The sequence below is a fragment of the Jatropha curcas genome, chromosome 1, assembly GCF_041381405.1.
Source record: "Jatropha curcas cultivar XTBG-Jc1 chromosome 1, XTBG_Jcur_1.0, whole genome shotgun sequence".
Taxonomy (NCBI): Eukaryota; Viridiplantae; Streptophyta; class Magnoliopsida; order Malpighiales; family Euphorbiaceae; genus Jatropha; species Jatropha curcas.
This window is the reverse complement of record NC_143151.1, coordinates 22,916,293-22,988,381: the sequence shown is the minus strand read 5'-3', so window position 1 is coordinate 22,988,381 and position 72,089 is coordinate 22,916,293. Positions and strand designations below refer to the sequence as shown.

Below are 72,089 nucleotides of genomic sequence, written 5' to 3'. Positions count from 1 at the left end.
TTATTGCGGATCCATTGACTAATTTTATGTTCAGTGGTGGAATTCTTGAATGATCCCCACCATTTTATTTTATGTCTTTTTACTATCATGGGAATTTGACTTCCTGGAACATACTGATAATCAAAATACCATTGATATACCCATGGAGTGAAGAAGGTCATACAATAATACATTAGGGAAGGAATATGGACTTCTTCGGGTTTGGGTTTATAATGGGTTTTAAAGAACTGATACAAATAAAGGATATCATGAGGAATGATTTCCTCTGAAATTCCCTTAAATTGCCACCATCGTTTAAACCAATTTGGGATTTTTAAATCAGTGCGTATATTTTGATCAAAATATATTAACCATGAATGAGTAGTGGTGGGATTTTGAAGACAAAATATCGTATCCCATGCTTTTTTATAATCAAAATAATTATAACTCATATTATATTTATGTAATCCTTTAAATTTTACTGGTGTTACTAAAGAAGGTACGGGCCAATCCTTAGGATGGATGACGCGTTTTATTTTTATAGAAGAATAAGAAATTATTCCATTTTTATCAAAAGTATGTTTGATGTTTACTGATTCAGTATCTAATAATATATTATTATAATAGGCCTGAGGTTTTGACAAATCTGTTGGCATAAAAAACCAATTCTCAGGATAATAATTTTTTATAATTTGCCAAGGATTGGTATGATTATATCCATCCTCAACTTCTATTTCAAAATCAAATAAATTTTTATCAAACCATTTATGTATACTACCAGTAGATTTATATTGGATTTTTGGCAAATCCACAGCCATCAACGGATTTGATAACTCTTTACTGTCTACCGTTTGAGACAGAGTAGCCGTATCATGAGCGGATACGATCGCTTTAGATTTAGAAAACATACCTGGGTCCTCTGTGGAAGAGGATGCCATACCCTGCAGGGCTTTAATTACCTCGGGAGATTGAGAAAGTTCTTCAATCCATTTTTTAAGATCTTTAGGAGGAGTGTTTTTAGTGTTTAAGGTTTTAAGGTCTTCAGAGTGCTCAGAAAGAGCTTTAGTTGGGGAGCTGGAATCTTGTTTAATTTCTTTCCCTTTATCCTTCTTTCGTCCCATGGTTCTGTAAGAATTCTCTTGTTAGAAAGTCTGGAATATTATTATCATTGCCTTTAATATATTCTATGTCAAATTCAAAAATACTTAAAAGTGCTTGCCATCTAGCAAAAATTTGTTTAGAGGCAAGGTTTTGGACATCTTTCTGCAGAACATCTTTTGCAGATTTACAATCAATACGAAGTAAAAATTTTTGATTTAAAAGATCAGATTGAAATTTATTTATACAAATAACAATACTTAAAATTTCTTTTTTAATAGTAGAATAATTTAATTGGGTTGGAGTCCAATGACCTGAAGTATATTGGATTATCCTTTCTTTACCATTTACTTTTTGTTTTAAAATGCCTCCATAACCAATATTAGAAGCATCAGTTTCAACAATTTTAAAAGCATTAGGATCAGGAATATATAAGTAAGGAATTTCTTTTACCAAGAATTTTATCTTTTTTATTAATTGAGTATGCTGAGTTGTCCAAGGACCAGCATTTTTACAAAGTCTATTATGTAATGGTTTTATCATGCAATTTAAATTTGGATAAAAATCAATTACATAATTTAAACAACCAAGAAAACGTTGTAATTGGGGTTTATTAGTAATTTCATCAGGAAATTTTTCACCAAAAACAAGTGCTCTTTCTATAGGTTGAATCTTACCTTGTTCAATATAATGGCCTAAAAATCTAATTTTAGTTTTGAATAGATCCATCTTTGTTTTACTAAGTGCTAAACCATTTTGCCTAATTACCATACAAAAAGTTTTTAAGTGTTTAAAATGATCATCAATAGTTTGACTAAATATTAACACATCATCAATGTATACTATACAAAATTTACTATAGGGATTAAATATGTCATTCATGATCCTCTGAAATTCAGAAGGAGCATTTTTTAATCCAAAAGGCATTACATTCCATTCATATTGACCAAATGGAACTGTGAATGCTGTTTTATATCTGTCTTTAGGATCAATTTGAATCTGCCAATAACCAGATTTCATATCAAATTTACTAAAAATATTTGCATTGTATAATTTCTTTAGTAGGTCTTTTTTATTAGGAATTGGATATCTGATCCATTTTAAAGCTGTATTTAATGGTTTATAATTTATTACTAGTCTTGGAACACCTCGTTCAATTTCAGCATTTTTATTGACATAAAAAGCTGCACATGACCAAGGACTTCTAGATTTACAAATTAATTTTTTATTTATTAAATCTTGAATTTCTATTTTACAATGCTCAATTAATTCAGGATTCATCTGAATTGGTCGAGCTTTAGTTTTAATAGTTTTTTCATCAAAATCTTTTTCATATGGTAAATCTACCATGTGTTGTTTACGATCCCAAAATGCACTTGGATGCTCAGCACATAGTTCTTTTTCCATTAATGTTTGGAGATTTTGAATTTTATGTTTAACAAGATCTCTGTCTAATTGAGTTTGAATTCTATTTAAATGGATATTGTTATTTAAATCTTTTATATTTTCTTCTTTAGATTTTATTAAAGAATTGATTTCTAATATTTTAACTGAATGAGCTTTTAACAAATTTAATTGTTTTGTTTTAGGTTTTTCTGTAAATTCTAATCTAGCTCTACTATTTCTTATTTTGAATTTAATACAATCTTCTTTTACTGAGTATGGTGTTATTAGGTTTATAAAAGGAGTACCTAAAATGACCATATAATTTATTTGAGGAGATAATAAAAATACTGTGTTTATTTCTAATTCTTGATTTATGATTACTGCATCTGTCTTTCCTATAATTTCAAGTTTAGATTTATTAGCTGTACTTAATTTTTCACTAGTTTTTAACCAATATCTTTTAGGAACTAGGTCAGATTTTATACAGTTTAAATCTGCACCTGTGTCAAAGAGTGCAATTGCATCTATCACAAAATCATTTATTTGAATGTTTATTTTTACTAAATATTTTCGTGAAGTAATTTCTTGTAATAAATTGAGAAAATTACAATCTACATCTTCATCTAATTCATTTATTTTTAAATTATTATCTGGTTCATCTTCTTCTGAGGAAGAACTAGAAATAAGTTGGGATTCTAGTATTTTTATTTTTTTAGAGTTTTGTTGAAGTTGGGTTTTTAATTCTTTTACTTCATTTTTTAGCATCTTAATGTCTTTATATAATTCTTTAGTAGATTCATCCGCATTGACCTTTTTAGGTTTATTTTTATTTAATATGGTAGTTAAATCATAAGTATTAGACTGAATTTTAGGAGTAATATTTTTTATATCATCTTCATCTTCAAAACTTATTATTAGTTTTTTAAGAAGTTTAGCTCTAGTTTCTTGATCTTCAATTTCATTAACTACTGTTAATAAATTAGTTTGATCTTTAGATAACATGTTTAAAGAAAATTTTGATGAACTGGAAGAACTTGAAGTGGTTCCTAATTCATCAATTTGATTTTCACTTTCGTTAATCTCAGATTCCGAAGAACCCGAATCAATATATAGTTCATATATTTTATTTAAAACATTATCTTCCAAATTTAATTCATGTAATCTTTTATTAAATTTACAAAATTTAGATGTATGCCCTTTTTTACCACAATTGTAACAAGTCAAATTTTTATAAGAAGTTTTAGTTGTAGATTTAGAAGGTTGTTTATTTTTGTGTCTATAAGAAGACTTTGTTCTCTTTTTACTATAAAATTTATCTTGACTAGGTGTATATCTATATTGTTTTTTAGAGTATTTATTTCTATAATATTTTTTAGGTTTATTGATTTTAGAACATTGGCCCTCACATTTCTGTGGAGAAGTTATACTATAGTCAAATTGTTTACAAAAAGATCCTAATTCTTTTTTAGTTTTCTGCATTTCATATTTTATCTTTCTTTGAAGTTTTAGATCATGACATATTTGTAAACCTTCCTTTTGAATTATACAAATTAATTGTCCATAGGTTAATTTACTATAAGGTATAGGTTGACCATGTTGTTGTTTAATATGATTTCTAACTTTTTCTCCCAAGAAATAAGGTAACCCAGCTAAAAACTTTTCTTTCCAAAAGCTTTGATTAGAGTCTTCCCTTAACATTAATCTAGTGAGAAAAGTCGTTTTATAATTTTGAAAATCACCTAAATGTTTACATTTTAAATTACTAAGTAACTCGGCATTTTTATCCTTTAAGTGAGATGGATCTCCTATAAAATGAAGTGAAATAGTGAGAATTAAAGATGACACCGCATCTTGGATTACTTCACCATTTTCATCATATATAGGTTCACCTTCATCATTTATTTGAATTGAATTTAGAATTTCTAAATGTTGTTGGTCAGTGAGATGATAATCCCACCATCCTTTAAGTTGGCCGGTAAATCCAGCAATTAAGATTTCTGCTATAGCTTTATCAGAAATGATTGACTGTGTTTTATAAGCATTTGCAGCCATTGTCATTTGTTGCAAAATACTTAAGATATTATATTCACTTAGACCATCTATGTTCCATTCATAGATTGTTGAAGCATTATATTTAAATTGAGATATAGTATTAGGTTTATCAACAATTCCTAAGTCTGGTGCTCTATTTACTATTTCTCTATGATGATTTATAGGATTGATTTCAAATTGTTGAATATTTTCTGAGTCAGGTTCACTAACATCAGAGTTGGTGTTTTCTTCAATTATATTTATATTTCTTGATGCTGATGATTGAGGAGTATCCTGAGCTACATGTTGGGTAGTCGCAGATCTAACTTGAATTTTACTTAATTGATCTTTTAGTGTATTTAGAAATTCATTTTTACTAGATTGAGAAATTTGGTAAGGTTTAAACATATGAGTTTTTACCTTTTCTTTACCTTTTACAATCTCATTTACAATTGGTTTATCTTCTAATAAATTTTCTATCCGTTTTAATTGTGTATTTAAACAAATTAAACTGGCATTACTAAAATTATTTTGTTCAATTAATTTATTATTTGTATCATTTTCCCTTATATTTTTAAATGGAGCACAGACAATTTCATGATCTTGATGTTTTAATTTACTAATTGTTTTAGGTGGAAAATCACTTTTAATTGTCTGATCATTTACTATCCATTCTGGTCTTTTATCTCTTACAGTAATTGGATTTAAACTTTTATTAGAAGAATTTTCTTTAATAAGTTTGTACCAATCAAAGAATTTAACTTCAGTTTGAGTATTTAATTTATAATCTAAATATTCATATTTTAATTCTTCAAAAGTATATTGTTTTAATATCTGTTTCATTTTAAGTAAATTTTTAATTTTAGATACTTCTTTTATTAAATTTTTTTCTATATCGTCTTTATTAAGTACATTTAATTCCCTATTGAGTTCACTAACATTTTCAGTTATGGCTGAAGCTGTTGGTGATACTGGAGGTGTATTTACTAAATTTGATTGTTGATTAACATAATTATCTACAGGATTATAAACTGCCTGTGGTATAGAATTACTATAATCAACACCTTTCATTTTTAAATTTGGAATATCAAAAGTAGAAAATCTTGGTTTTACTAATGTTTGAATTATTGGTTTAGGCTCAGTCTCTTTATATTTAGCATAAATAACAGAAGGTATAGAGGAAGTAGGTTTATCATTTTCATCTGTAGTTACGGAGGAAGATGACCCTGCATACCTCATACTTTGACTTCTATTAAATTTTAAAGTTACTTTACCATCTTCAAATTGTTCAATTTTTTGCAAATTGATGTTTGGTTTTACTTTATCAATAACTGGAGGAGGTACAACCCCTTCTAAAATCCATTCATCTGGAAGTGTTATATCCTTCCATTGGATGGTTTTAGGAATTACTGTGTTTGTTTTAGTCAAATCTGTTTGAAGAAATCTTGTTTCACCAATTTTAGGTTGTAGTTTATATTTAGTACCAAAGGCTGAATTCATTGCCTTATAATGAATTTTATAAATTAAAGCTATAGGAATTGATCCTTGCTTCATTTTATAATTATGGGTTTTAATTTCCAAAACTATACTTTCTAAAATATTTAAATCATTTAATGAGACAGTCATATCTGGATAGACCTCAAAAGAGATTGGTCCTTCACTTAAGCTAGTCTCAACTGATCCTAATAAAGAATCTTGAAAATTTAAAAATCTAGCATCTCTTACTACTGCAAGGATACTAGTATTTAATCCTTCTCTGGTTAAAGGTTTTATTCCAACTTGAATTAATCCTATATGAATATATTTATATTTTTTACTTTTATGATGTTGCAAAGTTTTAGAAGACAAAAGAGTTATACGTTCAAAAGGTTTACTTAATTGGAAATCTCTTTCTTCGGTTTTAATAACATAATCAGTTTTAAATAAATTAAATTTAGAAATTTTATAAATTTGTTCTTTATCAACTTTAGGAATTTCCCATTCATCAATAGCTTTACTAAAATCTTGTAAAATTAATTCATTTCTATTTATTACCCTTTTAATTTCTGAGTTATCTGAGTCTTCAGATTTATTACTACTAACCGATCTACATAATAAAGGATCCATTTTATTAGATAGCATAGATTTTAATGACAGTGGTCCGGTTATACTAAACACCAAAGGAATCCGGTTATGATATCTCAAGAATTCGGCCAGGTTATACCCTTCAACTGCCCTACCAATCGGGACTTACACACGGGTTCAAAAATAGGCCACTTACTGTATCTGATATCTCAAATGGATAACCTAGGTGTATAGTTCAGTTGAACCATACCAAGATAACCTATGATATATTAATAAATTGGAGACTTTATATGTATATCTTTTAGCAGTTCTAAATCCTTAGGCTCTGATACCAACAAAAGAGATAAGGACCGTTTAATTAATTACTCAGACTCAGATATTAAGTTGATTTTAATATTTATAAATTAATAAACATATCATACATATCAAAACCTATATAAGCATGAACTAAGCAGCGATCATTATCAATATACATATTAATCAAGATATCATTAATATATATGTCAAATAATATACTATTATCAATAGGATTTATAATCATATAAATCATTACTATTTTCTTGGTACGTAGCGTTGTAGCACAAGGTTTCCCTTGTTTATCAAGTGCAATGATAAACACCAGGAGGTTATGTGTTTCCAGCTGATATACCAAAGATTTTTATGAACATACAAGAATGATATTTCTGATGTGGAAGATCACACTAAGGTGCAACCACAGAGCATACTTATACAACAAGCAAAACTCAAATCAATTTAATATTTATCAATTAACTCAACCAATTTTAATTGATTTTATTTTAATTAAGGTTTAGGGTTCCTGCAACCTTAGCCTGGGTTCCCCAGAACTAAGTCAGAGTGTGGAGGGAGAAGAGAATGAAGCCTTTAACAGGGCTTTAAAAGTAGCAATTTATATTGACTAAAATAAATAATTAAAATAACAAAATAGTATTACAATATTTAAATACAAAAATTAAACTTTAAATGATAAACTTAAACTAGTTTTAACTTACAAGAATTTTAAGACTTTCAACACTTGAACCCTTTACAATCGAACTGGGAAAGGAGGGAGATAGTTTAGGGAGAGAATTACTATGCCTATATTGGAGTATATGCTGTATTATCAGTTTACAATCTATGCCTTCACAAGGGGAAAAGGCTCCCTTAAATAAAATTTCTGGAATCTTTACTATTTACTTTTACTATTGGTGAACAGTAGTTTCTGTCGAAGAATCTCTACTGTTTACTTTTACTGTTGGTGAAAAGTAGTCTTTGTCGAAGAATCTCTACTGTTTGCTTTTACTGTTGGTGAACAGTAGTCTCTGTCGAAGAATCTCTACTGTTTGCTTTTACTGTTGGTGAACAGTAGTCTCTGTCGGAGAATCCCTACTGCTTGCTTTTACTGTGCCAAGTTGACCTTTACTGTTGGCGAGTGGATCTTTACTGTTGCTGAGTGGAATTTTACTGTTGCTGAGTTGATTTTTTACTAAAAACTTGTGTGCCGCTTTGATTGGGTATTTTACAAAGAGTGAAGGAATAAGGTTCCTTCTGCCTATTTACAGTGATTCAGAATAAGATGAGGACGATGATGTGTCCTTCTTTTTCTTTTTTTATCTTTTCTTTTCTTTTTATTTTTTCTTTTTGTTTTAACTTCTTTTTTCTTTCTTTTTCTTTTTTACCTGCTTTACTTTGGATTTTTATGATATCGCTGTCATCACTTTCGTCACTAGATGAACTAGATGATGAGGATGATGGTAAAACGATTTTACCCTTGTCTTTATGGTGTGTGGTGTTTGAAGATTTACTGGAGGATGCACTGTGGGCTTTACTGGTGGATGGTTTTATGGGCTGATTTGAACTGGTTGAGAGTTGTTCAGACATCTCTTGACAGATCAATCTATATTCTTCTGCTGTTTTGGCTGCAGCTAACCGGGCCTGACATTGGGCTTTTTGGATACCAAACTGGGGGTTATCCTGAATAGCTAATGTATGGGCATAGGTTAAAGCTGGTTTAGATGGGCTGGATAATTTATTGCGGATCCATTGACTAATTTTATGTTCAGTGGTGGAATTCTTGAATGATCCCCACCATTTTATTTTATGTCTTTTTACTATCATGGGAATTTGACTTCCTGGAACATACTGATAATCAAAATACCATTGATATACCCATGGAGTGAAGAAGGTCATACAATAATACATTAGGGAAGGAATATGGACTTCTTCGGGTTTGGGTTTATAATGGGTTTTAAAGAACTGATACAAATAAAGGATATCATGAGGAATGATTTCCTCTGAAATTCCCTTAAATTGCCACCATCGTTTAAACCAATTTGGGATTTTTAAATCAGTGCGTATATTTTGATCAAAATATATTAACCATGAATGAGTAGTGGTGGGATTTTGAAGACAAAATATCGTATCCCATGCTTTTTTATAATCAAAATAATTATAACTCATATTATATTTATGTAATCCTTTAAATTTTACTGGTGTTACTAAAGAAGGTACGGGCCAATCCTTAGGATGGATGACGCGTTTTATTTTTATAGAAGAATAAGAAATTATTCCATTTTTATCAAAAGTATGTTTGATGTTTACTGATTCAGTATCTAATAATATATTATTATAATAGGCCTGAGGTTTTGACAAATCTGTTGGCATAAAAAACCAATTCTCAGGATAATAATTTTTTATAATTTGCCAAGGATTGGTATGATTATATCCATCCTCAACTTCTATTTCAAAATCAAATAAATTTTTATCAAACCATTTATGTATACTACCAGTAGATTTATATTGGATTTTTGGCAAATCCACAGCCATCAACGGATTTGATAACTCTTTACTGTCTACCGTTTGAGACAGAGTAGCCGTATCATGAGCGGATACGATCGCTTTAGATTTAGAAAACATACCTGGGTCCTCTGTGGAAGAGGATGCCATACCCTGCAGGGCTTTAATTACCTCGGGAGATTGAGAAAGTTCTTCAATCCATTTTTTAAGATCTTTAGGAGGAGTGTTTTTAGTGTTTAAGGTTTTAAGGTCTTCAGAGTGCTCAGAAAGAGCTTTAGTTGGGGAGCTGGAATCTTGTTTAATTTCTTTCCCTTTATCCTTCTTTCGTCCCATGGTTCTGTAAGAATTCTCTTGTTAGAAAGTCTGGAATATTATTATCATTGCCTTTAATATATTCTATGTCAAATTCAAAAATACTTAAAAGTGCTTGCCATCTAGCAAAAATTTGTTTAGAGGCAAGGTTTTGGACATCTTTCTGCAGAACATCTTTTGCAGATTTACAATCAATACGAAGTAAAAATTTTTGATTTAAAAGATCAGATTGAAATTTATTTATACAAATAACAATACTTAAAATTTCTTTTTTAATAGTAGAATAATTTAATTGGGTTGGAGTCCAATGACCTGAAGTATATTGGATTATCCTTTCTTTACCATTTACTTTTTGTTTTAAAATGCCTCCATAACCAATATTAGAAGCATCAGTTTCAACAATTTTAAAAGCATTAGGATCAGGAATATATAAGTAAGGAATTTCTTTTACCAAGAATTTTATCTTTTTTATTAATTGAGTATGCTGAGTTGTCCAAGGACCAGCATTTTTACAAAGTCTATTATGTAATGGTTTTATCATGCAATTTAAATTTGGATAAAAATCAATTACATAATTTAAACAACCAAGAAAACGTTGTAATTGGGGTTTATTAGTAATTTCATCAGGAAATTTTTCACCAAAAACAAGTGCTCTTTCTATAGGTTGAATCTTACCTTGTTCAATATAATGGCCTAAAAATCTAATTTTAGTTTTGAATAGATCCATCTTTGTTTTACTAAGTGCTAAACCATTTTGCCTAATTACCATACAAAAAGTTTTTAAGTGTTTAAAATGATCATCAATAGTTTGACTAAATATTAACACATCATCAATGTATACTATACAAAATTTACTATAGGGATTAAATATGTCATTCATGATCCTCTGAAATTCAGAAGGAGCATTTTTTAATCCAAAAGGCATTACATTCCATTCATATTGACCAAATGGAACTGTGAATGCTGTTTTATATCTGTCTTTAGGATCAATTTGAATCTGCCAATAACCAGATTTCATATCAAATTTACTAAAAATATTTGCATTGTATAATTTCTTTAGTAGGTCTTTTTTATTAGGAATTGGATATCTGATCCATTTTAAAGCTGTATTTAATGGTTTATAATTTATTACTAGTCTTGGAACACCTCGTTCAATTTCAGCATTTTTATTGACATAAAAAGCTGCACATGACCAAGGACTTCTAGATTTACAAATTAATTTTTTATTTATTAAATCTTGAATTTCTATTTTACAATGCTCAATTAATTCAGGATTCATCTGAATTGGTCGAGCTTTAGTTTTAATAGTTTTTTCATCAAAATCTTTTTCATATGGTAAATCTACCATGTGTTGTTTACGATCCCAAAATGCACTTGGATGCTCAGCACATAGTTCTTTTTCCATTAATGTTTGGAGATTTTGAATTTTATGTTTAACAAGATCTCTGTCTAATTGAGTTTGAATTCTATTTAAATGGATATTGTTATTTAAATCTTTTATATTTTCTTCTTTAGATTTTATTAAAGAATTGATTTCTAATATTTTAACTGAATGAGCTTTTAACAAATTTAATTGTTTTGTTTTAGGTTTTTCTGTAAATTCTAATCTAGCTCTACTATTTCTTATTTTGAATTTAATACAATCTTCTTTTACTGAGTATGGTGTTATTAGGTTTATAAAAGGAGTACCTAAAATGACCATATAATTTATTTGAGGAGATAATAAAAATACTGTGTTTATTTCTAATTCTTGATTTATGATTACTGCATCTGTCTTTCCTATAATTTCAAGTTTAGATTTATTAGCTGTACTTAATTTTTCACTAGTTTTTAACCAATATCTTTTAGGAACTAGGTCAGATTTTATACAGTTTAAATCTGCACCTGTGTCAAAGAGTGCAATTGCATCTATCACAAAATCATTTATTTGAATGTTTATTTTTACTAAATATTTTCGTGAAGTAATTTCTTGTAATAAATTGAGAAAATTACAATCTACATCTTCATCTAATTCATTTATTTTTAAATTATTATCTGGTTCATCTTCTTCTGAGGAAGAACTAGAAATAAGTTGGGATTCTAGTATTTTTATTTTTTTAGAGTTTTGTTGAAGTTGGGTTTTTAATTCTTTTACTTCATTTTTTAGCATCTTAATGTCTTTATATAATTCTTTAGTAGATTCATCCGCATTGACCTTTTTAGGTTTATTTTTATTTAATATGGTAGTTAAATCATAAGTATTAGACTGAATTTTAGGAGTAATATTTTTTATATCATCTTCATCTTCAAAACTTATTATTAGTTTTTTAAGAAGTTTAGCTCTAGTTTCTTGATCTTCAATTTCATTAACTACTGTTAATAAATTAGTTTGATCTTTAGATAACATGTTTAAAGAAAATTTTGATGAACTGGAAGAACTTGAAGTGGTTCCTAATTCATCAATTTGATTTTCACTTTCGTTAATCTCAGATTCCGAAGAACCCGAATCAATATATAGTTCATATATTTTATTTAAAACATTATCTTCCAAATTTAATTCATGTAATCTTTTATTAAATTTACAAAATTTAGATGTATGCCCTTTTTTACCACAATTGTAACAAGTCAAATTTTTATAAGAAGTTTTAGTTGTAGATTTAGAAGGTTGTTTATTTTTGTGTCTATAAGAAGACTTTGTTCTCTTTTTACTATAAAATTTATCTTGACTAGGTGTATATCTATATTGTTTTTTAGAGTATTTATTTCTATAATATTTTTTAGGTTTATTGATTTTAGAACATTGGCCCTCACATTTCTGTGGAGAAGTTATACTATAGTCAAATTGTTTACAAAAAGATCCTAATTCTTTTTTAGTTTTCTGCATTTCATATTTTATCTTTCTTTGAAGTTTTAGATCATGACATATTTGTAAACCTTCCTTTTGAATTATACAAATTAATTGTCCATAGGTTAATTTACTATAAGGTATAGGTTGACCATGTTGTTGTTTAATATGATTTCTAACTTTTTCTCCCAAGAAATAAGGTAACCCAGCTAAAAACTTTTCTTTCCAAAAGCTTTGATTAGAGTCTTCCCTTAACATTAATCTAGTGAGAAAAGTCGTTTTATAATTTTGAAAATCACCTAAATGTTTACATTTTAAATTACTAAGTAACTCGGCATTTTTATCCTTTAAGTGAGATGGATCTCCTATAAAATGAAGTGAAATAGTGAGAATTAAAGATGACACCGCATCTTGGATTACTTCACCATTTTCATCATATATAGGTTCACCTTCATCATTTATTTGAATTGAATTTAGAATTTCTAAATGTTGTTGGTCAGTGAGATGATAATCCCACCATCCTTTAAGTTGGCCGGTAAATCCAGCAATTAAGATTTCTGCTATAGCTTTATCAGAAATGATTGACTGTGTTTTATAAGCATTTGCAGCCATTGTCATTTGTTGCAAAATACTTAAGATATTATATTCACTTAGACCATCTATGTTCCATTCATAGATTGTTGAAGCATTATATTTAAATTGAGATATAGTATTAGGTTTATCAACAATTCCTAAGTCTGGTGCTCTATTTACTATTTCTCTATGATGATTTATAGGATTGATTTCAAATTGTTGAATATTTTCTGAGTCAGGTTCACTAACATCAGAGTTGGTGTTTTCTTCAATTATATTTATATTTCTTGATGCTGATGATTGAGGAGTATCCTGAGCTACATGTTGGGTAGTCGCAGATCTAACTTGAATTTTACTTAATTGATCTTTTAGTGTATTTAGAAATTCATTTTTACTAGATTGAGAAATTTGGTAAGGTTTAAACATATGAGTTTTTACCTTTTCTTTACCTTTTACAATCTCATTTACAATTGGTTTATCTTCTAATAAATTTTCTATCCGTTTTAATTGTGTATTTAAACAAATTAAACTGGCATTACTAAAATTATTTTGTTCAATTAATTTATTATTTGTATCATTTTCCCTTATATTTTTAAATGGAGCACAGACAATTTCATGATCTTGATGTTTTAATTTACTAATTGTTTTAGGTGGAAAATCACTTTTAATTGTCTGATCATTTACTATCCATTCTGGTCTTTTATCTCTTACAGTAATTGGATTTAAACTTTTATTAGAAGAATTTTCTTTAATAAGTTTGTACCAATCAAAGAATTTAACTTCAGTTTGAGTATTTAATTTATAATCTAAATATTCATATTTTAATTCTTCAAAAGTATATTGTTTTAATATCTGTTTCATTTTAAGTAAATTTTTAATTTTAGATACTTCTTTTATTAAATTTTTTTCTATATCGTCTTTATTAAGTACATTTAATTCCCTATTGAGTTCACTAACATTTTCAGTTATGGCTGAAGCTGTTGGTGATACTGGAGGTGTATTTACTAAATTTGATTGTTGATTAACATAATTATCTACAGGATTATAAACTGCCTGTGGTATAGAATTACTATAATCAACACCTTTCATTTTTAAATTTGGAATATCAGAAGTAGAAAATCTTGGTTTTACTAATGTTTGAATTATTGGTTTAGGCTCAGTCTCTTTATATTTAGCATAAATAACAGAAGGTATAGAGGAAGTAGGTTTATCATTTTCATCTGTAGTTACGGAGGAAGATGACCCTGCATACCTCATACTTTGACTTCTATTAAATTTTAAAGTTACTTTACCATCTTCAAATTGTTCAATTTTTTGCAAATTGATGTTTGGTTTTACTTTATCAATAACTGGAGGAGGTACAACCCCTTCTAAAATCCATTCATCTGGAAGTGTTATATCCTTCCATTGGATGGTTTTAGGAATTACTGTGTTTGTTTTAGTCAAATCTGTTTGAAGAAATCTTGTTTCACCAATTTTAGGTTGTAGTTTATATTTAGTACCAAAGGCTGAATTCATTGCCTTATAATGAATTTTATAAATTAAAGCTATAGGAATTGATCCTTGCTTCATTCTATAATTATGGGTTTTAATTTCCAAAACTATACTTTCTAAAATATTTAAATCATTTAATGAGACAGTCATATCTGGATAGACCTCAAAAGAGATTGGTCCTTCACTTAAGCTAGTCTCAACTGATCCTAATAAAGAATCTTGAAAATTTAAAAATCTAGCATCTCTTACTACTGCAAGGATACTAGTATTTAATCCTTCTCTAGTTAAAGGTTTTATTCCAACTTGAATTAATCCTATATGAATATATTTATATTTTTTACTTTTATGATGTTGCAAAGTTTTAGAAGACAAAAGAGTTATACGTTCAAAAGGTTTACTTAATTGGAAATCTCTTTCTTCGGTTTTAATAACATAATCAGTTTTAAATAAATTAAATTTAGAAATTTTATAAATTTGTTCTTTATCAACTTTAGGAATTTCCCATTCATCAATAGCTTTACTAAAATCTTGTAAAATTAATTTATTTCTATTTATTACCCTTTTAATTTCTGAGTTATCTGAGTCTTCAGATTTATTACTACTAACCGATCTACATAATAAAGGATCCATTTTATTAGATAGCATAGATTTTAATGACAGTGGTCCGGTTATACTAAACACCAAAGGAATCCGGTTATGATATCTCAAGAATTCGGCCAGGTTATACCCTTCAACTGCCCTACCAATCGGGACTTACGGGTTCAAAAATAGGCCACTTACTGTATCTGATATCTCAAATGGATAACCTAGGTGTATAGTTCAGTTGAACCATACCAAGATAACCTATGATATATTAATAAATTGGAGACTTTATATGTATATCTTTTAGCAGTTCTAAATCCTTTAGGCTCTGATACCAACAAAAGCTTCTAGGACCGTTATGATTTCTGAATCTTTTGAAATGAGAATAAATGAATATAAAAGATGATGATCAGTTTTAAACAATAATGAATTTTACTTCAGAATCAACATACAAATTTACAATTTTCTGATGTGGAAGATCACACTAAGGTGCAACCACAGAGCATACTTATACAACATACAATTTTACGCAAGAACAATTTTAAAGGTTTAGGGTTCCTGCAACCTTAACCTGGGATCCCCAGAATTAAGTCAGAGTGTGGAGGGAGAAGAGAATGAAGCCTTTAACAGGGCTTTAAAAAGTAGCAATTTATATTGAAAATATAAAACTTTATTTAATTACAAAAATTAAATTTGATTTACAAAATTGAAAGACATATACAAAATTTAAAAGATTAGACTTACAAAGTTTAAAGAATCTCTAACCTTGAATCCTTACAGTGGACGTTGGAAAGAGAGGAGAGAGATTTACTAACTACGCTTTTAGGCTTAGGATTGCCTATAATTGGACAATGCCTTCACAAAGAGGAGAGGCTCTCTTATATAGAAATTTTAAAGAATCTATACTATTTGCTTTTTACTGTAGGTGAACAATGTTTGGTCTGCCACCGAATCTTTACTGTTTGCCTTTTTACTGTTGATGAACAGTGACATGTTTGTCACGGAATCTTGCTTTTACTGTGAATGAACAGTGGGTTGTCTGCCACTGTGTCTTTGACTTTTACTGTTGATAATAGTAACCTGGCTTCTACTGTTGGAATAGTAGCTTGGCCTTTACTGTGCTGAATAGTGGTTGACCTTTACTGTGTATGAATAGTCTTTGGTCTGCCATATGATCAGTTTGATGATGCGTTGTCGTTTTTACAAAAATAATGAGTTGAAGGAATTAGGTTCCTTCTGCCTTTTACAAGAAGATGAGGACAATGAACTGTCCTTCTTTTTACTTTTCTTTTTATTTTCACTTTTCTTTTCTTTTCATTTTTCTTTTGTAATAATGGAATATCATCATGAATTGCACTATCGCCATGTGAAGGTGAAGGTGATGATGATAATATAATTTTATCTTTTTATGCAAAATATTATTGAGACCATTTGGGCCTATTTTATTGGGCTTGACTAATATACCTATAATATACCCAGGGCGAAAAGAATGGCCAGCCCTATTCTTCGAGGATGGGTTTTATAATGACCTTTACAATGGGCCAAGGGATGATACTGGTGGATCATCCTTTAACCATAAGGATACAAATGGGTTGAAAACCACTACAGTATTTTACTAGTTAAATTGAATTGGATTTTTGGCAAATCCACAGCCATTAACGGATTTGATAGCTCTTTACTGTCTACCGTTTGAGACAGAGTAGCCGTATCATAAGCGGATACGATCACGTTTAAGTTTAGAAGTCATACCTGCGTATCTTCCGCTGAAGAAGATACTATATCATATAAAATCTTTAGAAGGATTTTAGTGGATTGAGGATAAGTATCAATCCAGTGTTTCATATCGCTAGAGAGGGATATTTTAGTGGTAAGGGATGTAATAATAACCTCAATTTGCTCTGAAAGAGCTTGAATGGGTGAGTGGTTTCTCCCAGTAGCGTTCTTTCTTTCCATTGTCCTTGTAAGGCTGCAAGGAAGATTTAAAATAGGCAGAGCAAAATATAGGAAAGTAGTTATAGATAGAGATATAGTAAAGTCAAAAATATGAATTTAAATTATGAAAATGATTTTAAGTATGATACGTGGCGTTGTTATACCAAGAAAACGACTAATTAAATAGTCCTTTGGACCAGTAGCCCGCACTTCTGGGTTTCCAGCCTATATATATCAATACTGTTTTCAAAAACAGTTACTGTTTAGATCGTACTTTAAAAATAAGTACTGTTTATCAAACAAGTATATACTATGGAATTTTACTAGAAATACAAAGATACTGTATAATACAAAAATATTTTATTCGGATGAACTGGTTGTTGAATCTAATTCATCAATTTGATTTTTACTTTTTCTAAATTCAGATTCTGAATTATCTGAATCAATATACAGTTTATAGATTTTATTCAAAACTTCTTTTTCCAAATTTAATGCATTTAATTTTTGATTGAATTTACAAAAGTTAGACGTATGTCCCTTCTTACCACATGTATAACATGTCAAATCGTTATAAGAAGTTTTATGATATTTTCTTTTATTAGAATCAAATTTGTCATTTTGATAAGATTTATCTTTATAATGTCGTTTAGAATTTTTATTAGGTTTATGTGATCTAGAACACGGGCCATCACATCTTGGAGGAGATGTTATGCCATAATCAAATTGTTTACAATAAGATCCTAATTCTCTTTCAGTTTTACGCATTTCATATTTTAAATTTCTTTGAAGTTTCAAATCATGACAGATTTGTAGACCTTCTTTATAAATTATACTAATTAATTGACCATATGTTAATTTCCTATAAGGTATAGGATTACCATATTGCTGTTTAATAAAATTCCTAACTTTTTCTCCCAAAAAATAAGGTAATCCCGCCAAGAATTTTTCTTTCCAAAAATCTTGACTTGAATCTTCCCTTAACATTAATCGGGTGAGAAAGATGGTTTTATATTCTTGAAAATCACCTAATGTTCTACATTTAAGATTACTTAGTAATTCGGCATTTTTATCCTTTAAGTGAGATGGATCTCCTATAAAATGAAGTGAAATAGTGAGAATTAAAGATGACACCGCATCTTGAATTACTTCACCATTTTCATCATATATAGGTTCACCTTCATCATTTATTTGAATTGAATTTAGAATTTCTAAATGTTGTTGGTCAGTGAGATGATAATCCCACCATCCTTTAAGTTGGCCGGTAAATCCAGCAATTAAGATTTCTGCTATAGCTTTATCAGAAATGATTGACTGTGTTTTATAAGCATTTGCAGCCATTGTCATTTGTTGCAAAATACTTAAGATATTATATTCACTTAGACCATCTATGTTCCATTCATAGATTGTTGAAGCATTATATTTAAATTGAGATATAGTATTAGGTTTATCAACAATTCCTAAGTCTGGTGCTCTATTTACTATTTCTCTATGATGATTTATAGGATTGATTTCAAATTGTTGAATATTTTCTGAGTCAGGTTCACTAACATCAGAGTTGGTGTTTTCTTCAATTATATTTATATTTCTTGATGCTGATGATTGAGGAGTATCCTGAGCTACATGTTGGGTAGTCGCAGATCTAACTTGAATTTTACTTAATTGATCTTTTAGTGTATTTAGAAATTCATTTTTACTAGATTGAGAAATTTGGTAAGGTTTAAACATATGAGTTTTTACCTTTTCTTTACCTTTTACAATCTCATTTACAATTGGTTTATCTTCTAATAAATTTTCTATCCGTTTTAATTGTGTATTTAAACAAATTAAACTGGCATTACTAAAATTATTTTGTTCAATTAATTTATTATTTGTATCATTTTCCCTTATATTTTTAAATGGAGCACAGACAATTTCATGATCTTGATGTTTTAATTTACTAATTGTTTTAGGTGGAAAATCACTTTTAATTGTCTGATCATTTACTATCCATTCTGGTCTTTTATCTCTTACAGTAATTGGATTTAAACTTTTATTAGAAGAATTTTCTTTAATAAGTTTGTACCAATCAAAGAATTTAACTTCAGTTTGAGTATTTAATTTATAATCTAAATATTCATATTTTAATTCTTCAAAAGTATATTGTTTTAATATCTGTTTCATTTTAAGTAAATTTTTAATTTTAGATACTTCTTTTATTAAATTTTTTTCTATATCGTCTTTATTAAGTACATTTAATTCCCTATTGAGTTCACTAACATTTTCAGTTATGGCTGAAGCTGTTGGTGATACTGGAGGTGTATTTACTAAATTTGATTGTTGATTAACATAATTATCTACAGGATTATAAACTGCCTGTGGTATAGAATTACTATAATCAACACCTTTCATTTTTAAATTTGGAATATCAGAAGTAGAAAATCTTGGTTTTACTAATGTTTGAATTATTGGTTTAGGCTCAGTCTCTTTATATTTAGCATAAATAACAGAAGGTATAGAGGAAGTAGGTTTATCATTTTCATCTGTAGTTACGGAGGAAGATGACCCTGCATACCTCATACTTTGACTTCTATTAAATTTTAAAGTTACTTTACCATCTTCAAATTGTTCAATTTTTTGCAAATTGATGTTTGGTTTTACTTTATCAATAACTGGAGGAGGTACAACCCCTTCTAAAATCCATTCATCTGGAAGTGTTATATCCTTCCATTGGATGGTTTTAGGAATTACTGTGTTTGTTTTAGTCAAATCTGTTTGAAGAAATCTTGTTTCACCAATTTTAGGTTGTAGTTTATATTTAGTACCAAAGGCTGAATTCATTGCCTTATAATGAATTTTATAAATTAAAGCTATAGGAATTGATCCTTGCTTCATTTTATAATTATGCGTTTTAATTTCCAAAACTATACTTTCTAAAATATTTAAATCATTTAATGAGACAGTCATATCTGGATAGACCTCAAAAGAGATTGGTCCTTCACTTAAGCTAGTCTCAACTGATCCTAATAAAGAATCTTGAAAATTTAAAAATCTAGCATCTCTTACTACTGCAAGGATACTAGTATTTAATCCTTCTCTGGTTAAAGGTTTTATTCCAACTTGAATTAATCCTATATGAATATATTTATATTTTTTACTTTTATGATGTTGCAAAGTTTTAGAAGACAAAAGAGTTATACGTTCAAAAGGTTTACTTAATTGGAAATCTCTTTCTTCGGTTTTAATAACATAATCAGTTTTAAATAAATTAAATTTAGAAATTTTATAAATTTGTTCTTTATCAACTTTAGGAATTTCCCATTCATCAATAGCTTTACTAAAATCTTGTAAAATTAATTCATTTCTATTAATTACCCTTTTAATTTCTGAGTTATCTGAGTCTTCAGATTTATTACTACTAACCAATCTACATAATAAAGGATCCATTTTATTAGATAGCATAGATTTTAATGACAGTGGTCCGGTTATACTAAACACCAAAGGAATCCGGTTATGATATCTCAAGAATTCGGCCAGGTTATACCCTTCAACTGCCCTACCAATCGGGACTTACACACGGGTTCAAAAATAGGCCACTTACTGTATCTGATATCTCAAATGGATAACCTAGGTGTATAGTTCAGTTGAACCATACCAAGATAACCTATGATATATTAATAAATTGGAGACTTTATATGTATATCTTTTAGCAGTTCTAAATCCTTAGGCTCTGATGTCAACAAAAGCTTCTAGGACCGTTATGATTTCTGAATCTTTTGAAATGAGAATAAATGAATATAAAAGATGATGATCAGTTTTAAACAATAATGAATTTTACTTCAGAATCAACATACAAATTTACAATTTTCTGATGTGGAAGATCACACTAAGGTGCAACCACAGAGCATACTTATACAACATACAATTTTACGCAAGAACAATTTTAAAGGTTTAGGGTTCCTGCAACCTTAACCTGGGATCCCCAGAATTAGGTGTATCTTCAAAAGCTTATATTTAAATTCTGATACTCAACGCCCAACAAAAGAGATAAGGACCGTTTAATTAATTACTCAGACTCAGATATTAAGTTGATTTTAATATTTATAAATTAATAAACATATCATACATATCAAAACCTATATAAGCATGAACTAAGCAGCGATCATTATCAATATACATATTAATCAAGATATCATTAATATATATGTCAAATAATATACTATTATCAATAGGATTTATAATCATATAAATCATTACTATTTTCTTGGTACGTAGCGTTGTAGCACAAGGTTTCCCTTGTTTATCAAGTGCAATGATAAACACCAGGAGGTTATGTGTTTCCAGCTGATATACCAAAGATTTTTATGAACATACAAGAATGATATTTCTGATGTGGAAGATCACACTAAGGTGCAACCACAGAGCATACTTATACAACAAGCAAAACTCAAATCAATTTAATATTTATCAATTAACTCAACCAATTTTAATTGATTTTATTTTAATTAAGGTTTAGGGTTCCTGCAACCTTAGCCTGGGTTCCCCAGAACTAAGTCAGAGTGTGGAGGGAGAAGAGAATGAAGCCTTTAACAGGGCTTTAAAAGTAGCAATTTATATTGACTAAAATAAATAATTAAAATAACAAAATAGTATTACAATATTTAAATACAAAAATTAAACTTTAAATGATAAACTTAAACTAGTTTTAACTTACAAGAATTTTAAGACTTTCAACACTTGAACCCTTTACAATCGAACTGGGAAAGGAGGGAGATAGTTTAGGGAGAGAATTACTATGCCTATATTGGAGTATATGCTGTATTATCAGTTTACAATCTATGCCTTCACAAGGGGAAAAGGCTCCCTTAAATAAAATTTCTGGAATCTTTACTATTTACTTTTACTATTGGTGAACAGTAGTTTCTGTCGAAGAATCTCTACTGTTTACTTTTACTGTTGGTGAAAAGTAGTCTTTGTCGAAGAATCTCTACTGTTTGCTTTTACTGTTGGTGAACAGTAGTCTCTGTCGAAGAATCTCTACTGTTTGCTTTTACTGTTGGTGAACAGTAGTCTCTGTCGGAGAATCCCTACTGCTTGCTTTTACTGTGCCAAGTTGACCTTTACTGTTGGCGAGTGGATCTTTACTGTTGCTGAGTGGAATTTTACTGTTGCTGAGTTGATTTTTTACTAAAAACTTGTGTGCCGCTTTGATTGGGTATTTTACAAAGAGTGAAGGAATAAGGTTCCTTCTGCCTATTTACAGTGATTCAGAATAAGATGAGGACGATGATGTGTCCTTCTTTTTCTTTTTTTATCTTTTCTTTTCTTTTTATTTTTTCTTTTTGTTTTAACTTCTTTTTTCTTTCTTTTTCTTTTTTACCTGCTTTACTTTGGATTTTTATGATATCGCTGTCATCACTTTCGTCACTAGATGAACTAGATGATGAGGATGATGGTAAAACGATTTTACCCTTGTCTTTATGGTGTGTGGTGTTTGAAGATTTACTGGAGGATGCACTGTGGGCTTTACTGGTGGATGGTTTTATGGGCTGATTTGAACTGGTTGAGAGTTGTTCAGACATCTCTTGACAGATCAATCTATATTCTTCTGCTGTTTTGGCTGCAGCTAACCGGGCCTGACATTGGGCTTTTTGGATACCAAACTGGGGGTTATCCTGAATAGCTAATGTATGGGCATAGGTTAAAGCTGGTTTAGATGGGCTGGATAATTTATTGCGGATCCATTGACTAATTTTATGTTCAGTGGTGGAATTCTTGAATGATCCCCACCATTTTATTTTATGTCTTTTTACTATCATGGGAATTTGACTTCCTGGAACATACTGATAATCAAAATACCATTGATATACCCATGGAGTGAAGAAGGTCATACAATAATACATTAGGGAAGGAATATGGACTTCTTCGGGTTTGGGTTTATAATGGGTTTTAAAGAACTGATACAAATAAAGGATATCATGAGGAATGATTTCCTCTGAAATTCCCTTAAATTGCCACCATCGTTTAAACCAATTTGGGATTTTTAAATCAGTGCGTATATTTTGATCAAAATATATTAACCATGAATGAGTAGTGGTGGGATTTTGAAGACAAAATATCGTATCCCATGCTTTTTTATAATCAAAATAATTATAACTCATATTATATTTATGTAATCCTTTAAATTTTACTGGTGTTACTAAAGAAGGTACGGGCCAATCCTTAGGATGGATGACGCGTTTTATTTTTATAGAAGAATAAGAAATTATTCCATTTTTATCAAAAGTATGTTTGATGTTTACTGATTCAGTATCTAATAATATATTATTATAATAGGCCTGAGGTTTTGACAAATCTGTTGGCATAAAAAACCAATTCTCAGGATAATAATTTTTTATAATTTGCCAAGGATTGGTATGATTATATCCATCCTCAACTTCTATTTCAAAATCAAATAAATTTTTATCAAACCATTTATGTATACTACCAGTAGATTTATATTGGATTTTTGGCAAATCCACAGCCATCAACGGATTTGATAACTCTTTACTGTCTACCGTTTGAGACAGAGTAGCCGTATCATGAGCGGATACGATCGCTTTAGATTTAGAAAACATACCTGGGTCCTCTGTGGAAGAGGATGCCATACCCTGCAGGGCTTTAATTACCTCGGGAGATTGAGAAAGTTCTTCAATCCATTTTTTAAGATCTTTAGGAGGAGTGTTTTTAGTGTTTAAGGTTTTAAGGTCTTCAGAGTGCTCAGAAAGAGCTTTAGTTGGGGAGCTGGAATCTTGTTTAATTTCTTTCCCTTTATCCTTCTTTCGTCCCATGGTTCTGTAAGAATTCTCTTGTTAGAAAGTCTGGAATATTATTATCATTGCCTTTAATATATTCTATGTCAAATTCAAAAATACTTAAAAGTGCTTGCCATCTAGCAAAAATTTGTTTAGAGGCAAGGTTTTGGACATCTTTCTGCAGAACATCTTTTGCAGATTTACAATCAATACGAAGTAAAAATTTTTGATTTAAAAGATCAGATTGAAATTTATTTATACAAATAACAATACTTAAAATTTCTTTTTTAATAGTAGAATAATTTAATTGGGTTGGAGTCCAATGACCTGAAGTATATTGGATTATCCTTTCTTTACCATTTACTTTTTGTTTTAAAATGCCTCCATAACCAATATTAGAAGCATCAGTTTCAACAATTTTAAAAGCATTAGGATCAGGAATATATAAGTAAGGAATTTCTTTTACCAAGAATTTTATCTTTTTTATTAATTGAGTATGCTGAGTTGTCCAAGGACCAGCATTTTTACAAAGTCTATTATGTAATGGTTTTATCATGCAATTTAAATTTGGATAAAAATCAATTACATAATTTAAACAACCAAGAAAACGTTATAATTGGGGTTTATTAGTAATTTCATCAGGAAATTTTTCACCAAAAACAAGTGCTCTTTCTATAGGTTGAATCTTACCTTGTTCAATATAATGGCCTAAAAATCTAATTTTAGTTTTGAATAGATCCATCTTTGTTTTACTAAGTGCTAAACCATTTTGCCTAATTACCATACAAAAAGTTTTTAAGTGTTTAAAATGATCATCAATAGTTTGACTAAATATTAACACATCATCAATGTATACTATACAAAATTTACTATAGGGATTAAATATGTCATTCATGATCCTCTGAAATTCAGAAGGAGCATTTTTTAATCCAAAAGGCATTACATTCCATTCATATTGACCAAATGGAACTGTGAATGCTGTTTTATATCTGTCTTTAGGATCAATTTGAATCTGCCAATAACCAGATTTCATATCAAATTTACTAAAAATATTTGCATTGTATAATTTCTTTAGTAGGTCTTTTTTATTAGGAATTGGATATCTGATCCATTTTAAAGCTGTATTTAATGGTTTATAATTTATTACTAGTCTTGGAACACCTCGTTCAATTTCAGCATTTTTATTGACATAAAAAGCTGCACATGACCAAGGACTTCTAGATTTACAAATTAATTTTTTATTTATTAAATCTTGAATTTCTATTTTACAATGCTCAATTAATTCAGGATTCATCTGAATTGGTCGAGCTTTAGTTTTAATAGTTTTTTCATCAAAATCTTTTTCATATGGTAAATCTACCATGTGTTGTTTACGATCCCAAAATGCACTTGGATGCTCAGCACATAGTTCTTTTTCCATTAATGTTTGGAGATTTTGAATTTTATGTTTAACAAGATCTCTGTCTAATTGAGTTTGAATTCTATTTAAATGGATATTGTTATTTAAATCTTTTATATTTTCTTCTTTAGATTTTATTAAAGAATTGATTTCTAATATTTTAACTGAATGAGCTTTTAACAAATTTAATTGTTTTGTTTTAGGTTTTTCTGTAAATTCTAATCTAGCTCTACTATTTCTTATTTTGAATTTAATACAATCTTCTTTTACTGAGTATGGTGTTATTAGGTTTATAAAAGGAGTACCTAAAATGACCATATAATTTATTTGAGGAGATAATAAAAATACTGTGTTTATTTCTAATTCTTGATTTATGATTACTGCATCTGTCTTTCCTATAATTTCAAGTTTAGATTTATTAGCTGTACTTAAATTTTCACTAGTTTTTAACCAATATCTTTTAGGAACTAGGTCAGATTTTATACAGTTTAAATCTGCACCTGTGTCAAAGAGTGCAATTGCATCTATCACAAAATCATTTATTTGAATGTTTATTTTTACTAAATATTTTCGTGAAGTAATTTCTTGTAATAAATTGAGAAAATTACAATCTACATCTTCATCTAATTCATTTATTTTTAAATTATTATCTGGTTCATCTTCTTCTGAGGAAGAACTAGAAATAAGTTGGGATTCTAGTATTTTTATTTTTTTAGAGTTTTGTTGAAGTTGGGTTTTTAATTCTTTTACTTCATTTTTTAGCATCTTAATGTCTTTATATAATTCTTTAGTAGATTCATCCGCATTGACCTTTTTAGGTTTATTTTTATTTAATATGGTAGTTAAATCATAAGTATTAGACTGAATTTTAGGAGTAATATTTTTTATATCATCTTCATCTTCAAAACTTATTATTAGTTTTTTAAGAAGTTTAGCTCTAGTTTCTTGATCTTCAATTTCATTAACTACTGTTAATAAATTCGTTTGATCTTTAGATAACATGTTTAAAGAAAATTTTGATGAACTGGAAGAACTTGAAGTGGTTCCTAATTCATCAATTTGATTTTCACTTTCGTTAATCTCAGATTCCGAAGAACCCGAATCAATATATAGTTCATATATTTTATTTAAAACATTATCTTCCAAATTTAATTCATGTAATCTTTTATTAAATTTACAAAATTTAGATGTATGCCCTTTTTTACCACAATTGTAACAAGTCAAATTTTTATAAGAAGTTTTAGTTGTAGATTTAGAAGGTTGTTTATTTTTGTGTCTATAAGAAGACTTTGTTCTCTTTTTACTATAAAATTTATCTTGACTAGGTGTATATCTATATTGTTTTTTAGAGTATTTATTTCTATAATATTTTTTAGGTTTATTGATTTTAGAACATTGGCCCTCACATTTCTGTGGAGAAGTTATACTATAGTCAAATTGTTTACAAAAAGATCCTAATTCTTTTTTAGTTTTCTGCATTTCATATTTTATCTTTCTTTGAAGTTTTAGATCATGACATATTTGTAAACCTTCCTTTTGAATTATACAAATTAATTGTCCATAGGTTAATTTACTATAAGGTATAGGTTGACCATGTTGTTGTTTAATATGATTTCTAACTTTTTCTCCCAAGAAATAAGGTAACCCAGCTAAAAACTTTTCTTTCCAAAAGCTTTGATTAGAGTCTTCCCTTAACATTAATCTAGTGAGAAAAGTCGTTTTATAATTTTGAAAATCACCTAAATGTTTACATTTTAAATTACTAAGTAACTCGGCATTTTTATCCTTTAAGTGAGATGGATCTCCTATAAAATGAAGTGAAATAGTGAGAATTAAAGATGACACCGCATCTTGAATTACTTCACCATTTTCATCATATATAGGTTCACCTTCATCATTTATTTGAATTGAATTTAGAATTTCTAAATGTTGTTGGTCAGTGAGATGATAATCCCACCATCCTTTAAGTTGGCCGGTAAATCCAGCAATTAAGATTTCTGCTATAGCTTTATCAGAAATGATTGACTGTGTTTTATAAGCATTTGCAGCCATTGTCATTTGTTGCAAAATACTTAAGATATTATATTCACTTAGACCATCTATGTTCCATTCATAGATTGTTGAAGCATTATATTTAAATTGAGATATAGTATTAGGTTTATCAACAATTCCTAAGTCTGGTGCTCTATTTACTATTTCTCTATGATGATTTATAGGATTGATTTCAAATTGTTGAATATTTTCTGAGTCAGGTTCACTAACATCAGAGTTGGTGTTTTCTTCAATTATATTTATATTTCTTGATGCTGATGATTGAGGAGTATCCTGAGCTACATGTTGGGTAGTCGCAGATCTAACTTGAATTTTACTTAATTGATCTTTTAGTGTATTTAGAAATTCATTTTTACTAGATTGAGAAATTTGGTAAGGTTTAAACATATGAGTTTTTACCTTTTCTTTACCTTTTACAATCTCATTTACAATTGGTTTATCTTCTAATAAATTTTCTATCCGTTTTAATTGTGTATTTAAACAAATTAAACTGGCATTACTAAAATTATTTTGTTCAATTAATTTATTATTTGTATCATTTTCCCTTATATTTTTAAATGGAGCACAGACAATTTCATGATCTTGATGTTTTAATTTACTAATTGTTTTAGGTGGAAAATCACTTTTAATTGTCTGATCATTTACTATCCATTCTGGTCTTTTATCTCTTACAGTAATTGGATTTAAACTTTTATTAGAAGAATTTTCTTTAATAAGTTTGTACCAATCAAAGAATTTAACTTCAGTTTGAGTATTTAATTTATAATCTAAATATTCATATTTTAATTCTTCAAAAGTATATTGTTTTAATATCTGTTTCATTTTAAGTAAATTTTTAATTTTAGATACTTCTTTTATTAAATTTTTTTCTATATCGTCTTTATTAAGTACATTTAATTCCCTATTGAGTTCACTAACATTTTCAGTTATGGCTGAAGCTGTTGGTGATACTGGAGGTGTATTTACTAAATTTGATTGTTGATTAACATAATTATCTACAGGATTATAAACTGCCTGTGGTATAGAATTACTATAATCAACACCTTTCATTTTTAAATTTGGAATATCAGAAGTAGAAAATCTTGGTTTTACTAATGTTTGAATTATTGGTTTAGGCTCAGTCTCTTTATATTTAGCATAAATAACAGAAGGTATAGAGGAAGTAGGTTTATCATTTTCATCTGTAGTTACGGAGGAAGATGACCCTGCATACCTCATACTTTGACTTCTATTAAATTTTAAAGTTACTTTACCATCTTCAAATTGTTCAATTTTTTGCAAATTGATGTTTGGTTTTACTTTATCAATAACTGGAGGAGGTACAACCCCTTCTAAAATCCATTCATCTGGAAGTGTTATATCCTTCCATTGGATGGTTTTAGGAATTACTGTGTTTGTTTTAGTCAAATCTGTTTGAAGAAATCTTGTTTCACCAATTTTAGGTTGTAGTTTATATTTAGTACCAAAGGCTGAATTCATTGCCTTATAATGAATTTTATAAATTAAAGCTATAGGAATTGATCCTTGCTTCATTTTATAATTATGGGTTTTAATTTCCAAAACTATACTTTCTAAAATATTTAAATCATTTAATGAGACAGTCATATCTGGATAGACCTCAAAAGAGATTGGTCCTTCACTTAAGCTAGTCTCAACTGATCCTAATAAAGAATCTTGAAAATTTAAAAATCTAGCATCTCTTACTACTGCAAGGATACTAGTATTTAATCCTTCTCTGGTTAAGGGTTTTATTCCAACTTGAATTAATCCTATATGAATATATTTATATTTTTTACTTTTATGATGTTGCAAAGTTTTAGAAGACAAAAGAGTTATACGTTCAAAAGGTTTACTTAATTGGAAATCTCTTTCTTCGGTTTTAATAACATAATCAGTTTTAAATAAATTAAATTTAGAAATTTTATAAATTTGTTCTTTATCAACTTTAGGAATTTCCCATTCATCAATAGCTTTACTAAAATCTTGTAAAATTAATTCATTTCTATTTATTACCCTTTTAATTTCTGAGTTATCTGAGTCTTCAGATTTATTACTACTAACCGATCTACATAATAAAGGATCCATTTTATTAGATAGCATAGATTTTAATGACAGTGGTCCGGTTATACTAAACACCAAAGGAATCCGGTTATGATATCTCAAGAATTCGGCCAGGTTATACCCTTCAACTGCCCTACCAATCGGGACTTACACACGGGATCAAAAATAGGCCACTTACTGTATCTGATATCTCAAATGGATAACCTAGGTGTATAGTTCAGTTGAACCATACCAAGATAACCTATGATATATTAATAAATTGGAGACTTTATATGTATATCTTTTAGCAGTTCTAAATCCTTAGGCTCTGATACCAACAAAAGCTTTTAGGACCGATTAACAGATTTGAATCTTGTAAAAGGAATAATTTTTAGTGAAGTAAATGCTATGATGAAATGATGAAATACTTTCTAAGAACAAGTACTGTTTAAATTTATCTTAAGAAATAGTTACTGTTTATCGTTTTAGTATAAACAAACAGTTACTGTTTAAATCAAACATATACAACAAAATTTCTGATGTGGAAGATCACACTAAGGTGCAACCACAGAGCATACTTATACAACATACAATTTTACGCAAGAACATTTTTAAAGGTTTAGGGTTCCTGCAACCTTAACCTGGGATCCCCAGAATTAAGTCAGAGTGTGGAGGGAGAAGAGAAGAAAGCCTTTAACAGGGCTTTAGGAAGTAGCAATTTATAAATAATATAAAACTTTATTTAATTACAAAGATTAAATTTGATTTACAAAATTGAAAGACATATACAAAATTTAAAAGATTAGACTTACAAAGTTTAAAGAATCTCTAACCTTGAATCCTTACAGTGGACGTTGGAAAGAGAGGAGAGGGGTTTACTAACTAAGCTTTTGGGCTTAGGATTGCCTATAATTGGACAATGCCTTCACAAAGAGGAGAGGCTCTCTTATATAGAAATTTTAAAGAATCTATACTATTTGCTTTTTACTGTAGGTGAACAATGTTTGGTCTGCCACCGAATCTTTACTGTTTGCCTTTTTACTGTTGATGAACAGTGACATGTTTGTCACGGCATCTTGCTTTTACTGTGGATGAACAGTGGGTTGTCTGCCACTGTGTCTTTGACTTTTACTGTTGATAATAGTAACCTGGCTTCTACTGTTGGAATAGTAGCTTGGCCTTTACTGTGCTGAATAGTGGTTGACCTTTACTGTGTATGAATAGTCTTTGGTCTGCCATATGATCAGTTTGATGATGCGTTGTCGTTTTTACAAAAATAATGAGTTGAAGGAATTAGGTTCCTTCTGCCTTTTACAAGAAGATGAGGACAATGAACTGTCCTTCTTTTTACTTTTCTTTTTATTTTCACTTTTCTTTTGTAATAATGGAATATCATCATAAATTGCACTATCGCCATGTGAAGGTGAAGGTGATGATGATAATATAATTTTATCTTTTTATGCAAAATATTATTGAGACCATTTGGGCCTATTTTATTGGGCTTGACTAATATACCTATAATATACCCAGGGCGAAAAGAATGACCTGTACCATGGGCCAAGGAATGATACTGGGGGATCATCCTTTAACCATAAGGATACAAATGGGTTGAAAACCATTACAGTATTTTACTAGTGAAATTGAAATGGATTTTTGGCAAATCCACAGCCATTAACGGATTTGATAGCTCTTTACTGTCTACCGTTTGAGACAGAGTAGCCGTATCATAAGCGGATACGATCGCGTTTAAGTTTAGAAGTCATACCTGCGTATCTTCCGCTGAAGAAGATACTATATCATATAATATCTTTAGAAGGATTTTAGTGGATTGAGGATAAGTATCAATCCATTGTTTAATATCGCTAGAGAGGGATATTTTAGTGGTAAGGGATTTAGTAATAACCTCAATTTGCTCTGAAAGAGCTTTAATGGGTGAGTGGTTTCTCCCAGTAGCGTTCTTTCTTTCCATTGTCCTTGTAAGGCTGCAAGGAAGATTTAAAATAGGCAGAGCAAAATATAGGAAAGTAGTTATAGATAGAGATATATATAGTAAAGTCAAAAATATGAATTTAAATTATGAAAATGATTTTAAGTATGATACGTGGCGTTGTTATACCAGTTTTATGAAATAGCAACTAGACATAAAAAACCCCGAACATTAAATTTACTTAGTAAAGAAGAAATTGAAAACGAATTACTTGAAGAAGTATCTAAAATTAAAAATTTACTTAAAATGAAACAGATATTAAAACAATATACTTTTGAAGAATTAAAATCTGAATATTTAGACTATAAACTAAATAGGCAAAATGAAATAAAATTCTTTGATTGGTATAACTTAATTAAAGAAAATCAATCTGATAAAGGTGTAAATCCAGTAACATGTCTAAAATCACAATTAATTTGTAAAAATGATCACACACAAATCTCTACATCGCATAGAAAATATAAGAAAAAATCAATTAAAAAATCGTATAAAAATTTAACTTGCTATACTTGTGGTAAACAAGGACATACTGCTAAAGTTTGTAAATGCAATAAAGAATTGAAGAACAATTCATCTAAAAAATTAAAACCCTTAACTTGCTATCATTGTGGTAAAATAGGGCACACAACTAAATTTTGTAAACTTTTACTCAAACAAAATAAATTAGGTATGACGAATTTAATAAAAGAAGAACCAATAATAAATGAAAAACCCATTGTAAATGAAAGTGTAAAAGGTAAAGAAAAAATTCAATCTCATGTTTTTAAACCATATCACATTTCACAGTCTCATAAACAAGAATTTGTCCACATATTAAAAGATCAATTAAGTAAACTTGAAGTGCATTCAGCATCACGAAATATAAATAATTTAGAAGAAACTTCTAATTCTGAACTTAGTGAACCAGAATCAGAAGATGTAAAACAATTTGAATTAAATCCAATAAATCATCATAGGGAAATAGTAAATAGAGCTCCAGATTTAGGTATAATTGATAAACCTAATACCATAAATCAATTTAAATATAATGCTTCAACTATTTATGAATGGAACATAGATGGTTTAAGTGAATATAACATATTAAGTATTTTGCAACAAATGACAATGGCTGCAAATGCTTATAAAACACAGTCAATCATTTCTGATAAAGCTATAGCAGAAATCTTAATTGCTGGATTTACCGGTCAACTTAAAGGATGGTGGGATTATCATCTCACTGAAAAACAACATGAAGACATTCTAAATTCAATTAAAATTGATGAAGATGAGCAACCTATATATGATGAAAATGGTGATGTAATACAAGATGCAGTGTCATCTTTAATTCTTACTATTTCATTACATTTTATAGGAGATCCATCTCACATAAAAGATAAAAATGCGGAATTACTAAGTAATCTTAAATGTAGAACATTAGGTGATTTTCAAGAATATAAAACCATCTTTCTCACCCGATTAATGTTAAGGGAAGATTCAAGTCAAGATTTTTGGAAAGAAAAATTCTTGGCGGGATTACCTTATTTTTTGGGAGAAAAAGTTAGGAATTTTATTAAACAGCAACATGGTAATCCTATACCTTATAGGAAATTAACATATGGTCAATTAATTAGTATAATTTATAAAGAAGGTCTACAAATCTGTCATGATTTGAAACTTCAAAGAAATTTAAAATATGAAATGCGTAAAACTGAAAGAGAATTAGGATCTTATTGTAAACAATTTGATTATGGCATAACATCTCCTCCAAGATGTGATGGCCAGTGTTCTAGATCACATAAACCTAATAAAAATTCTAAACGACATTATAAAGATAAATCTTATCAAAATGACAAATTTGATTCTAATAAAAGAAAATATCATAAAACTTCTTATAACGATTTGACATGTTATACATGTGGTAAGAAGGGACATACGTCTAACTTTTGTAAATTCAATCAAAAATTAAATGCATTAAATTTGGAAAAAGAAGTTTTGAATAAAATCTATAAACTGTATATTGATTCAGATAATTCAGAATCTGAATTTAGAAAAAGTAAAAATCAAATTGATGAATTAGATTCAACAACCAGTTCATCCGAATAAAATATTTTTGTATTATACAGTATCTTTGTATTTCTAGTAAAATTCCGTAGTATATACTTGTTTGATAAACAGTACTTATTTTTAAAGTACGATCTAAACAGTAACTGTTTTTGAAAACAGTATTGATATATAGGCTGGAAACCCAGAAGTGCGGGCTACTGGTCCAAAGGACTATTTAATTAGTCGTCTTCTTGGTATAACAACGCCACGTATCATACTTAAAATCATTTTCATAATTTAAATTCATATTTTTGACTTTACTATATATATCTCTATCTATAACTACTTTCCTATATTTTGCTCTGCCTATTTTAAATCTTCCTTGCAGCCTTACAAGGACAATGGAAAGAAAGAACGCTACTGGGAGAAACCACTCACCCATTAAAGCTCTTTCAGAGCAAATTGAGGTTATTACTAAATCCCTTACCACTAAAATATCCCTCTCTAGCGATATTAAACAATGGATTGATACTTATCCTCAATCCACTAAAATCCTTCTAAAGATATTATATGATATAGTATCTTCTTCAGCGGAAGATACGCAGGTATGACTTCTAAACTTAAACGCGATCGTATCCGCTTATGATACGGCTACTCTGTCTCAAACGGTAGACAGTAAAGAGCTATCAAATCCGTTAATGGCTGTGGATTTGCCAAAAATCCATTTCAATTTCACTAGTAAAATACTGTAATGGTTTTCAACCCATTTGTATCCTTATGGTTAAAGGATGATCCCCCAGTATCATTCCTTGGCCATGGTACAGGTCATTCTTTTCGCCCTGGGTATATTATAGGTATATTAGTCAAGCCCAATAAAATAGGCCCAAATGGTCTCAATAATATTTTGCATAAAAAGATAAAATTATATTATCATCATCACCTTCACCTTCACATGGCGATAGTGCAATTTATGATGATATTCCATTATTACAAAAGAAAAGTGAAAATAAAAAGAAAAGTAAAAAGAAGGACAGTTCATTGTCCTCATCTTCTTGTAAAAGGCAGAAGGAACCTAATTCCTTCAACTCATTATTTTTGTAAAAACGACAACGCATCATCAAACTGATCATATGGCAGACCAAAGACTATTCATACACAGTAAAGGTCAACCACTATTCAGCACAGTAAAGGCCAAGCTACTATTCCAACAGTAGAAGCCAGGTTACTATTATCAACAGTAAAAGTCAAAGACACAGTGGCAGACAACCCACTGTTCATCCACAGTAAAAGCAAGATGCCGTGACAAACATGTCACTGTTCATCAACAGTAAAAAGGCAAACAGTAAAGATTCGGTGGCAGACCAAACATTGTTCACCTACAGTAAAAAGCAAATAGTATAGATTCTTTAAAATTTCTATATAAGAGAGCCTCTCCTCTTTGTGAAGGCATTGTCCAATTATAGGCAATCCTAAGCCCAAAAGCTTAGTTAGTAAACCCCTCTCCTCTCTTTCCAACGTCCACTGTAAGGATTCAAGGTTAGAGATTCTTTAAACTTTGTAAGTCTAATCTTTTAAATTTTGTATATGTCTTTCAATTTTGTAAATCAAATTTAATCTTTGTAATTAAATAAAGTTTTATATTATTTATAAATTGCTACTTCCTAAAGCCCTGTTAAAGGCTTTCTTCTCTTCTCCCTCCACACTCTGACTTAATTCTGGGGATCCCAGGTTAAGGTTGCAGGAACCCTAAACCTTTAAAAATGTTCTTGCGTAAAATTGTATGTTGTATAAGTATGCTCTGTGGTTGCACCTTAGTGTGATCTTCCACATCAGAAATTTTGTTGTATATGTTTGATTTAAACAGTAACTGTTTGTTTATACTAAAACGATAAACAGTAACTATTTCTTAAGATAAATTTAAACAGTACTTGTTCGTAGAAAGTATTTCATCATTTCATCATAGCATTTACTTCACTAAAAATTATTCCTTTTACAAGATTCAAATCTGTTAATCAGTCCTAAAAGCTTTTGTTGGTATCAGAGCCTAAGGATTTAGAACTCCTAAAAGATATACATATAAAGTCTCCAATTTATTAATATATCATAGGTTATCTTGGTATGGTTCAACTGAACTATACACCTAGGTTATCCATTTGAGATATCAGATACAGTAAGTGGCCTATTTTTGAACCCGTGTGTAAGTCCCGATTGGTAGGGCAGTTGAAGGGTATAACCTGGCCGAATTCTTGAGATATCATAACCGGATTCCTTTGGTGTTTAGTATAACCGGACCACTGTCATTAAAATCTATGCTATCTAATAAAATGGATCCTTTATTATGTAGATCGGTTAGTAGTAATAAATCTGAAGACTCAGATAACTCAGAAATTAAAAGGGTAATAAATAGAAATGAATTAATTTTACAAGATTTTAGTAAAGCTATTGATGAATGGGAAATTCCTAAAGTTGATAAAGAACAAATTTATAAAATTTCTAAATTTAATTTATTTAAAACTGATTATGTTATTAAAACCGAAGAAAGAGATTTCCAATTAAGTAAACCTTTTGAACGTATAACTCTTTTGTCTTCTAAAACTTTGCAACATCATAAAAGTAAAAAATATAAATATATTCATATAGGATTAATTCAAGTTGGAATAAAACCTTTAACTAGAGAAGGATTAAATACTAGTATCCTTGCAGTAGTAAGAGATGCTAGATTTTTAAATTTTCAAGATTCTTTATTAGGATCAGTTGAGACTAGCTTAAGTGAAGGACCAATCTCTTTTGAGGTCTATCCAGATATGACTGTCTCATTAAATGATTTAAATATTTTAGAAAGTATAGTTTTGGAAATTAAAACCCATAATTATAAAATGAAGCAAGGATCAATTCCTATAGCTTTAATTTATAAAATTCATTATAAGGCAATGAATTCAGCCTTTGGTACTAAATATAAACTACAACCTAAAATTGGTGAAACAAGATTTCTTCAAACAGATTTGACTAAAACAAACACAGTAATTCCTAAAACCATCCAATGGAAGGATATAACACTTCCAGATGAATGGATTTTAGAAGGGGTTGTACCTCCTCCAGTTATTGATAAAGTAAAACCAAACATCAATTTGCAAAAAATTGAACAATTTGAAGATGGTAAAGTAACTTTAAAATTTAATAGAAGTCAAAGTATGAGGTATGCAGGGTCATCTTCCTCCGTAACTACAGATGAAAATGATAAACCTACTTCCTCTATACCTTCTGTTATTTATGCTAAATATAAAGAGACTGAGCCTAAACCAATAATTCAAACATTAGTAAAACCAAGATTTTCTACTTCTGATATTCCAAATTTAAAAATGAAAGGTGTTGATTATAGTAATTCTATACCACAGGCAGTTTATAATCCTGTAGATAATTATGTTAATCAACAATCAAATTTAGTAAATACACCTCCAGTATCACCAACAGCTTCAGCCATAACTGAAAATGTTAGTGAACTCAATAGGGAATTAAATGTACTTAATAAAGACGATATAGAAAAAAATTTAATAAAAGAAGTATCTAAAATTAAAAATTTACTTAAAATGAAACAGATATTAAAACAATATACTTTTGAAGAATTAAAATATGAATATTTAGATTATAAATTAAATACTCAAACTGAAGTTAAATTCTTTGATTGGTACAAACTTATTAAAGAAAATTCTTCTAATAAAAGTTTAAATCCAATTACTGTAAGAGATAAAAGACCAGAATGGATAGTAAATGATCAGACAATTAAAAGTGATTTTCCACCTAAAACAATTAGTAAATTAAAACATCAAGATCATGAAATTGTCTGTGCTCCATTTAAAAATGTAAGGGAAAATGATACAAATAATAAATTAATTGAACAAAATAATTTTAGTAATGCCAGTTTAATTTGTTTAAATACACAATTAAAACGGATAGAAAATTTATTAGAAGATAAACCAATTGTAAATGAGATTGTAAAAGGTAAAGAAAAGGTAAAAACTCATATGTTTAAACCTTACCAAATTTCTCAATCTAGTAAAAATGAATTTCTAAATACACTAAAAGATCAATTAAGTAAAATTCAAGTTAGATCTGCGACTACCCAACATGTAGCTCAGGATACTCCTCAATCATCAGCATCAAGAAATATAAATATAATTGAAGAAAACACCAACTCTGATGTTAGTGAACCTGACTCAGAAAATATTCAACAATTTGAAATCAATCCTATAAATCATCATAGAGAAATAGTAAATAGAGCACCAGACTTAGGAATTGTTGATAAACCTAATACTATATCTCAATTTAAATATAATGCTTCAACAATCTATGAATGGAACATAGATGGTCTAAGTGAATATAATATCTTAAGTATTTTGCAACAAATGACAATGGCTGCAAATGCTTATAAAACACAGTCAATCATTTCTGATAAAGCTATAGCAGAAATCTTAATTGCTGGATTTACCGGCCAACTTAAAGGATGGTGGGATTATCATCTCACTGACCAACAACATTTAGAAATTCTAAATTCAATTCAAATAAATGATGAAGGTGAACCTATATATGATGAAAATGGTGAAGTAATTCAAGATGCGGTGTCATCTTTAATTCTCACTATTTCACTTCATTTTATAGGAGATCCATCTCACTTAAAGGATAAAAATGCCGAGTTACTTAGTAATTTAAAATGTAAACATTTAGGTGATTTTCAAAATTATAAAACGACTTTTCTCACTAGATTAATGTTAAGGGAAGACTCTAATCAAAGCTTTTGGAAAGAAAAGTTTTTAGCTGGGTTACCTTATTTCTTGGGAGAAAAAGTTAGAAATCATATTAAACAACAACATGGTCAACCTATACCTTATAGTAAATTAACCTATGGACAATTAATTTGTATAATTCAAAAGGAAGGTTTACAAATATGTCATGATCTAAAACTTCAAAGAAAGATAAAATATGAAATGCAGAAAACTAAAAAAGAATTAGGATCTTTTTGTAAACAATTTGACTATAGTATAACTTCTCCACAGAAATGTGAGGGCCAATGTTCTAAAATCAATAAACCTAAAAAATATTATAGAAATAAATACTCTAAAAAACAATATAGATATACACCTAGTCAAGATAAATTTTATAGTAAAAAGAGAACAAAGTCTTCTTATAGACACAAAAATAAACAACCTTCTAAATCTACAACTAAAACTTCTTATAAAAATTTGACTTGTTACAATTGTGGTAAAAAAGGGCATACATCTAAATTTTGTAAATTTAATAAAAGATTACATGAATTAAATTTGGAAGATAATGTTTTAAATAAAATATATGAACTATATATTGATTCGGGTTCTTCGGAATCTGAGATTAACGAAAGTGAAAATCAAATTGATGAATTAGGAACCACTTCAAGTTCTTCCAGTTCATCAAAATTTTCTTTAAACATGTTATCTAAAGATCAAACGAATTTATTAACAGTAGTTAATGAAATTGAAGATCAAGAAACTAGAGCTAAACTTCTTAAAAAACTAATAATAAGTTTTGAAGATGAAGATGATATAAAAAATATTACTCCTAAAATTCAGTCTAATACTTATGATTTAACTACCATATTAAATAAAAATAAACCTAAAAAGGTCAATGCGGATGAATCTACTAAAGAATTATATAAAGACATTAAGATGCTAAAAAATGAAGTAAAAGAATTAAAAACCCAACTTCAACAAAACTCTAAAAAAATAAAAATACTAGAATCCCAACTTATTTCTAGTTCTTCCTCAGAAGAAGATGAACCAGATAATAATTTAAAAATAAATGAATTAGATGAAGATGTAGATTGTAATTTTCTCAATTTATTACAAGAAATTACTTCACGAAAATATTTAGTAAAAATAAACATTCAAATAAATGATTTTGTGATAGATGCAATTGCACTCTTTGACACAGGTGCAGATTTAAACTGTATAAAATCTGACCTAGTTCCTAAAAGATATTGGTTAAAAACTAGTGAAAAATTAAGTACAGCTAATAAATCTAAACTTGAAATTATAGGAAAGACAGATGCAGTAATCATAAATCAAGAATTAGAAATAAACACAGTATTTTTATTATCTCCTCAAATAAATTATATGGTCATTTTAGGTACTCCTTTTATAAACCTAATAACACCATACTCAGTAAAAGAAGATTGTATTAAATTCAAAATAAGAAATAGTAGAGCTAGATTAGAATTTACAGAAAAACCTAAAACAAAACAATTAAATTTGTTAAAAGCTCATTCAGTTAAAATATTAGAAATCAATTCTTTAATAAAATCTAAAGAAGAAAATATAAAAGATTTAAATAACAATATCCATTTAAATAGAATTCAAACTCAATTAGACAGAGATCTTGTTAAACATAAAATTCAAAATCTCCAAACATTAATGGAAAAAGAACTATGTGCTGAGCATCCAAGTGCATTTTGGGATCGTAAACAACACATGGTAGATTTACCATATGAAAAAGATTTTGATGAAAAAACTATTAAAACTAAAGCTCGACCAATTCAGATGAATCCTGAATTAATTGAGCATTGTAAAATAGAAATTCAAGATTTAATAAATAAAAAATTAATTTGTAAATCTAGAAGTCCTTGGTCATGTGCAGCTTTTTATGTCAATAAAAATGCTGAAATTGAACGAGGTGTTCCAAGACTAGTAATAAATTATAAACCATTAAATACAGCTTTAAAATGGATCAGATATCCAATTCCTAATAAAAAAGACCTACTAAAGAAATTATACAATGCAAATATTTTTAGTAAATTTGATATGAAATCTGGTTATTGGCAGATTCAAATTGATCCTAAAGACAGATATAAAACAGCATTCACAGTTCCATTTGGTCAATATGAATGGAATGTAATGCCTTTTGGATTAAAAAATGCTCCTTCTGAATTTCAGAGGATCATGAATGACATATTTAATCCCTATAGTAAATTTTGTATAGTATACATTGATGATGTGTTAATATTTAGTCAAACTATTGATGATCATTTTAAACACTTAAAAACTTTTTGTATGGTAATTAGGCAAAATGGTTTAGCACTTAGTAAAACAAAGATGGATCTATTCAAAACTAAAATTAGATTTTTAGGCCATTATATTGAACAAGGTAAGATTCAACCTATAGAAAGAGCACTTGTTTTTGGTGAAAAATTTCCTGATGAAATTACTAATAAACCCCAATTACAACGTTTTCTTGGTTGTTTAAATTATGTAATTGATTTTTATCCAAATTTAAATTGCATGATAAAACCATTACATAATAGACTTTGTAAAAATGCTGGTCCTTGGACAACTCAGCATACTCAATTAATAAAAAAGATAAAATTCTTGGTAAAAGAAATTCCTTACTTATATATTCCTGATCCTAATGCTTTTAAAATTGTTGAAACTGATGCTTCTAATATTGGTTATGGAGGCATTTTAAAACAAAAAGTAAATGGTAAAGAAAGGATAATCCAATATACTTCAGGTCATTGGACTCCAACCCAATTAAATTATTCTACTATTAAAAAAGAAATTTTAAGTATTGTTATTTGTATAAATAAATTTCAATCTGATCTTTTAAATCAAAAATTTTTACTTCGTATTGATTGTAAATCTGCAAAAGATGTTCTGCAGAAAGATGTCCAAAACCTTGCCTCTAAACAAATTTTTGCTAGATGGCAAGCACTTTTAAGTATTTTTGAATTTGACATAGAATATATTAAAGGCAATGATAATAATATTCCAGACTTTCTAACAAGAGAATTCTTACAGAACCATGGGACGAAAGAAGGATAAAGGGAAAGAAATTAAACAAGATTCCAGCTCCCCAACTAAAGCTCTTTCTGAGCACTCTGAAGACCTTAAAACCTTAAACACTAAAAACACTCCTCCTAAAGATCTTAAAAAATGGATTGAAGAACTTTCTCAATCTCCCGAGGTAATTAAAGCCCTGCAGGGTATGGCATCCTCTTCCACAGAGGACCCAGGTATGTTTTCTAAATCTAAAGCGATCGTATCCGCTCATGATACGGCTACTCTGTCTCAAACGGTAGACAGTAAAGAGTTATCAAATCCGTTGATGGCTGTGGATTTGCCAAAAATCCAATATAAATCTACTGGTAGTATACATAAATGGTTTGATAAAAATTTATTTGATTTTGAAATAAAAGTTGAGGATGGATATAATCATACCAATCCTTGGCAAATTATAAAAAATTATTATCCTGAGAATTGGTTTTTTATGCCAACAGATTTGTCAAAACCTCAGGCCTATTATAATAATATATTATTAGATACTGAATCAGTAAACATCAAACATACTTTTGATAAAAATGGAATAATTTCTTATTCTTCTATAAAAATAAAACGCGTCATCCATCCTAAGGATTGGCCCGTACCTTCTTTAGTAACACCAGTAAAATTTAAAGGATTACATAAATATAATATGAGTTATAATTATTTTGATTATAAAAAAGCATGGGATACGATATTTTGTCTTCAAAATCCCACCACTACTCATTCATGGTTAATATATTTTGATCAAAATATACGCACTGATTTAAAAATCCCAAATTGGTTTAAACGATGGTGGCAATTTAAGGGAATTTCAGAGGAAATCATTCCTCATGATATCCTTTATTTGTATCAGTTCTTTAAAACCCATTATAAACCCAAACCCGAAGAAGTCCATATTCCTTCCCTAATGTATTATTGTATGACCTTCTTCACTCCATGGGTATATCAATGGTATTTTGATTATCAGTATGTTCCAGGAAGTCAAATTCCCATGATAGTAAAAAGACATAAAATAAAATGGTGGGGATCATTCAAGAATTCCACCACTGAACATAAAATTAGTCAATGGATCCGCAATAAATTATCCAGCCCATCTAAACCAGCTTTAACCTATGCCCATACATTAGCTATTCAGGATAACCCCCAGTTTGGTATCCAAAAAGCCCAATGTCAGGCCCGGTTAGCTGCAGCCAAAACAGCAGAAGAATATAGATTGATCTGTCAAGAGATGTCTGAACAACTCTCAACCAGTTCAAATCAGCCCATAAAACCATCCACCAGTAAAGCCCACAGTGCATCCTCCAGTAAATCTTCAAACACCACACACCATAAAGACAAGGGTAAAATCGTTTTACCATCATCCTCATCATCTAGTTCATCTAGTGACGAAAGTGATGACAGCGATATCATAAAAATCCAAAGTAAAGCAGGTAAAAAAGAAAAAGAAAGAAAAAAGAAGTTAAAACAAAAAGAAAAAATAAAAAGAAAAGAAAAGATAAAAAAGAAAAAGAAGGACACATCATCGTCCTCATCTTATTCTGAATCACTGTAAATAGGCAGAAGGAACCTTATTCCTTCACTCTTTGTAAAATACCCAATCAAAGCGGCACACAAGTTTTTAGTAAAAAATCAACTCAGCAACAGAAAAATTCCACTCAGCAACAGTAAAGATCCACTCGCCAACAGTAAAGGTCAACTTGGCACAGTAAAAGCAAGCAGTAGGGATTCTCCGACAGAGACTACTGTTCACCAACAGTAAAAGCAAACAGTAGAGATTCTTCGACAGAGACTACTGTTCACCAACAGTAAAAGCAAACAGTAGAGATTCTTCGACAAAGACTACTGTTCACCAACAGTAAAAGTAAACAGTAGAGATTCTTCGACAGAAACTACTGTTCACCAATAGTAAAAGTAAATAGTAAAGATTCCAGAAATTTTATTTAAGGGAGCCTTTTCCCCTTGTGAAGGCATAGATTGTAAACTGATAATACAGCATATACTCCAATATAGGCATAGTAATTCTCTCCCTAAACTATCTCCCTCCTTTCCCAGTTCGATTGTAAAGGGTTCAAGTGTTGAAAGTCTTAAAATTCTTGTAAGTTAAAACTAGTTTAAGTTTATCATTTAAAGTTTAATTTTTGTATTTAAATATTGTAATACTATTTTGTTATTTTAATTATTTATTTTAGTCAATATAAATTGCTACTTTTAAAGCCCTGTTAAAGGCTTCATTCTCTTCTCCCTCCACACTCTGACTTAGTTCTGGGGAACCCAGGCTAAGGTTGCAGGAACCCTAAACCTTAATTAAAATAAAATCAATTAAAATTGGTTGAGTTAATTGATAAATATTAAATTGATTTGAGTTTTGCTTGTTGTATAAGTATGCTCTGTAGTTGCACCTTAGTGTGATCTTCCACATCAGAAATATCATTCTTGTATGTTCATAAAAATCTTTGGTATATCAGCTGGAAACACATAACCTCCTGGTGTTTATCATTGCACTTGATAAACAAGGGAAACCTTGTGCTACAACGCTACGTACCAAGAAAATAGTAATGATTTATATGATTATAAATCCTATTGATAATAGTATATTATTTGACATATATATTAATGATATCTTGATTAATATGTATATTGATAATGATCGCTGCTTAGTTCATGCTTATATAGGTTTTGATATGTATGATATGTTTATTAATTTATAAATATTAAAATCAACTTAATATCTGAGTCTGAGTAATTAATTAAACGGTCCTTATCTCTTTTGTTGATTTATTAGATAGCATAGATTTTAATGACAGTGGTCCGGTTATACTAAACACCAAAGGAATCCGGTTATGATATCTCAAGAATTCGGCCAGGTTATATATATATATATATATATATATATATATATATATATATATATATATATATATATATATATATATATATATATATATATATATATATATATATATATATATATATATATATACGGATGGGCAGTGTGTATTGATTGATAAATATATAATAATACTGTGTTATCTAAACAGGTGGATAGTCCAATTTTTAGGGGAGGTGCTGCCGAAATTTCGATAGAACTTAGACTAGTTGTAATTAATAATATAATTAATAAGTTTATTTAGATAAATTCTATAATTTGTTACATAATAAATAAAGTACTCTAATTGTTTATTTATTGTCATTATTATTCATTTAAGCATTCCATTATTCATTTATTTATTTTCATTATTTTGTTCATTATTATTATTATTATTATTATTTATTTTATTATTGTTGTTTATTGTTAACACTATTTACTTATTTATTTGCATTTGAAATTGGATGTCTAGTTGTGCATTGCATTACGATGTTTAATTGATTAATATGCTTGCATTTAATTGCAATACTTGATTAATTGTGTGTGATATTGCTGTGCTTTGTTTGTGTGGAGTTGGGATGAAGTGGGTCACCATGGGTTTGTGAGGACGGTTGGACCGTCGGCCGGGTAAATGGGAGATCGGCGCCCCCGTGTGTACCTACCATTGTGGTTTGTATGATATGGAAAACCACAGGTTGGCTTCTTTATTGGGCGCACCTGATAATCTAGATTTGATCGCAGCCCGCAGGGTGGCCTCCTGTTGTGAGCGCCTGATGATCTAGATTTGATGGAGACGACCGGGTTGCCTCCTGTTGGTATGGAAAAGAAAAGAGAGAATGGAAAAACAACGAGAGGGCTGGTCAAGTGAGGATTAGACCGGTCGGCCAGTATGGGGGATCGGCTCCCTGGTGCACACGTTATGAGAGGATGGGCCATGTGGGAGGACGGCTCATCGGGGGTTTCGGTGACGCCACAGACCAATTTCCACGTGATGTGATTACATGAAGATGTTAATGATTGTGGGTGTTAATGATATGCCATTTGTGTGACTGACTGCGTGAGCATATAACTAGTCAGATGACTAGATTGATATATTTATTCATTTGTGTGAATGCGTGTGCGGTGCAATAGGTATTATTTCTTTAAAGGCTCACATATCTTGTTTGATGTTTCAGGAAGTAAGTTCTTCTTTAATCCGATTTAGGTTATGTTCCTTCGGCGGAGGGCAACAGAGAAATTTTTCCTAGTTCCACAATTATTTGCTATGTAATTATGTATACCAAAGAGTTAGTGACTCCGCAGTTGTAGGATTTACATATATTTAGTCGTGTATTAACATAGATAAAATAATTCTGTAAGCTCATGTTAGAAATGTGATGTATTGTAAATTGGGCCCGAACTATGGAATGCTGTAGAAGATAAACTTGGGCCGAGAAATAATAAAATATTGAGGTTATTTTTCATTATCATATGGGCTGAATGTTGAAATTTATACTGAGATAATAGATTCTAGTGTTTCAGGCTTACTACGGGCCTCGGGGGCCTTAAGCTTACCTGGGCCCTAGTGCCGGTCCGGCCCATGGAATTGGGTCGTGACAGTTAGATGATTAGATTAAATTAAGTTTCAAAACTTATTAATTATTCATATTAAATTAAAAAATTAATTGCATTAGCAATTAAAATACAGAAAAATAAGAAAAAAATTTAAATTTTTTTAAAAAAAGAAAAATTCAATGCTAAGCAAAGAGAACGCATTAAACATTTTCTTTTTATATATGGATATCACACATCATAATTATATTACATTAAACGAACTAACGTTTGTCCTCAAATTTCAGTCCTTAAAATAATTATTATAAATAATGATGACTAATATTTGAACTTAATATTAAGATTAAAAAATATTCTAATATTAAAATAAAAATAACTGTTTCTTAATTAGAAAATTTAATAGAAGATTACATATAAACACATGCAAGCCACGTTTAAAAGTACGAGTAAACTTAAAATATTAGTTTCTATTCATATTTAAAACTACTTTCCTCTGATAAATTCTTACCTTTGTTTGAATGAAGGTTATTTAGAGGGTTTGGAGAGTAAAGTAAGGTAAACTTAAATTTTAAGCAGACTTGAATTATTGGTGATTACTTAAATTTATATGAAATCTAAAACAACTCAAAGTTGATTGTTGTGTTTAAGTGAAAAGCATCCATTGGGTAGAATTATTTATTTATTCAACATTGGATAGACTTGATTTAATCACAATAGAGATGATTAATCTTATTGCTTTCACAGGTTTGTGCGGCTTGAAGCGACTTGAAGAATTAGACCTATCCTATAATATGTTTGGAGGCAATCTTCCTCGTTGTCTCGACAATTTAACATCAGTTAGATACTTGGTTCTATCCAACAACAATTTCACAGGGCATGTTCCTTCATCTTGGATATCTCGTCTCAAATCCCTCTTGCACATTGATCTTAGACAAAATCTTTTTGATGAATCATTCTCTTTCAACTTATTTGCTAACCATTCTCACCTTGAGGTGGTCGACTTCAGTGACAACAAATTTATATTTGAGACAAAGTATTCGGGTTGGGTTCCACCATTTCAGTTAAAGGTTCTTGTCTTGCAAAATTGTCATCTCTCTCATATTCCCGAGTTTCTCTATCATCAGTTCAGATTAAAAATGGTCGACTTGTCTAACAATAAAATACAAGGAAGGTTTCCTGTTTGGTTGCTTGACAACAATACAGGACTTGCCCATCTAATCCTAAAGAACAATAGTTTCATCGGTCCATTTCATTTACCATCAAACTCTAGCTTCAATATTTATAGTTTGGATGCCTCGGATAATTACTTCAATGGACCGCTTCAAGAAATTGGCAACAAGATGTTTCCCAACATTGAGTTTCTCAATTTATCTAAAAATCATTTTCAAGGCGATTTTCTTTTCTCGCCCGGCGACAACTGTAAATTGACAAGCTTGGATTTGTCTTTTAACAGCTTCTCAGGTGAAGTACCGGAGAAAATGATTTAGTGTTGCGCTTCTTTGCAAATTCTAAAGCTATCTCATAATAACTTCCATGGCGAAATATTCACTGCTCGATTTAACCTTACTAACAATAGATTTCATGTAAACCTTTCTCATAATTCTTTCAGAGGTGAATTATCATGTGAATTTTTTTCAGCTGTTTACGTAGACCTCTCCTATAACAACTTTTCTGGATCATTGCCTTCTTGTTTCAACCAGAGGCATCCAGAATCTAGAGAAGCTGGGTACATAAATTTGCAAGGTAACAGGTTGATTGGATCAATACCAGATGATTTTCTCAACAAATCAGGACTGTTGGTATTAAACTTGAAAGATAACAGCCTCTCAAGCAGCATTCCCAATAAATTCGGTACATTTCCAAAATTAAGGGCTCTTCTATTGGGAGGAAATTATTTAAATGGTTGCGTTCCGAATTGGCTGTGTGAACTAAATGAGCTCAACTTCTTAGATCTTTCAAGAAACTCTTTTTCTGGCTCCATACCCAACTGTTTATATAATCTCTCCTTTGGAAGGACGAAAGTTGATGGTGATCTTTTTGAAACACAATTATTTTTTGGTTACCTACCATTTGGTGTTTACACTGGTGGAGATGCCCTGGGCGAAGATCAGTTATATGGAGACCAGAAAAATTATATCATTGTCGACCCAAAAATTGAGTTTGTTACAAAATATATGGCTTATAATTATAAGGGTCATATTCTCAACCTCATGTCTGGATTAGATTTGTCGCAAAATAAATTAACAGGTGAGATTCCATTTGAGCTAGGGAAGCTATTTCAGATTCATGCCTTGAACTTATCCTATAATCAATTGATAGGATCGATTCCGGAAACATTCTCGAATCTTACAGCATTAGAGAGCTTAGACTTATCTTATAATCATTTAAGTGGAGAAATTCCTTATGGCTTAGCAGATCTAGACTCCCTAGGGGCATTCTCTGTGGCTCACAACAATTTATCAGGTAGGATTCCAAACGAACGACATTTGAGTACTTTCGACAATAGAAGCTTTGAGGGAAATCCATTTCTCTGTGGATCTCAGGTGGAGAAAAAATGCAATCACGAGTCACTGAATTCATCACCAATGCCATATGCAGAACCAGAAGATGGAAAATGGTATGAGATTGACCATTTGGTCTTTTTCGTAAGCTTCACTGTATCTTTTGCAATTTTCTTTGTGGGAGTCATCACTATTCTTCATGTCAATCCTTATTGGCGAGGAAGGCTTTTTCATCATGCTGAGCAGTTTGTGTTGTCATGTTATTACTTTGTGTATGATACTTTTTCCAAGTTATTTGGTCGTCTATTCCATTAACAAGTAATAGGTAAACTTATTTTAGATATGCCATGGTTTGAAGTTTGCTTATGAATAAAAGACAGTGAATTCTATTTGGATATGTATTTATTGAGTTTATGACAAGCATTTAGACCAAAAATTCTCCATGAATGTTTGTTGCACCAAACCAGTAAGAAATTTAATTTGGATTTTCCATGTATTTGCAAATAAAAGCAGCTTCTCAACTTTACAAGTCATCTGAAAAATTCTCATTACCACATGAGAAGCCTGAATTTTTGGCCCCTATAAGCCTGAATTACATATTCTATTGTAGTTTGTTAATATAAGAATGAAGCAGATTCAAATTTATTACTACAAATGCTATTATTGGTAAGAGCATTGAATTATTTGACCTCTTCTCTTCTGTTTGGTGAGAGGGATGGAAAGTACCTTTTAAACACATTTCATATTTTTTATTAATTTAATTTTTAAATTTTTAATTGATACAAATAAAATATAAATTCAAACATAACAAATAAATTGTGTAAATTTTTATTATAAAATATTCTTTAATTTTATGTACCTAAACTTGAAAATAAGGTTTCTAATTTAGAACTAACTATTTATAAAAAAATTTATTTTAAAAATTTTTTAATTAAAAATTCAGGTATTACCATTGTTCTCTGGACCAGACCTGTCGGTTCTACCAGTTTAACTCGAAACTGGATTGTGGTTATAATATCTAGTAATTTTATTTTTAAAACTTTCTGAATTAATCAAATAAAAATCCGAAAATTTTCTTATGAAACTAAGTGGTATGGATCTTTTTAGCCTGAAAGATCATATTGGGCCTAAGCCCACATCGGAACGCCAAATTTAAAACCGAAAACTCTACTAATAAAGTTATGTAAAAAAATCTTAATTAAAATTAGTTATTTATCTTATATCAAAAGTTGTATTTATTGTTTTAGGACTTTTCTATTAAAAATAAAAACCAAACCCATTTTATAGCATTGTGTTATTAAAGTAATATTCTAAAACTAAATATTATTGAATCAAATAATAAAAAGCCTAGAGTTTAAAAGAAATCTCTAGAAACATTGAAGCCTAGAAGAACCCAAACCAAACCGCTAACTAAGTTGATCGAACCAAGCATAAAGCATTAATCCCGTTAAAAATCTTCAAGTTTTCAATTTGAATTGACCGAACAAGTAAATTGAGCTACCAGATGTGGACCAATCAAGAAGAGGAGACAGAAACAGTCAACAAAAAGGAAAAAGCAAGATCGAAACCTCCTCTTCTCGATCGCAGATTGCGATTTTCCCCCTCCCTTTTCCCGATCAGATTTCCGGCCACCAAACCGACGAAGCTAGGTGGCGATCGACTTCCTGGACACTGGCGACCTCAGTTCCAGTCTCCCTTTCGCCGATTGGAGCTTGACTAGGACGAATAGATGCTCTCTATCCTGTGGTGACGCTAGCCTCCTCAGACCTGCTTTTCCGACTTCCGGCGAGTCCAAATCGGCAAGACTGCTATTGGGATGCTCCTCTCTTGCCGCTGACTATTTCCTTCTCACCGAACAGACCTCCAATAGCGCAAATCGAAGCTGTGAGGATTAGATAGCTTCCCTTCTTCGATTTTCCGGCAAGCCAAGCTCTTTCCGGTAGTTTCTTTCACTAAGATAAATCGAAAACTAGTCATTTCTGTTTGTATTCAGTATTCTTTAAATTAGTTTGGCTTTAGGCTTATAAATTGAAGGACTTTGAGATGTTAGGTTCTGAAGTTGTGAAATTTGAGGATTTGTTACAATATGGTATTTTCTATTGAGTTTGATCACGAAATTGAACTCCTTATAAATCTTGCTTTGGTTTGATGTATGATGGCGAGATTTTGGGTCTGCCACCCCTCCTGCCACAGTGGACGGTGACGGTAGCCGGCGTCACTCTGCTGACCGAAATAGTCCCGAATAGGCAGAATGTTGGATTTGTCAAGTGGATTCCGAATATGCAATTAGAATTGCAACCTGACCTCGATTAATAATTAAAGCGTTCATTAGCGCATATTTTGTTAATAGACTTTTAAAATCGAAAATGTCCAGAACTCAGTTATCCTTGTATTGCATAACCGAACTGTTACCTGGCAGCTAATAATCAGAAACTACATAGAATTGTTTAGCTACTTAAATCTATATATGTGGAAACTGATAGAGATATACTATTAACCATGCGTGTGTAATAGTATAGCTATGAATGATTTTCTATTGACAATTATTTCTTTGTATTTAATTGGAAATTTGCATTAAATAAATGTTATTAGCATATGAACAATAATTGTGATTAGTACATTTTGTATGTATTTAATTGGACCAAGTAGAGAATGGATGTTTAGTACTGACTGTTAAACATTATTTCTAATTTAAACATATTCTCTAGGACATTAGAAATAATGTTTATCGTTCTTAATCTTGATTTATTTTAATATGAGCAAACATTGATTGTCTTGTGCTTTGATTCATTAAAGGGTGAGTTTCATTATTGGAATAATATTCTCGGTGAATTGGGCAAAGATATTTTGTGTTTGTGAAATATTAATTAATGATAGAATCCATGTCTCGGTTTAGAGATTGATGATGCACTTTAAGTAAGCTTTCATAGTGTAAACCCTGCAGGTGGATATTGAATCCGACACATGAAATAAGTTGAACGACAATCTTAAAGTTATATTGTGATTTAAATAAATTGTCAGTAAGTTATTTAAATGACAGCATCTGTAATCTTAACATGGGGAACATTATTTTATTATGTTGTGGAATTGTAAAATAAATAAGGAGTTCAGTCATGAGTTTTTAGTGGAATAATTCATGATTAATTATAATAAGAATATGTTGGTCTACATAGGTTCTTATTATAATTAGTAGCCTAATTTATTTTATTCCTGCGGTCCCTGTAGTGCCCTAATTATTTGGAAAGTTAAGGGTGTATTAAATAATAGATAAATTATTTAGTTTTAAAATAATTGATAATTATTTTAATTAAATAATTTTTTATTTAATTTATTTTATATTAAAAAATATCTTCTTATCGAAGAGAGGTTTTTTTTTTTAATATAAGATTGGAAAACCCTAAGAAAAAATAGACGCACGTTATTCTATTCTCTGCCACTCAGAGAGTTCCAAAAGAGAGATAGTTAGGGATTACTGCAGAAGATCGTGGGTGACTCCAAGATCTCTGGAAAGAAGACTGGTGAGCGATTCTGCGCTTCAAGAGGTCAGTTTATTGATTTGTTCGATAATGTTTTTAGTTTGTCTCATATGGTTTCGATAAGGGTTGTTTCCGCTTTATACCCGCTCCCATCAATTGGTATCAGAGCCATACGAAACTGTATGATGATGGCTATTTTGTCATGTTTCAATCGTGTATCTATAATCTGTTTTGATTGTTTGATTGGTACATGGTTAAGAGAGCTTCAAGAGTTTTTGAAGGACAGCAGCACAAAAGTGCAGTAACTGATACAACCTTTGTTTTTGAAACTGTGGTTTTTAATGGGCATTATATATATATATATATATATATATATATATATATATATATATTGGGTTTTGTTTCGATGAACAGGAGAGGGGCAACAAAAGACAAAATTTGGTTTTTGTTTTGAAGATCAGTAGAGGGGCAAGAAAAAAAAAAATGGAGGTTGAAGGGAAAGGGGCAGCGGCGGCTAGGGCTTCTTCGTGAAGAAGAAGCTGCTGCTTGCCAAAATTCCCGTCTGGTCCCTCAATTTTTTTAAATTTTATATTTTGACCCCTGATCTTTAAGTTTTTATTTTTTTGACCCTGGATCTTTCTGTTTATTATATTTTAACCCCTAGACTTTAATTTTTTTTTTAATTTTGACCCAGAAAGTATCAGTTATTTCGTTTTAACCTCTTGGAGTTATTTAAATTATAAAGTGACCCTGATTGTTTTTGGTTTTATTAAAATTGCCTAGACTTTTTTCGGTTTTTGCAATTTTGGCCCAATAGTTTCTGTTTTATGCAAAATAGTCCAAACAAGTTCTGAAATTTTTGCGAAATGGCCCAGAATTTTTCTGTTTTTCAAGATAAACCCAGAATGTTTTAATTTATTTGCATAAATAGACCAGAACACTAAATTTTAACATTTTCAACCAAAAATGTTAATTTTATTTGCAAAATTGTCTTAAAAATATATTATTTTACAATTTTGATTATAATTAATTTATTTTAATTATATGAATTAATTTGTGAGTGGTTTTTTATTACTTTCTAGTTGTAATTATTTGCATTTCTTCCCCATCGGAAGATGTCATGTTTTAATATAATTACTGAGCTAGTCTAATTTGTCTGTATTGATTTAACTCTCCATCTGAGTAAATTAATTAGTGACATGAATTAGATGTAATATTTTCTCACACATTAATGTTAATTTAAGAGGCATGTTATCTCCCATCGAGTAGTATATGCCGGTCTTATCTAATTATAATATGCAAAACATGTGATTGGTTGAATTCTCCCATCGAGGTTGCTATTCATGAATGTTGTGAATGTGTATTTTTTTTGAATTGTGATATCAATGTTGTATATTTGCAATTTGATTTATTCAATGTTTATTATTGATATGCTATTTTTGTTTAATGCATGATATAGAAATGGCATCATTCAGACCCCTTGCAAACATCTTAACCCAAAACAAACTTGAGGGTCCAAACTATGTTGACTGGAAGAGGAATTTGGACATTTTGCTTACTGCTGAGGAGTATAAGTTTGTGCTTACTGAAGTTTGTCCTGAAAAACCCGGTGAGGGTGCCTCTGAGGAGGTCACCAGAGCTTACCAGAAATGGGTTAAAGCTGATGAGATGGCGCGATGTTACATTTTGGCTTCTGTGTCAAATGTTTTGCAACATCAGCATCAGAAGATGGACACAGCTTTTGACATGCTCGAAAATCTCAAGGAGATGTTTGGAGATCAAACTAGTGCAGCAAGGCAAAATGCACTGAGGGAGATTCTTACTTCCAAAATGGAGGAGGGAACTCCAGTTAGAACTCATGTCTTGAAGATGATGAGTCTTCTGAATGACATGGAGGTTCTTGGTGCTGAGGTTGACAATGCTACATAGATAGAAATGATCTTGAACACTTTGCCAGCCAGTTTTCAGCAGTTTCGTTTGAACTATAACATGAATAAGATGGATTTCACTCTGTCTAAGTTGCTGAATGAGCTGGTGGCTGCTGAGACTATCATTAAGCAAGGAGTTGCACCTGTTGTGCTTAATATTGAGCGAGGTTCTTCTTCTGCCCAGAACAAGGGTAAGAAGAAGAAAAATGCTCACAAGGCTAAGCCTAAAACAAGTGGTGCATCTACTAGTGCAAGTGTTGCTGTGAAAAAGCCTAAGGGTAAGTGTTTTCACTGCAAGCAACCTGGGCACTAGAAGTCACAATGTCCAACATGGTTAGCCAAGATGAAGCAAGGTATGCCTCTGTTTTATATGCTGATAGTTGAAACTTGTTTAGCGGTGTTGACTACACTCCAATGGTGTGTAGATTCTGGAGCCACTAATCATGTCTGCAATTCATTACAGGGGTTTCAGGTAACTCGTCAGCTAAATAAAGGAGATGTAAGCATTTTTTTGGGAGATGGCACAGAAGTTGCAGTTCTAGCTATAGGAAATGTTTCTTTGAATTTTGAGAATAAAAGAACATTGTTTTTGAAGGATGTTTTATATGTACCTTCAATTAGAAGGAATTTAATTTCAGTTTCTAGTTTGAGCAAGAATGGATATTCGGTTTGTTTTAATGAATTTTATGATGATTCTGTCGTTATTAAATTTAGAAAACAAATGATATGTTCTGGCTCAATGATTGATGATCTTTTTATTCTCAAAGTTTCACCTGAACTGCAAATTCCTAATTCTGAAGTTAATAACTTTGATGTCATTGTTCCATTGAAAAGAAAACGTCCTATTGAATTTAGTCATACCTATTTGTGGCATTTAAGGCTTGGTCATATTAATTTAGATAGGATTTCTAGGTTGGTCAAGGATGGACCATTGAGTTCATTGAAAGTGGAGGCACTACCAACTTGTGAATCTTGTTTAGAAGGTAAAATGACTAAGAGGCCTTTTCCTATAAAAGGGTAATAAAACTAATGATGTACTTGAATTAATTCATTCTGATTTGTGTGGTCCAATGAGTGTCCAAGCTAGGGGTGGTTTTGAGTATTTTTTGACTTTCACAGATGATTACTCAAGATATGGATACATTTACCTGTTGCGCCGTAAGTCTGAATGCTTTGAGAAATTCAAAGAGTTCAAGGCAGAAACGGAGAAACGACATGGAAAATATATCAAGTCGTTACGGTCTGACCGTGGTGGCAAATACCTCTCTAGGGAATTCATTACTTATTTATCAGAACAAGGAATTACTTCACAGTTATCTGCACCTGGTATGCCACAACAAAATGGTGTAACAGAAAGAAGAAATAGGACGCTTATGGAAATGGTTAGATCAATGATGAGTTATTCAGATTTGCCCATTTCGTTTTGGGGGTATGCCATAGAAACGGCAGCATATATTCTGAATTTGGTTCCATCTAAGTCAGTACCTAAAACTCCTACAGAACTGTGGACTGGGAGAAAGCCAAGTCTAAGACATGTTCGGATGTGGGGTTGTCCAGCCCATGTGCTGAAAGGGAAAGCAGATAAGTTGGAATCAAAAACAGACTTATGCTTCTTTATTGGATATCCTAGAGGAACGAAAGGTGGTTTATTTTATAGTTCTCAAGATAAAACGGTCATTGTTAACACCAATGCACATTATCTTGAGGAAGACTATATTAAAAACCATATTCCCAAAAGTCAATTAGCCTTGTATGAATTGAGAGGAGAAAATATACCAACTAGAACCTTTCCATTAGAACAACAACCTAAACCATCAATGGTTGGAGCTGACATTCCATTGCCTAGTCGTAGTGGAAGAAATGTTAGTCGACCAGTAAATCAACATCAGCCTGAATATTCAGTACCTAACATTTCACTACCACCTGAAAGTAGTGGGAGTTATGTAGAAACTGAAGTGGCAGCTGTTGATCCAAATATACAGGAGCACAATGTTGGGGCTTCTAACATTTCATTGCCTCCTTGTGATGACAGATATGTTGAAGTTCCAGAACATGATCAAGATGTAGTCCCACCAGTCATGGACTTGCCGGCTTTACAGCCACAGCAAAATGAAGGTGTGATTGCAGAACCTGTAGTACTTCGTCGTAGTGGGAGAATTAGACGACCACCGGTTCGATATACACTTTTGGGGGAAGCTTTTGATAGAATCCCTGAAGAAGTGAATATTGAACCTGTCTGTTACGATGAAGCACTACAAGATAAAGATGCTGATAAGTGGCTTGTAGCTATGAAATCTGAGATGGAGTCCATGTACTCTAATCAAGTCTGGGAACTTGTAGAACCACCTGAAGGGGTTAAACCCATCGGATGCAAGTGGATCTATAAGAAAAAGAGGGGTATAGACGGTAAAGTGCAAACTTATAAGGCAAGGCTTGTTGCGAAAGGGTTTACTCAGAAAGAAGGGATCGATTATGAGAAAACTTTTTCGCCGGTAGTCATGCTAAAGTCTATTAGAACTCTTCTATCCATTGCAGCTTATTATGATTATGAGATTTGGCAAATGGATGTCAAGACAGCTTTCCTAAATGGAAGTCTTGATGAATGTATCTATATGAAGCAACCAGAAGGTTTCATAAACAATGGACAAGAAAATTTGCTTTGCAAATTGAATAGGTCCATTTATGGGTTTAAACTAGCATCTAGGTCATGGAATACTTGTTTTGACCAAGTGATTAAAAGTTTTGGCTTTGATCAGTGTCATGATGAGTCTTGAGTGTATAAGAAATGGAATGGTAGTAAGGTTGTTTTTCTGGTACTATATGTGGATGATATTCTGCTTATAGGGAATTGTGTAGGTATGTTGAATTCTGTCAAAGATTGACTATCCCAACGTTTTGATATGAAGGATTTGGGAGAGGCTGCTCATATTCTTGGGATTAATCTTATGCGAGATCGCAAGAAAAGGATGATTGGCTTATCTCAAGCACTTTATATTGATACCATTCTTGCTCGTTTCAGCATGTAGGATTCCAAGAAGGTTTTCTTCCCTTCAGACATGGAATCACTCTATCTAAGGACCAATGTCCTAAGACACCTGAGGAGATAGAGAACATGAAGGCAGTTCCATATGCTTCTGCAGTTGGAAGCCTTATGTATGCAATATTGTGTACCAGACCTGATATCTGTTTTGCTGTTGGCATGGTTAGCAGATTTCAATCTAATCCTGGGCGAGAACACTGGACTGCAGTCAAGCATATAATCAAGTACTTGAAAAGGACTAGGGATTATATGTTAGTTTATCAATCTGACGATCTTGTACCCATTGGGTATACAGATTCAGATTTTCAGACTGATAAGGACTCTCGGAAGTCAACCTCTGGTAATGTTTTTGTCTTGGGAGGTGGAGCCATAAGTTGGAGGAGTATTAAGCAAACTTGTGTTGCTGACTCCACCATGGAAGCTGAATATGTGGCAGCTTCTGAAGCTGCAAAGGAAGCTGTATGGCTTAGGAACTTCCTTATGGATCTAGGCGTAGTTTCTTCAGTGCAATTGCCTATTACACTTTATTGTGATAATAGTGGAGCAGTTGCAAACTTGAAGGAGCCACGGAGCCATAAAAGGGCAAAACACATTGAGAGGAAGTATCATTTGATACGAGACATAGTTCAAAGGGGAGATGTGGTAGTGACAAAGATTGCATCGGAAAACAACCTGGCAGATCCTTTTACAAAAAGCTTACCAGCAAAAACTTTTGACAGTCATGTAGAAGGAATAGGAGTTAAAGTTATAGATGCATGGTTATGAGTCTAAGTGGGAGATTGATAGAGATATACTATTAACCATGCATGTGTAATAGTATAGCTATGAATGATTTTCTATTGACAATTATTTCTTTGTATTTAATTGGAAATTTGCATTAAATAAATGTTATTAGCATATGAACAATAATTGTGATTAATACATTTTGTATGTATTTAATTGGACCAAGTAGAGAATGGATGCTTAGTACTGACCGTTAAACATATTCTCTAGGACATTAGAAATAATGTTTATCGTTCTTAATCTTGATTTATTTTAATATGAGCAAACATTGATTGTCTTGTGCTTTGATTCATTAAAGGGTGAGTTTCATTATTGGAATAATGTTCTCGGTGAATTGGGCAAAGATATATTGTGTTTGTGAAATATTAATTAATGATAGAATCCATGTCTCGGTTTAGAGATTGATGATGCACTTTAAGTAAGTTTATAAGGTTTCATAGTGTAAATCCTATAGGTGGATATTGAATACACATGAAATAAGTTGAGCGACAATCTTAAAGTTATATTGTGATTTAAATAAATTGTCAGTAAGTTATTTAAATGACAGCATCTGTAATCTTAACGTGGGGAACATTATTTTATTATGTTGTGGAATTGTAAAATAAATAAGGAGTTCAGTCATGAGTTTTTAGTGGAATAATTCATGATTAATTATAATAAGAATATGTTGGTCTACATAGGTTCTTATTATAATTAGTAGCCTAATTTATTTTATTCCTGCGGTCCCTGTAGTGCCCTAATTATTTGGAAAGTTAAGGGTGTATTAAATAATAGATAAATTATTTAGTTTTAAAATAATTGATAATTATTTTAATTAAATAATTTTTATTTAATTTATTTTATATTAAAAAATATCTTCCTATCGAAGAGAGGTTTTTTTTTTTAATATAAGATTGGAAAACCCTAAGAAAAAATAGACGCATGTTATTCCATTCTCTGCCACTCAGAGAGCTCCAAAAGAGAAATAGTTAGGGATTACTGCAGAAGATCGTGGGTGACTCCAAGATCTCTGGAAAGAAGACCGGTGAGCGATTCTGCGCTTCAAGAAGTCAGTTTATTGATTTGTTCGATAATGTTTTTAGTTTGCCTCATATGGTTTCGATAAGGGTTGTTTTCGCTTTATACCCGCTCCCATCAGAAACATAGTTAATAAACTAAGAAGTAATACAAATTTGGTACATAGGTTTCTAAGCTGAAAAATCGAAAAAAATGGATGAAATAGCAGTTAGCGTGACTTTAGAAAGACTTAGTCAGTTAACTAGATAATTGTTAATTTAGTTTAACTAGAATCGATTACTGTTGTGAGTTAAAGTTGAGGAAGTTTTAGTTCTATATAAATATAACCTTGAACCTTAATACCTCCAAGTATAAATTATAAAACTAAGAACAAGCAACTACTGTACTTAATTAAAATATAATTTAGTTGTTAGTAAAAGAATGTACTAACCTGTAGCTCAAATATGGATGAGTTGAGCTATTCACTATAAAGGGAAAAAGAACTATTTGTAGTTTGTTTATTTCGATAATGTAATTATATAGCGTTTTGATAAACTAAGAATATGATGTTAGTTGGTATTAATTATGAATTGAGTAAATGTTTAGACGAATGAATAATGGTTATTGCGGACGGGATTAGTTGTTGTGAATTGCCCGATGGATGGGCTTTGAGAATTTATTATTGATTTGTATTTTTAAGCAGGTGGTTTAATCCAATTTTTAGGGGAGGTTTTGCCGAAATTTCGACAGAATCTAGATTAGTTTTACTTGTAAATAGGTTGTAGGATTTATTTAGGATAATCCTTTATTATTTTTATTTAGGATAATGCTTTATTTAATTCTTTCCTCTCCTTCCAATTTCATTTCATTAGAATCACTCTAGTTCGTTCATTGCTCCAAGAAGTTAGAATCCAAATTATGGTCTTTCCTCATCTATCATTGTAAGTAATAATAAATAGTACATACTATTTGCATTATACGTAAATCATTTTTATATAAGGCTATGTCTATTTATTTATTTATTTATTTTTCAAGTACCAATTATTATATTATTAGCATTTTTTGCTTTTATGTTTATTTGTATTTGCATATGAATGTCTATTTGTGCACTTGCATTATAATATTTAATTGTTGGATGTACTTGCATTTAATTGTTTTTCTTGATTACATGTGTTGTGATAATGATGTGCTTTGTTTGTGTGGAATTGAGATGAAGTGGGTCATCGTAGGTTTGTGAGGGCGGTCTATGATACCGTTAGCCATGTATGGGGAGATCGGCGCTCCCGTGTACATCTGATGATATATATTATATGGAAAACTACAGGGTGGCTTCCCGTTGGTAATGGAAAAGAAAAGAGGGAATGAAAAGGTAATGAGAGGGCTGGTCAAGTGAGGATTAGATCGGCCGACCATGTATGGGAGATCGGCTCCCTGGTGCACATGTTATGAGAGGACGGGCCATGTGTGAGGACGGCTTGTCAAGGGTTTTGGTGACCTCCAGACCAATCTCCACTTGTTTGATCATGTGAAGATGATATGCCATATGTGTGTTTAAATGAATATTCATTTTTAGAATACTTAGGAGCATGTTGTGTGACTGTATGAGCATATATTATTTGGTATTATTTACTGAATTGAAATACTCACTTTCGCTTCTCTTAATTTCTCTCAGGAATCTTGGTTACTGCCTCTATTTAGCCAGAAACTCTTTAATCCTTTCCTCTATAGAGCTAGGTAGAATAAAGTTTAGTTGAATTATAGGCTCTTCTTAACTGAATTTTCTTATTATTGTATATTTTGTAGAGATCCGCAATTACATTAGGAAAGTAATATATGTAATAAGATATCCAAAAATGTCTGATCTCCAGGAATGATAATTTGAAAATTGTGAATGAAACTTAGTGCTGAATATTGTTGGGCAAGCTCCATAGATACTTTTATGAATGCTGATGGATTGATCATAAAACAGGCTCGTGTTACTAATAATTGTCGAATGATGATGATATATCGAATTGGGCCTTGGTTTTCAGGTATATGTGTTCATATAGAGTTTGTGTTGTGAATACCCTTTTTGGACTTAATGAATATTACTCTGTCAAAGGCTTATTACGGGTTTCGGTGGCTAGAAGTCTACTTGGGCCCTAGTGACGGTTTGGCCTATGGCAATTGGTCATGACAAATTCAGTCCGAGTTGCATAAGAAAATTGCCAGTCTTAAAAATCGGACTAAACCGGATAAAAAGAGCTAAAAACCGGTGAATTGGACCGGTTAAAAACCAGTTGGATTCAAATTGTGCGTTGATTTTTTAGTTTTTAAATCTCTGTATATCTAAACTCAAAGTCCTAATATGTTAATTAAAAAATAATTAAATTGCTTAAATTTAAAGCCACATGTGAAAATTATAATATATTTTATGATAATTAATTTTTTTACTATTAAATTTAGTAATATTTTATTCTTTTTGTATAAAATCATTTACTAATTTTTAAAATTTTTTTTTTTGGTAAAAAGCCAAATCTGAGATTCTTTATTATTTGATATGAAAGTTCTTTTTTTAACCTATAATTTCAATTTTATTTAATAAATACATTTTAAAATATTATATATAAAAATCCGGTTGTACCGTATTGAATTCGATTGCACTTTCTGGTTCAATGAACTCTTACCTTCACTGGTTTACTGGGCGTACAGGTTCTTAGAACACTGGGTATTACAACAATATATATATATATATATTAATTTAGAGCATTTTTTTTTTTACCTTAAAATTCATGTGCAGCTAATGTTTGTCGCGGCTTAAATCCCTGTATGGACTATTATCCAGTTAGACTATAATCTAATTGCACTGGTCTCTACTACTTAAATTATTCTTCGAACAGCCACATACAAAATTATGAATATAAATATTTCTTTTCTCATATATAATATTAAGCATTCTACAATAATACAACTGAATCCATTCCATGAGCTTTTTTTTTTTTTTTTTTTTTTTTTTGAAGGTAAAAGGAAGAAATGAATTAAGAAACATGATAATAAGAATACAAGCATTGAGGAATTGAATCTCACATACAAATTTCATGTCATCTAGCAGTCTCCTAAATTAAATGTACTTAAAAATAACTTGGCTTAGAGGAAAATTCATAAGAACATGCAAAATTGAAATAGTAGAAAAGTGAACAACCTAAATATATTCAATGAGAATTATGCATGGCGGGATACTCCAAAGAGTTTAATTCATGCCACAACAATAAAAATATGCGCATTAACATTAACAATTACTCCTTTCATCCCATTTTATTTGCTTGTTATTCTTTTTTTGGATATCCCAAGATGTTTGCAAGAATTCTAAATTTATACATTTAAACAATTATTAAACGGTATTGTTGACTAAATTCTTAATATGCGTGTTTTGTCAAACCATACAAATAAAATGAGACAGATGGTGTATAATATACATATCACAATTCACATCATAACCTTTTTATAATCATAAGCATCCATCATCATCATTTCATTCACAATATTTCATATCATGGGTTAATCATTATTTCATTATCAGAGTTCATGTCAACGCTTGATTATTACCTTTATGCTCGATGATGAAAATCCTTTAATTCTTAAATAATTTAATGTTGGTAATTTTCCAGATTGGTTGGTTTATAATTTTTCGATATTTGAGCTTTTGTAGAGAATAAAATTGTTGGGTCTAAAAACTGTTAAAGGTTAACACTAGCTCATGATTAGAAGTTAGCTTAATTAAGATTAATTAAGATTATCTTAATTAATTAATTAATTGAGGCGGAGTCTACTAAGAAAAAAAAAAAAAAGGAAAACATGAAGAATAATATGAGAGGAATTAAGAGAGTGAAACATAATTGAATACAAAGACTAAGGTGTAAATTAAAAACCCAGTCGCTTGATATATGAAAAAAAAAAAAGGAAAGCAAAAACGTGAAAGGAGGATAAAGGAAAAGAGAGCAGAAACGTAGGAAAAGACAGCAAAAATGCAGCAAAAAGAGAAAAAAAGAAAAAATCTAGCAAAAAAGAAGAAGATAGAACATAAAGAAAAGGTACCTCGGTAATTAATTAACCTACAAAGAATTCGATTTGAGAATCAATAAAAGGTAAAAAATAACTCTTTGAGCTGAGAGCATCAATCTATTTAATCCATTCTTGTTGTTTTTCTCTCTTTAGTTGCTTGACAGAGTTGTATTTTGATTCATTTTATTTTTTCATTTAATCTATTTGTTCTGTTGTAAATAATCATTTAAATATGATTTTTATTATATAAAAATGAATCTAAGTAGTGTATAATCAAATCAATTTAGTATTAATATGAATGAAGAATATAAGTTTTTATAGGTTAATTCAATCAATTTAGTATTGATATGAATTGAAGAATATAAGTTTTTGTCCTTAGAAAACATTGAAACTCATTTGTTTATATAAAAAAATACTAAAACGTAGAGGCTTATGCACCTGTTGTTAAGCTTATGTATAGGTAACAATTCTTTGCGCACAAGTTGCTTGTTTATTTATCAGATATAGACCGGTATATAAGAGACTTATGCATCTGTTGTCAAGTCTTACATACTAGTAATAATTCTTTACGCTCCAGTTAATCAGAGATAAGATACCAATTAATGGTTTTGATTGTCCTCATACTTTTATGTTGCTCATTTTGTTATACTATATTTTTCTTGTTTATCTTAATTCTGATTTTTTAAATTGGTTTTTGTATTTTTCATAATTTATGTAATCTATAATCTATATATATATAGATTTCATATCAGATTTCATACAATTATAGTATTTAAATCTCTATTGGCAATTTGAATTTGCCAATAGCCAGATTTCATATCAGATTTCATACAATTAATTTATTTCATCTTTTAAATTCTTATCTGGTTCTTCATCAGAAGAAGAACTAGAAATTAGTTGGGATTCTAAAATCTTTATGCTTTTAAAATTGTTGAAACTGATGCTTCTAACATTGGTTATGGTGGTATTTTAAAACAATTAATTGATGGTAAAGAAAGGATAATCCAATACACTTCAGGTCATTGGAATCCTGCTCAATTAAATTATTCTACCATTAAAAAAGAAATTTTAAGTATTGTTATTTGTATTAATAAATTCCAATCTGATTTATTAAATCAAAAATTTTTATTAAGAATTGATTGTAAATCTGCTAAAGATGTATTGCAGAAAGATGTTCAAAACCTTGCCTCTAAACAGATTTTTGCTCGTTGGCAAGCGCTTTTAAGTATTTTTGAATTTGATATAGAATATATTAAAGGTAATGATAATAATATTCCGGATTTTCTAACCCGCGAATTCTTACAGAACGATGGGAAGAAAGAAGGATAAAGGGAAGAACTCTATGCCCGACTCACCTAGTAAAGACTCACCTACTAAAGCTCTTTCAGAGCACTCAGAAGACCTACCTAAAACCCTAAATAATAAAGACTTTAAAAAATGGATTGAGGAACTCTCTCAATCTCCAGAAGTTCTTAAAGCATTGTAGAATATGGCCTCTTCTTCCACAGAAGAGTCAGGTATGGCTTCTAAACCTAAAGCGATCGTACCCACTCATGGTACGACTACTCTGTCTCAAACGGTAGACAATAAAGAGCTATCAAATTCGTTAATGGCTGTGGATTTGCCAAAAATCCAATCTGGTAATACTAGTAATATACATAAATGGTTTGTAAAAAGTTTATATGATTTTGAAATTGAAATTGAGGATGGATATAACAATCTCAATCCTTAGCAAATTATTAAAAATTATTACCCTGAGGATTGGTATTTTGTTCCAACTGATCTTTCAAAACCTCAGGAATACTACTAATATTTTAGTTGATACTGAATCTGTAAAAATCAAACATACTTTTGATAAAAATAAAATTATTTTATATTCTTCTTTACAAATAAAACGCGTCATCCATCCTAAGGATTGGCCCGTATCTTCTTTATATACTCCAGTAAGATTTAAAAATTTGTATAAAACATATGGAGTTTATAGTACTAATTATAATTATTTTGATTATAACAATGCGTGGGACAAGGTTTTTTGTATTCAAAATCCCACTAAAACGCATTCTTGGCTAATATATTTTGATCAAAGTATAAGAACTAATTTAAAAATACCAAATTGGTTTAAACGTTGGTGGCAGTTTAAAGGTATTTCTAAGGAAATCATTCCTCAAGATATCATTTCACTATACCGCTACTTTAAAGCCCATTATAAATGATTTTGTTATAGATGCAATTGCACTGTTTGATACAGGTGAAGGTCATACAATAATACATAAGAGAAGTGGTATATTTTTAAACATACTTTAAAGCCCATTATAAACCTAAACCTGAAGAAGTTCATATTCCCTCTCTTATGTATTATTGTATGACCTTCACCTGTATCAAACAGTGCAATTGCATCTATAACAAAATCATTTATAATGGGCTTTAAAGTATTGGTATAATGAAATGATATCGTGAGGAATGATTTCCTCAGAAATACCTTTAAACTGCCACCAACGTTTAAACCAATTTGGTATTTTTAAATCAGTTCTTATACTTTGATCAAAATATATTAACCAAGAATGCGTTTTAGTGGGATTTTGAATACAAAAAACCTTGTCCCACACATCTTTATAATCAAAATAATTATAATTAGTACTATAAACTCCATATGTTTTATACAAAGTTTTAAATCTTACTGGAGTATATAAAGAAGATACGGGCCAATCCTTAGGATGGATGACGCGTTTTATTTGTAAAGAAGAATATAAAATAATTTTATTTTTATCAAAAGTATGTTAGATTTTTACAGATTCAGTATCAACTAAAATATTATAGTAGTATTCCTGAGGTTTTGAAAGATCAGTTGGAACAAAATACCAATCCTCAGGGTAATAATTTTTAATAATTTGCCAAGGATTGAGATTGTTATATCCATCCTCAACTTCAATTTCAAAATCATATAAACTTTTTGCAAACCATTTATGTATATTACTAGTATTACCAGATTGGATTTTTGGCAAATCCACAGCCATTAACGGATTTGATAGCTCTTTACTATCTACCGTTTGAGACAGAGTAACCATGAGCGGGTACGATCGCTTTAGGTTTAGAAGCCATACCTGACTCTTCTGTGGAAGAAGAGGCCATATTTTGCAATGCTTTAAGAACTTCTGGAGATTGAGAAAGTTCCTGAATCCATTTTTTAAAGTCTTTATTATTTAGGGTTTTAGGTAGGTCTTCTGAATGCTCTGAAAGAGCTTTAGTGGGTGAGTCTTTACTAGGTGAATCAGGCATAGGGTTCTTCCCTTTATCCTTCTTTCTTCCCATCGTTCTTTAAGAATTCGCGGGTTAGAAAATTTGGAATATTATTGTCATTACCTTTAATATATTCTATATCAAATTCAAAAATACTTAAAAGCGCTTGCCATCTAGCAAAAATTTGTTTAGAGGCAAGGTTTTGAACATCATTTTACAAGATATCTTTAGCAGATTTACAATCAATCCTTAATAAAAATTTTTGATTTAGTAAATCAGACTGAAAATTTATTGATACAAATAACAATACTTAAAATTTCTTTTTTAATGGTAGAATAATTTAATTGAGTAGGATTCCAATGACCTGAAGTGTATTGGATTATCCTTTCTTTACCATCAATTAATTGTTTTAAAATACCACCATAACCAATGTTAGAAGCATCAGTCTCAACAATTTTAAAAGCATTAGGATTACGAATATATAAATAAGGAATTTCTTTTACTAAAGATTTAATCTCTTTTACTAATTGTGTATGCTGATTAGTCCAAGGACCAGCATTTTTACGAAGTCTGTCATGCAATGGTTTTATCATGCAATTTAAATTTGGATAAAAATCAATTATATAATTTAAGCAACCAAGAAATCTTTGTAATTGGAGTTTATTAGTAATTTCATCAGGAAATTTTTCTCCAAAAACAAGTGTTCTTTTTATAGGTTGGATTTTACCTTGTTCAATATAGTGACCTAAAAATCTAATTTTAGTTTTAAATAAATCTATTTTGGTTTTACTAAGTGCTAATCCATTTTTCTCAATAACCATGCAAAAGGTTTTTAAGTGTTTAAAATGGTTTTCAAGGGTTTGACTAAAAATTAATACATCATCTATATAGACTATACAAAATTGAGAATATGGATTAAAAATGTCATTCATTACTCTTTGGAATTCTGAAGGAGCATTTTTTAATCCAAATGGCATCACATTCCATTCGTATTGACCAAATGGAACTGTGAATTCTGTTTTATATCTGTGTTTAGGGGCAATCTGAATTTGCCAATAGCCAGATTTCATATCAAATTTACTGAAAATATTTGCATTATAAAGTTTCTTTAAAAGATCTTTTTTATTTGGAATAGGATATCTAATCCATTTTAATGCTGTATTTAAGGGTTTATAATTGATGACCAATCTAGGTACACCTCTTTCAATTTCAGCATTTTTATTTACATAGAAAGCCGCACAAGACCATGGGCTTCTAGATTTACAAATTAATTTTTTATTTTCCAAATCTTGAATTTCTTTTTTACAATGTTCAATCAATTCAAGATTCATCTGAATTGGTCTGGCTTTAGTTTTTATGGTTTTTTCATCAAAATCTTTCTCATATGGTAAATCAACTACATGCTGTTTATGATTCCAAAATGCATTTGGATGATCAGCACAGAGTTTATTTTCCATATATTCTTTAAGATTTTGGATTTTATTTTGTATAAATTCAGTGTTTAATTGCTTTTGAATTCTATTTAAACATAAATTATTTTGTGTATCTTTTAAATTTTCTTCTTTAGATTTAATCAAAGAATTTATTTCTAATATTTTAATGGAATGAGCTTTTAATAAGTTTAATTGCTTCTTTTTAGGTTTTTCTGTGAATTCTAATTTTGCTTTACTATCTCTTACTTTGAACTTAATATAATTTTCTTTAACTGAATATGGTGTTATTAGGTTTATAAAAGGAGTGCCTAATATTGCCATATAATTTATTTGAGGAGATAATAAAAATACTGTGTTAATTTCTAAACCTTGATTTACTATTAATGCATCTGTTTTACCTATAATTTCTAATTTAGACTTATTTGCTGTACTTAATTTTTCATTAGTTTTTAACCAGTATCTTTTAGGTACTATGTCAGATTTTATACAATTTAGGTCTACACCTGTATCAAACAGTGCAATTGCATCTATACAAAAATCATTTATCTTTATTGTTATTTTTACTAAATATTTTCTAGAAGTAATTTCTTGTAATAAATTTAAAAAATTACAGTCTATATCTTCATCTAATTGATTTATTTCATCTTTTAAATTCTTATCTGGTTCTTCATCAGAGGAAGAACTAGAAATTAGTTGAGACTCTAATATTTTTATTCTTTTAGAATTTTTTTGCAATTGGGTTTTTAATTCAGTAACTTCATGTTTTAATGTTTTAATCTCCTTATGTAATTCTTTAGTAGATATATCTATATCTATCTTTTTAGATTTGTTTTTATTTAAGATAGTTGTTAAATCATAAGTGTTAGGTTGAATTTTTGGAGTTATGTCCTTTACTTCATCTTCATTATCAAAACTTTTTATTAATTTTTTAAGAAGTTTAGCTTTAGTTTCTTGATCTTCTAAACCATTTACTACTGTCAATAATGTACTTTGATCTTTAGTTAACATGTTTAAAGAATGTTTTGATGAACTTGAGGAACTAGTGGTTGTTCCTAATTCATCAAGATGATCACTTTCTACAATCTTGAATTCCGAAGTGTCAGAATCAAGATATAATTCATAAATTTTATTTAATACTCCATCATCTAAATTTAGTTCATTTAATTTTTTATTAAATTTGCAAAATTTAGATGTATGTCCCTTTGTACCACAATTGTAACAAGTTAAATCCTTATAAGAAGCTTTAGTTGAAGATTTAGAAGATTGTTTTCTTTTATACTTGTGAGAAGGTTTGGCCTTCTGTTTACTATAAAATTTATCTTGACTAGGTGTAGACTTATATTGTCTTTTAGAATACTTATTTCTATAATGTTTTCTAGGTTTAGTAGTTTTAGAGCATTGACCATCACATCTTTGATTTGGTGTTATGTTATAGTCAAATTGTTTACAAAAAGATCCTAGTTCTTGTTTAGTTTTCTTCATTTCATATTTTAATTTTCTTTGAAGCTTTAAATCTTGACAAATTTGTAAACCTTCTTTTTGAACTATACTAATCAATTGTCCATAAGTTAATTTACTATAAGGTATAGGGTTACCCAATTGTTGTTTTATATAGTTTCTAACTTTTTCACCCAAAAAATAAGGTAATCCAGCCAAAAACTTTTCTTTCCAAAAGCTTTGATTGGAGTCTTCCCTTAGCATTAAGCGAGTGAGAAAAGTGGTTTTATAATTTTGAAAATCACTTAATTGTCTACATTTAAGATTACTTAATAACTCTGCATTTTTATCTTTTAAGTGAGATGGATCTCCTATAAAATGTAATGAAATAGTAAGAATTAAGGTTGACACAGCATCCTGAATTACTTCACCATTTTCATCATATATAGGTTCACCTTCATCATTTACTTGGATTGAATTTAAGATTTCTAAATGTTGTTGATCAGTGAGATGATAATCCTACCAACCTTTTAATTGGCCTGTGAAGCCTGCTATAATTATTTCAGCGATAGCTCTATCGGAAATAATAGATTGAGTTTTATATGCATTAGCAGCCATCGTCATCTGCTGTAGAATACTCAATATATTGTATTCAGAAAGTCCATCAATATTCCACTCATATATAGTTGTTGCATTATATTTAAATTGAGATATAGTATTCGGTTTATCAATTATTCCTAGGTCTGGTGCCCTATTTATTATTTCTCTATGTGTTATTGGATTTAATTCAAATTTTTTAATATCTTCTGAATCAGGTTCACTAGCTTCAGAATTACTATTTTCTTCTATGATATTTATATTTCTTGATGTTTGAGGAGTGTCCGGAGCTACTTGTTGGGTAGTCTCGGATCTAACTTCAAGTTTACTCAATTGATCTTTTAATTTATTTACAAATTCTTTTGACTAGACTGAGAAATTTGGAAAGGTTTAAAAATATGAGATTTAATTTTTTCTTTACCTTTATCACTTGTAGTTATAGTTGGTTTATCTTCCAATAAATGTTCAATCTTCTTTAATTGTGTATTTAAAAAAATTAAACTAGCATTACTAAAATTATTTTGTTCTATAACTTTTTTATTTATATCATTGCCTTGAGCAATTTTATATGGAGCACATATAATTTCATTATCTTGATATTTTAATTTACTAATGGTTTTAGGGGGAAAATCACTTTTAATTGTTTGATCATTTACTATCCATTCTGGCCTTTTATCTCTAATAGTTATAGGGTTTAAACTTTTATCATGTGTTTTTTCTTTAATGAGTTTATACCATTCAAAGAATTTAATGTCAGTTTGATTATTTAATTTATATTCTAAATATTCATATTTTAATTCTTCAAAAGTATATAGTTTTAGTATCTTCTTCATTTTTAGTAAATTTTTCATTTTAAATATTTCTTTTATTAAACTTTTTTCTATGTCATCTTTACTAAGTACATTTAGTTCTCTGTTTATATCACTAACATTTTCAGTTATAGCTGAAGCTGTTGGTGATTCTAGAGATGTATTTACTAAATTTGACTGTTGGTTTAAGTAACTATCAATAGGATTATAAGCTGCCTGTGGAATCGAATTACTATAATCAACACCTTTCATTTTAAGAGATTGATTTATATTTGGAATATCAGAAGTAGAATGTCTAGGTTTTACTAATGTTTGAATTATTGGTTTAGGCTCAGTGTCTTTATATTTAGCATAAATAACAGAAAGTATAGATGAATTAGGTTTATCATTTTCATCTGTAGTAATAGAGGAAGATGACCCTGTATATCTCATACTTTGACTTCTGTTGAATTTTAATGTAACTTTACCATCTTCAAATTGTTCAATTTTTTGTAAATTTACATTGGGTTTAATTTTATCAAAAACTGGAGGAGGTACAACTCCTTCTAATATCCATTCGTCTGGAAGTGTTATACCCTTCCATTGGATGGTTTTAGGAATTACTATATTTGTTTTAGTTAAATCTGTTTGAAGAAATCTTGTTTCTCCAATTTTAGGTTGTAATTTATATTTAGTTCCAAATGCTGAATTCATAGCTTTATAATGAATTTTATAAATTAAAGCAATAGGAACTGATCCATGCTTCATGTTATAATTATGGGTTTTAATTTTGAAAATTATACTTTCTAAATATTTAAATCATTTAATGAAACTGTCATATCTGGATATACTTCAAATGAAATAGGTCTTTCACTAAGACTGGTTTCAACCGATCCTAGCAAAGAATCTTGGAAGTTTAAAAATCTAGCATCTCTTACCACTGCAAGAATACTAGTATTTAATCCTTCTCTGGTCAAAGGTTTTATACCTACTTGAATCAATCCTATATGAATATATTTATATTTTTTATCTTTATGTTGTTTTAAAGTTTTAGATGAAAGAAGTGTGATTCTTTCAAATGGTTTACTTAATTGAAAATCTCTTTCTTCAGTTTTAATTATATAATCAGTTTTAAATAAATTAAATTTAGAAACTTTATAAATTTGTTCTTTATCTACTTTAGGAATTTCCCATTCATCAATAGCTTTGCTAAAATCTTGTAAAATTAATTCATTTCTATTTATGACTCTTTTAATTTCTGATGATTCAGAATCATCTGATTTAACACTACTTACAGATCTACACAATAAAGGATCCATTTTAATATATCCACAGGTAGCGGCCACTGCCTGGTTATACCCTAACTCAGCCTTCAACACACGGCTATCAAACGGGTTCAGTATGCATACCCAATACCATCTAGGATATCTGGCAAATGAATCTTTTATTATATAGTTGTTTATAGTGTTTAGATCAAGATGGCTCTAATACCAACAAAATAATGATGATTAAAGCTTATCAAATAAATCAATTGGATGAAGATATAGATTGTAATTTTCTAAATTTATTACAAGAAATTACTTCCCGAAAATATTTAGTAAAAATAAACATTAAAATAAATGATTTTGTTATAGATGCAATTGCACTGTTTGATACAGGAGCAGATTTAAACTGTATAAAATCTGACATAGTACCTAAAAGATATTGGTTAAAAACTAATGAAAAATTAAGTACAGCAAATAAATCTAAATTGGAAATTATAGGTAAAACAGATGCATTAATAGTAAATCAAGGTTTAGAAATTAACACAGTATTTTTATTATCTCCTCAAATAAATTATATGGCAATATTAGGCACTCCTTTTATAAACCTAATAACACCATATTCAGTTAAAGAAGATTATATTAAGTTCAAAGTAAGAGATAGTAAAGCAAAATTAGAATTCACAGAAAAACCTGAAAAGAAGCAATTAAACTTATTAAAAGCTCATTCCATTAAAATATTAGAAATAAATTCTTTGATTAAATCTAAAGAAGAAAATTTAAAAGATACACAAAATAATTTATGTTTAAATAGAATTCAAAAGCAATTAAACACTGAATTTATACAAAATAAAATCCAAAATCTTAAAGAATATATGGAAAATAAACTCTGTGCTGATCATCCAAATGCATTTTGGAATCGTAAACAGCATGTAGTTGATTTACCATATGAGAAAGATTTTGATGAAAAA

At 29.9% G+C, this 72,089-nt stretch overlaps 1 protein-coding gene and 1 pseudogene across 1 annotated transcript; both read left to right on the top strand.

The window, feature by feature from the left end:
* The first annotated feature begins 46,346 nt into the window (after positions 1-46,346).
* On the top strand, positions 46,347-48,495 carry LOC149499174 (cuscuta receptor 1-like; annotated as a pseudogene).
* Positions 48,496-52,699: 4,204 nt separating this feature from the next.
* LOC149499173 (uncharacterized) lies at positions 52,700-54,170 on the top strand. Its single transcript, XM_089726603.1, has 2 exons — positions 52,700-53,857; positions 53,968-54,170. The coding sequence occupies exon 1, from the start codon at positions 53,023-53,025 to the stop codon at positions 53,503-53,505; it is 483 nt and encodes a 160-aa protein (XP_089582729.1). The 5' UTR covers positions 52,700-53,022; the 3' UTR covers positions 53,506-53,857; positions 53,968-54,170.
* The last annotated feature ends 17,919 nt before the right edge of the window (positions 54,171-72,089 follow it).

Excerpts from the sequence above, each read along its gene's own strand:
- LOC149499173 (XM_089726603.1), top strand. The coding sequence starts at position 53,023 with ATGCATGATATAGAAATGGCATCATTCAGACCCCTTGCAAACATCTTA.